The sequence below is a fragment of the Lactuca sativa genome, chromosome 5 (assembly GCF_002870075.4).
Source record: "Lactuca sativa cultivar Salinas chromosome 5, Lsat_Salinas_v11, whole genome shotgun sequence".
Classification (NCBI taxonomy): Eukaryota; Viridiplantae; Streptophyta; class Magnoliopsida; order Asterales; family Asteraceae; genus Lactuca; species Lactuca sativa.
Window position 1 is genome coordinate 246147455 of NC_056627.2, and position 72089 is coordinate 246219543.

The 72089-nt window shown below is 34.5% G+C and overlaps 3 protein-coding genes across 4 annotated transcripts; 1 reads left to right on the plus strand and 2 right to left on the minus strand.

The window, feature by feature from the left end:
* The first annotated feature begins 18975 nt into the window (after window positions 1-18975).
* Window positions 18976-22786, plus strand: LOC111908731 (DEAD-box ATP-dependent RNA helicase 3, chloroplastic). 2 transcript variants are annotated; one of them, XM_023904538.3, is made up of 10 exons: window positions 18976-19542; window positions 19722-19858; window positions 19954-20368; window positions 20465-20563; window positions 20647-20871; window positions 20968-21345; window positions 21447-21590; window positions 21757-21852; window positions 21934-22268; window positions 22418-22786. In XM_023904538.3, the coding sequence occupies exons 1-10, from the start codon at window positions 19090-19092 to the stop codon at window positions 22497-22499; spliced, it is 2364 nt and encodes a 787-aa protein (XP_023760306.1). In that variant the 5' UTR covers window positions 18976-19089; the 3' UTR covers window positions 22500-22786. The 2 variants fall into 2 exon arrangements, with proteins under 2 accessions (XP_023760306.1, XP_023760307.1); XM_023904539.3 differs by having other exon boundaries at window positions 22421-22786.
* On the minus strand, window positions 22689-25603 carry LOC111908732 (endoglucanase 25). Its single transcript, XM_023904540.3, has 6 exons — window positions 25031-25603; window positions 24388-24701; window positions 23859-24320; window positions 23645-23780; window positions 23343-23515; window positions 22689-23254 (listed from the first exon to the last, which is right to left on the minus strand). The coding sequence occupies exons 1-6, from the start codon at window positions 25401-25403 to the stop codon at window positions 22853-22855; spliced, it is 1860 nt and encodes a 619-aa protein (XP_023760308.1). The 5' UTR covers window positions 25404-25603; the 3' UTR covers window positions 22689-22852.
* Window positions 25604-56378: 30775 nt separating this feature from the next.
* LOC111908684 (uncharacterized) lies at window positions 56379-57446 on the minus strand. Its single transcript, XM_042902087.2, has 4 exons — window positions 57296-57446; window positions 57150-57203; window positions 56932-57063; window positions 56379-56838 (listed from the first exon to the last, which is right to left on the minus strand). The coding sequence occupies exons 1-4, from the start codon at window positions 57347-57349 to the stop codon at window positions 56455-56457; spliced, it is 624 nt and encodes a 207-aa protein (XP_042758021.2). The 5' UTR covers window positions 57350-57446; the 3' UTR covers window positions 56379-56454.
* Window positions 57447-72089: the final 14643 nt, after the last annotated feature.

Consider the following 72089-nt stretch of genomic DNA (forward strand, 5'->3'; position numbering starts at 1 on the left):
GAGAGGACTGAAGGGGTAGGTCGGGTACCCAGATATGCCTGGCAGTATGTATGTCATGTGTTTGTATGGTATGTGGTATGATGGGGGAACTCACTAAGCTTCGTGCTTACAGTTTTCAGTTTTGTTTCAGGTACCTCTTCAGCGAAGGGGAAGGAGCCGGCACGGTAGCTGCACATCACATTCACACAGGATTCCGCATTTTGAGATCTATGGGATTGTACTATGATTTTATTACTATTTTTATGATATGATCTTGAGACATGAGATGATTGTTTTATGAAAAGAAACAACTCGGTTATGTTTTCTTATAAATGCTTCCTGAATTATTATATCAAAAATGAAATTTTTGGTCTTGAAAATTGGGACGTTACAAAGAACTCATAAGCCAAGGGGACAATGGGAGGCAAATCGATATTGAAGAACTTCAAGAGTTGAGCAATGAAGGAACCTCTGATGCTAGCGCTCAACCCGAGGAAGAAACTCCGGTTGAACCGATTGACGAATCCTTACCTCTTAGACGTTCCAGTAGAGTTAGTTTTCCACCTGTGTTTTATGGTTTTCATATAACAAGTGAAGGTGATACATTTATTAGTGAAAACACACTAATAAATTTGGATGATCCTAATAGCTACAAGGAAGCCATGGCAGGCCCAAAGTCTGCGAAATGGAAAGAGGCTATGGACAACGAGATTCAGTCCATGTATGACAACCAAGGTTGGACTTTGGTTGACAATGTGCCAGGTCGTAAGACGGTCGGGTGCAAGTGGATTTTCAAGAAGAAGACTGTAACACTGTAAAAATTAAAACAATTTTTCACATTTTCAAACACATTTTTCATTCACAATTATTAATAAAATCTCATTGTATCATATCTCTGTTCCACAAAACATTTCCCAAGATCAAAATACATAAAACTCCATGTGTGTGTACGAATCATGTCGGCGCCTTCCCGCGCTCCTCACTAGTACCTGAGACACATAACACAAAACACTGTAAGCATGAAGCTTAGTGAGTTCCCCAAAATACCACTCTAACACATATTAGCCACTCAAGGCTATAACTCTGCTGACCCTCGGGTCAGTGTGTCTCAGTGAGACCCTCCAGTCCCAACTCTCTATGGGCCCTCTAGCCCTAACTTTATGGACCCACTGGTCCTATCTCTGGAAACTCTGAATCATGCATATCACATATCACAATGACACATAAATAACATACAAATACACTGGCACATAACTCAACAGTACACTAGCACATAACTCTGTTACCACTCTAGGTAAAGTATAGTGAGAAGACTCACCTCAGATGTCTCGGTAAATCTTTGAATCGGTAGAAATATGGTCTAGCCTCCGCCTAGTCACATAAAGTAAGTACTCTCATAAATATAACTCTCGAGACTAGACTCAACCCTCTCTTGGCACCCTCAGAAGGGTAAAAGACCATTTTACCTCTCTCTTAACACAAAGACCCCATTGTTGACCAAACCCTCAAAATCAACGGTCAAACTTTGACCCGAATCGCCGAGTACACTTGGGCGACTCGATGAGTCTACGCGTGTTCACTATCCCTCTAGTCTCGCATGACACGTCGAGTCTTTCCCCTGCTCAACGGGTTACACCTGACATGAATCGTGGGGCCACCCTGACTCAACTCGCCGAGTCCCATTATGAACTCGGCGAGTTCCACCTTGAACTCCAATCCTCTATTTCCCTCTGACTCACCGAGTCATTCCTCCAACTCGGCAAGTTACTCACTGAGTGAACTATGGGAAAACCCTAGCCCCACTCGTCGAGTCTGTTCTTGGGACTCGGCGAGTTCATGCCATGCTCAAGCTCAAATGACCTCCTGAGGTTAGATCCGTTCCCCTAACTCATAGATCTGGCCTCCTTAAGCAATATAAACACGTAAAGTCTGGATCTTGATGCTCATGCAAAGACCCAATGGCTCTATTTGAAGAAATGGCCTCAATATGTCACCCTAAGCTCATATTACCCAATGTCACCCCATAAAGATCAAGGAGTTAAGGTCTCTGGACCTCTTTGGATCCAGATCCGAAGCCTCAACACAAGAAGAGACCAATCGCACCATCATTCACAGTCTAAATGGGCTAGAAACCCTAACTCTTAAGGATTAACACCCAAAACTGAAGAAGGATCGAATATATACCTCAATATGAAGTCCTTAGGCTCTGAAATCCACATAATAGCACCCTCTTCAGTTCCCTCTTGCCTTGGTCACCTTCTTCTTGCAAAAACACCCACACAAGGATCAAAAATGGCCTCTTCTTCCTCACAAACGCTCTAGATTGCTTAGGGCTTCACTCAGGGGTCTGGTAGCCACAATTGGTGGCTATAAGCCCTTTTAAATAGGTCATAATCCCCGAGAATTAGGGCTTCATTAAACAGCACGGACTCGCCGAGTCCGGTCATTAACCCGGGTGGAATTCGCGACTCTACTCGGCGAGTCTAAGCATCAACTCGTCGAGTCCCTCCAAAATCTTCAAAATAAAGAATAAATAATGTACCTGGGAATCCGAATGTTACAAAGACCGACATGGATGGTAAGGTACACACCTATAAGGCGCGATTGGTTGCGAAGGGCTTTACTCAAACTCCCGGAGTTGACTTTGATGAGACCTTCTCACCAATTACGAAGATAAAATCTATTAAGGTGATGCTAGTTGATACGACCTGGTTCCGAACCACCGTGACTGCTAAGAGATGGTTGCCAGAATTGAACCTGAAAGGCCACAAAGAAAGAAAAGACGTCAGCCGCTCTCCGGGAGGAGGTCCCGGAAAGACGCTCTGACGGTCAAGTTAGTCAGGTAAATGTATGAGTATGGAGGTGTATGATCGGGGTTGAATCGCTTACCTCCCAAGGCAAAGTGACTGTCCTTTTATACTGAGGATCTTCCTCGGTCCGTACGAGGGACAAGGACTGCGGTTCCGACAGGATCCACCATTCTTATTGGAGGGCCATGCTCCACGTTTGTGTCCGGCCCAACGATTGGTCCAGGCGATAATGCTCTGACCTCACTCTTTGTCTCCTAGAGTCGTTATCCTTGGACTGTAGCTAAAGGACGATATTTAGCAAGGGCGGACTTCCTACGCGGTCGCCTCGCGGGAGTCCTGGACTGCTGAGGCGGCCGAGTCGCTAGGCCGGCTTCTCGCTGCTAGCGTCTCGTTGGGGATTCGCTTGCTTCTGGCCCGCTCTGAGAGGCGTGTCATCAAGTCCCCCAATCCAGTAGTCATAGCGTATGCTAGCTAGTTATCATGTTCTGGACTAAACTGCTGGTGCACGTGTCATGCTTTTACTCAGTTGACGCTTCATTCCAGTGATGTGACGTTACAACATGCGCGCGACGGTTACGTCAGTCGTGTCAGGGATTTTCGTAAATCCTGCTTTTTCCTTTTATTGCTCCCAAGCTGTTTTCTCTTCTCGTTCTTATCCTTCCTCTTCATTCCTTTCTCTCCTCCCTCATTCTGTTCTTTGTCATGGCTTCCGCTCAGAGCTTGATACTTAGTTCTTTCGAGTTCGACACCCTTCAAGAGGCTTACGGCCTCACTCTAGCTGATGGAGTGGAGTTTCCGGTCTTTGGTTCTTTGATTACTCGACCTCCTCCCAGGAAAGTAGGTGTTTACCTGAAGACCTTCGACGCCGGTGTTCATATTCCGTTGACTGAATTTCAAGAAGAAATACTCCGGCGTAACGGGTGTAGTGTTCAGATGCTAAGTCCCGGTGCTGTTCATAAGATGGTGGCCTTCGAGATGATATGTCGGGCCAATGGCATCGTTCCCGACTACTTCATTTTCAAGTACTTCTTCTGGTTTGTTGGTACCAATGACAAGTACACCTTTTCTGCCCGCCGGGCGGGGGGGGGGGGGGCATGATCTCGTCCTTGACAACAAACCTCCCAAGAACTGGCAGGACAAGTGGTTGTGGGTCAACCAAGAGTTGCTTGGCCATGAGCACCCCCGGGAGACCACGCTATCCGACGCCATCCCTAAACTGTTCCCCTACAATCAGGCGACTTCAGATCTCTTGCGCACTCTCCAAGTGGACATTGATGTGATGTCAGAGGTTATACTTGCCGGTGTCGGGATGAGCCCCAGTTGGCGCTCCCGGGGGGAGATGTCTGTGTTCTACACTGCTTCTAATGGTGAGTTGTTCTTACCTTTCTCTTTGCTCCCCTTCTTCTCCCCCCTTTTTTTAGGAAGGGTTCTTGTTTGCTTCTGCCTTTTCATGGTTGCCTCTTCCGTTTGTTCGACAGGTGTTGAATGTTCCGTCTCTGTGGACTCTGTACTGCGGGGTCGTTACCAGGGGAAGACTTTTCCTCCCCATGTCGCCTGACTGCTGCTGCTCCGGTGCCCCACAACCTGTGGGGTGTTCTACTGCGTCGGGAAGCCAGTCGGGCTCCTATACTGTCGTGACCCCCACAATTAGAGCTCGCATTCCTACTGGGTCGGCGGCTGATAATGTAGTGGACAACAAGGTTGGGGCTATGGCCGGCGTTCGTCGGGAGAGAAAAGGAAAGTTGTGTAGGAGATGAGTGGTCCAGTGCCATAGGGTAGCTCGGGACCCATCGGGCAGCACGTGGTGCATTGTCGTGGTCGTATGCGTCTGTTGTCATCTATGCCGTCCAATCCAGGGAATGTGTTAGTGATACCCGATGATGACGTTCGACGGTCTGAGGGTATCGAAAGGGCGTCTTATCAGCTCATTGTCCCAATCTCTTCAGGTGCTGGTGTTACGCCTCAATCTTCGAGAGGTAGTCCTGAGTGGCTATTTTATGAACCCGTTATTGTGGAGGTGTTGCGCAGAACACCTGTATTTGTTTCGGGATGGAGCTTATAATCTGACTCTCGTTTATCTATGCGTTCAGTTGCTTTGGATTTTACCCGTCATGCTCTTCCTCCTGCCACCGTGGATGATATGGATTCAATGAGCAATGTTGTCTTGGCTCATAACCTTGCCTATGTCGTTGCACAAGCCATGACATATCTGGCTGCTGTGTCCTGCAGTGTGCAACGATTTGAGGAATTGGAGCATGTGCATTCTTCCCTTGTTAAGAGTGAGGCTGGTTTGAGGAGTAAAGTGGCGGACCTGAGCGCCACCGTTGGTCGGTTGGAAAATAAGAACAAGTCTTTGGTGTCAGGGAAGTTGGCGTTAGAGGATGTGCGTAGTGTTTTGGAGGGTCAACTGGAATCTTTGACCCAAGCGAACAAAGGTTTGATGATCCATAATGAAAGCCTGGAGCGAGACCTTGTTGATCGTGAGCGTGAGTTGTAGGTGTTAAGAGCAGATCGCAGTTGGCTCCTTCAGGTTGGATTTGTGCGTGTGATGGACAACTTCTCGAGCATCCCGAGTTCACAGGTGGTATTAGCCGTATCCGTCATGCTGCCTTTGTTGCTGGCGAGGAGTCAGGTTGGGCGAACTTAAAAGCTTAGGTTGACGCTGGGACTTACGACCCTTCGGCTAGTGAATCGCGGTCTAGTCACTCTTCAGCCTTGGATGACACTTTGTTAGCTTTTACGACTATGGACTTTGTTGGTTTGCTTGGGTTGGGTCGCCTGGATGTGGATGGGGTGAGAGAATTATGTGCATCTGATGAGGGTAAGGAGGATGTGGATGTACTGGGTGTAGGGTTAGGTGGTGAGGCAGGTGGGGCTGGTGGTGGTGATGCCGGTGGCGACAATGCTAGTGGTAGTGATGTCGGTGGCGGCGGTGCTAGTGGTGGTGTATGAAGTTATTCAGAGCTTCCCTTATAGGGTGTGAAAAAATTTTGTTGAAGCTTTTGTTTTATTGTGTTGCGTCTTAATCGTTTTATGGCCTATGAGTCCTTTATTTTGTTGATGTTTTTAGTTTATGGCCCCTAAGGCCTTTGTGTGTAAATGGACGATGGTATGACTTTGTTTGCTGAACTGCCTTGATTGTCATGCTTTCTTTTAATCGTTTCAAACCTTCTGTGTAGGTTGATTTTCTGTTAGACTCTCTTTCTTTTTTTATATTATGTTATATTTCCATCCTCATGTGTATTGCATCTTGGATTCACTGAGTATCCTTTATGCTGTGTTTGCTATAATGTTAGGCGTGCTCATTTCATTACGTACTAAAGACAATGCATGTTCTTTTATTTATGTAATTCTGATACATAACTGTTTTGTACTATAATTCCCTATTGGACTACCGTGAGTGTCCATTTGTTGGTCCGAGTGATCAATCCGGCCATGTGATGTTTTCCTCGTTCTCCCTACTGCCTGGGGGTTTACACCTGTTGCTTGAAGGTTGTACGCCTTCATCTTCCCTTCTGCATAGGGTCTTGCCACTACTCAGACATGGAACTTCCTCAAGTTCCTCGCATTCCATGTCCTGGGTATCTGCCTCCCCTCCGGAGTCTCGAGGGAGTACGATACGTTGCGATGTGTCTCGACTACTTTGTATGGTCCCTCCCACGTCTGGCTTAGTTTCCCCTTTGTTTGTGCATGGTTGACTTCATTTTTTTGCAGGACGAAGTCCCATACCCAGAACGCTTTGTCCTTGACACGCTGATTGTAGTATCTTTCTACCATCTTTTTGTAGGCAGATTGACACATGCTTGAGCGCTTGCGTCGTTCTTCCAGGAGGTCCAAGTTTTCTCTTAGGTTTTCACTGTTTTCTTGTTCCTGGAAGTACTCCGTTCGTATCGATCCTATCACCATTTATGTCGGTAGCATTGCTTCGGCTCCGTAGGCTAAACATAATGGCATCTCTTTTGTGCTGGTCTGTGGTGTAGTTCGATATGACCATAGGACTTCTGGTAGTTCGTCTACCTAGTTGCCTTTTGATTTGCCTAGTCGTTTCTTGATCCCTTGCACCAATGTTCTGTTAGACACCTCCATTTGTCCATTGGCTTGGGGATGAGCCACGGATGTGAATCTCTGTTCTATTCCTTTTTCTCTACACCGGTCCTTGAAGGGGTTCTCCGCGAACTGTAAACCATTGTCACTGACCAGGATCTTGGGCATTCCGAATCTTTTTATGATGTTTTTCCAGACGAAATTGATTATCTGTCTCCCGGTGATGCATGCCAACGATTCTGCTTCTATCCATTTTGTAAAGTAGTTGACCGCCACTACTATAAATTTTACCTTCCCTGCCGCCTCTGGGAAGGGGTCGACAATGTCAATTCCCCATTGATAGAAGTGTTGGATTAGTGTCTAAGTCCATAACTATTTTGGTATGTACTTGACCCGATGGTGCATGGTCCTTTTGGGTTGCCTTCACCAAAGCAACTTGATTGGAGAAATATATATAGAGAGAGAGGATAATATGATTTATTAATATGTTATAAGAATAATATATTAAAGGAGAAATCATATTTGTTTAATTAATATTGGTCGATAATTAATTAAGAATTAGTTTAGTGATCAAATGTAATTAATTAAACTTGAGGGGCTGAATTGTAATTATGTGATAGTTACAAAATAAGGTAAGAATTATCTTATAAGTATGGTGAACGAATTTAAGGTTGGAAAGCCTTAGAATTCGAGTATGATAAGGATTCAAGGATTATCTTATTGGTTGCTTAATGGATAATCAACTAGATAAGGATAATGACTGAAACCCTATCTCTACACCTATATAAACACCCCTAGGGTTATGAATTCGGGTATCCCTTCCAAAGAAGTCCCAAACACGAATTCTAACCTCCCTCCTCTCTCCATATACCTTCTCCACTTGCTTATGGTGTTTGTAAGCCATTAGAGGAGTGACACTTGTGACTCTCTGCTTTCCAAGGTCAATTCAAGGAGGAATTGGATTGTTATTGCTACATAACAATCAAGGTATGTTATTAAACCTATTTACATGTGAATTCTGATTTCCATATGTTAGAATTAGGGTTCAAAGTCTTGGATTCAAAGTATGTACAATAGAGAAACCTAGATCCAAGCATTAGGGTTTGTATGAGCACATAGGATGTCTTATGACCAAAACCCATCAGTGGTATCAGAGCCATGATTGGTTTCTATTGTATTGATGCTTGATGTAACTGAAAATCGTGTTTTGGCCTCACTGTTCGACCTGACTCGGCGAGTCACTCTTGGACTCGGCGAGTCAGCCTTACTCGGCGAGTTCCAGAGGGTGACTCGGCGAGTCGGTGCGTCAGATAGTGCTTATCTCGGGATTTCTTGCTGTTTTTGCATTGGGATAATTACCTTATCATGTTAGATTAATATTAATCCGATTATATAATATATTTGACTATATTTTTAATCTAATTGAAGATATTTATCAATTAATAAGATAATTGTTTCCTTATAAGATAATTGATTAATTATTTTAAGTAAATTGATAAATTATTTTGCAAGAAATCATCAAATATGGATAATTATGTGATTAAATGTTAATTTGAATTATTTGTTATTTGATCCTTGTTGTTGTGAAAAGTTTCATATTTGGCCCTTTAGGTTTTATAGTTTAAATTTGAACCCCAAAAGTTTTGTTGTTTTGAAATTTAAATAGTTGAAACCCTAATGTTTTGAAAAAGGTTTCAAAACTTGCCCTCAAGTTTTGGAATTTAAATTTTGATTAAATAGTATAATTTTGATGCATATTTAAATTCTAAACCCTTTGGTTTGAAATGTTTCAAAACTTGCCCTCAAGTTTTGGAATTTAAAGGTTGATTAAAAGTTTAATTAGAAATGTTAAATTCTAAAACCCTAGCATAGTTTTGAAAAAGTTCAAATCACACCCTTATGGTTTTATTAATTAATTAAGGTGTATAATTAAAAGAGGTTTAATAAATCCATAAAAGTTTAGGTTAACCATTTAATAGAATTAAAAGTGTAATTGTTAAAGTTAACCACATAGTATTTTAAAAGTTATAAAATACACCCTATACTATATACAACATTAAAAGTCTAACATTATACATATGTATAACTAAAAGTCAGTCTTACCGTTAGTAGGCCTCATTCACGAAGCTAGTCTATAAGGGATGTTTAAGGAAATTGCCTATAAAATGGCGATTGAATGGGTATCCACTCTTACCCACCGCACTCTTGACTAGTGGAGGGTCGTTAGCCGAACGGGTAGGATAGGACGAAACCTTCCATTATAAGTATAATAAATTACTAAAGTAACTAAATGTTTTCACAAAATTCCCAATCTTAGTTACTTAGGCAAAAGTGAATTGATGCAATTCCATGAAATTACACTTTGTGCCCTTGCGAAGACGTTAGTGGAGCGTGTGTGGTTAACCGGCACACTAAATGGGTCTAAGCAAAGGTAGCAAAGGGTGACTCAATGTTTGTCATAGTTCGGTGGAGCGTGTGTGGTTTACCGGCACATCGAATAGGTGACTGTAACATGTGAGGGCACCATGTAAGTTTGTATGGTTATTCACACCCGCTTTGTGATCCTCGGCATCCCAGTCACAAACAAGAGGGGCATATCGAGATTTAAACATGCCATTGAAAGTTCAATGTATCTCAAAGGATCTAGGAGTTTTCATAGATTTAAAACTTAAATTTTTTTCGTTTTTCCTGGTGGAAATTAGTGAATCGTCATTCACTTACCTTCAAATATTCTGCAATTAGGGTTACGGCATCCCTCTCCCGAGTTGTAGAATATTGTGTTGGGTCCTAGCCTTAGTATCTCATTTGGGTGATTTACTAATGACTCCATCAATCAACTAACTTGAATTTGTTTTTCTCCCGTTTTGTAGATGTCAAAGTTCGACAACTATGGTCTTCCCAAATCCCGTGGAACAAGCATTCCACGTGAAGATGATATTCCACGATTTAATCGAGGAACGAGAAATCATGCTTCACTTCCTCCTCCTCCTCCTATTGTTCTCCCCAACCCACAAGATCGAAGAATTGAAAGGTTCAATATCACTAAAGCCCTATTGGAAATGAAACATGAAGATGGTAAACCCGTGTGTGCCCATGTTCTAGGAATGAAATCACACATTGATAGGTTGAAAATGTTGGGTGTGTCATTCCCAGATCAGTTGGCTGTAAATTGGGTTTTGCAGTCACTTCCTGAATCATATAATGAGTTCAAAAGGAAATATTATATGATGGATCATGACGACAACCTCATTGACCTAACTTACATGCTCATTGCTGCTGAATCAGAAATGATTTGGCGAAGCAATGGAGCGTATTTGTTGGAAAAGTCAACCAACCATGCTTCCGAGGACGTTCTAGGAGAACCGACCTGCGTTTGCTGCCAAAAGAGAGGGCGTTGGATACAAGTCTGCCCAAAGAGCTTGAAGAGTCCAGAAGCTGGGAGAGTCAAAGAGTATGGCCGCGCTTCAGGTAAAATCCACTATCTAACTCCATTGAGTTCCTATTCATTGATTCTTAATACATGATGTAATAAGATTGCATTTGAATGTTTTGTAGGGTCGGTGAAAAGAAAGGAAGCTTGATAAGAGAAAGCAAGATGAATCTAATCACAAGAGATGGATCTCGATCGCATGGACTTGAAGATTAGATTTTAGGCTTAGAAAGTTATGATAGGGTTGTTAGAATTTTTCTTCTGTACATAGTTTTCAATGGATTTTGCATTGTAAGGACAAATTTTTTCCGCTGCTTTTGTAAATAAAATAAATTTTTGTTTGACTTATTTATTTCCTTACAATGAAATCATTATGAGAATCGATGTTTGAATATTTCTACAACGAATGGATATGATTCTTGTTTATGTTATTTATGGAAATGTCAAGAATTTACCAAATAGGGAGAGTTTCTCATCGCCCAAAGTTTCAATCGGACAGAAATTTGGAATCATGCAACTTGGTTGCATGATGAATGAGAAATTCATATAGACCAATTCGTTGACAAAGTGTCAAGTGAAGGACTAGGAGATCAAGTACACAAAGTAGCGTGTTGATCAAGTTCACCATAAGAATAACAAAGATATTCGTCATGACTTACTAAAGGCTTAGTAAATATGATTATACTTACAAGATTAAGTGTAATTCTAAATTGATTAAAGGGTTTAGATCAATAGTAGAACGAATAAGAAGAATCAAGTAGGCAGAAAGATAAAAGTTTTTCCATTCTAAGAAGAAGGGAGAGTACCTTTTATGCTTTATGATAGGTCTTAATGATTAAGAACCATATCTCAGTTGATCCTCTGAGTAAGTCTTAGTACAATTGTATGTCTAAGAAGAGGAATCAAGAATTGAAGAAATGGTTAAATCAATAAGTCAATCATACTTCGTTCCAATAACAAGTCTTAAAGTTAAGATTGTGACAATGAGTGAAAAGTATTAAAGGTTTATAACATTCATCAAATGTAGGAAGTTGTGATGTCTTGAATAAGACAAAGACCAACTTGGACCAATTTATGAAGTGTTTTAATAAAAACTACACTAACTCTTGAATATTTGTTCGTCAAGAAATGTTTCGACAAGAGAATCTTATATGTCAAGGAGTCAGTGGGAGTCTTAATGGTCTTGAAAGGTTTCAAGAACAAATCAAATAAACCTTATCAATCGTCACTAGCACACGAGTTGAGGTTTACAACCTATCGTGTTGACATTATTTTGATTCTGTGACAATCCAATCGAGTTAATTATGCATGTGAGTTCTATGAGTACTCATTTTGAACGCATAAAAGGCAAAGCACCTTAATCAATGAAAGGTACATTGATAGGAAAGGGTGAGCTGCTTAACTACTTGGAAGACATGGTGGGCAGCTGTGCTACCATAAGGCAAGAAATCGAGATCAAGAAAGTTCGATCCATAAGAGTTTGAATTTGTCGTAAACTTTAGTTTTAACAAATTCACATGGATAAGAACACATACACCGCTAAAATCTAAGTGTCATAAGATTTCCTCCTTCATGAAAATGATTGTGAGGAAATGCTTTCACTAAGAAAGATTTTAAGAAGATAGTGAAATTGCATTCTCGAATTCAATTATGGTTACGGCATCCCTTTCCATAATTTGAATTGTGAGGTTTGGCAATTAGTCTTAATTGTTTAGACACACATATGAACTATCGAAGGCAAAGGTGTATAAGTTCAAGAAGCATTGATAAAGGATTATCAAAGCACTAAGTATTAGAAACATGAACTTAAGAAATTCAATAAGTATTGTTTTCTGAAAGTTAAGATGTTTATGAATACATGTCGAAGCTAGTGGGAGCATAAGTGTTATGTTTTATAATAATCATCAAGATAGTGGGAGCATAAAAGTTATGATTGTATGATTATTAAGGAAAGTATTGCAAGGTTAGCAATATTAATTATAGAAAACATGAGTCATAATTTGCAAAGTCGCAATAGTTGAAAAGTTGTTTTGCTATAATTAAGGGAGAGAATATTATGCTTCATTTCAAATCTAAAGGTTTAGGTTGAGAAATGTTAATAAAATTAGTCAAAGGTACAAAGTGTGTTCTTAAAATTTCGATTATGATTACGGCATCCCTCTTCACAATTCGAATTTTGAGAACATAGCAAATAAAACATTATGCGTCGTGTCCCATACGCTTCGGGTATAGGATCGATTGCAAATGCTTTAATGTTTGACCATTCTAAAATTTTCCAAATGACGAGCGCATTTAGAGGGAAAAGGGACTAGAATTGGTTTTGACTAAAATAATTAAACAACTATCAAAGGACAATCCAAGTTCGACGAAGATTGGTCGCTTGTGAGTAGTTGGAAGTATAGTATTGGAAAATATGGAAATGTTTCCATATTGGATGGACCGTATCGACATCATTACGAATAGATAAGATTCTATTAAGAATGAGTTGTCATATGGAACGTATGGAATTGTGTCCATATTGGGAATTGAATATTGAGAAATCTATGACTAGATTAGAAACATCTATGCAAAAGGATGTTCAAAGAAAGTACTTTGAGTGAGAGACATCACATCTATGGAATTGTCTTGTAACAATCTCCGATAGAAGACTTTGTAATATCATTGGCAAAAGTCTTTGTGACTTTGGTGCAGTGACATTACAAAAGAGATCATTGCATAAAATGTTAGAATCTAGCATATTATATAAGTAGCAAGAATTTGATATTCTTTCACTTATGAAAAGGATTTGGAGTTGTGAAATGAGAATGCTTGGAAATGTGTTCAATGTGATCTATTTCACAAAGTAAGAACCATAGGTAAACATTGTGTGCATGCTAGGAGCATGGGACAAGTGTTGTAATTCAAGTAAGAAGTTGATTACCCGAAACGACAAATAATGAGTAATCGATATGGTGATAAATAAAAGGAGTTTTATTTATACTCAAAGGTTTGAGGCCATATGGGATTAGTATTATTCTTGTGTTTCACATTTGCATGTTTTGACTTCCAGAATAATTGAGTTTATTAAGAATAATCGAATTATTCAAACGGGCCACAGTCGTTCATATGTTGGAAGTAGATATGAATAAAGACTGTTGTGAATTGGTGTGTGGATTGTCTAAAAGAGTATTAGACATAAGCAAATGTTTGCTGCAACGTTCATGAGTGCTTATGAATGTGATTTGAGCATTGGATTAGACCCACGCTCACTTGGATCACTCCATGGATTGTATCATGAGTGATTGGTGAGACGATAACATCTTATATTCTTGAAACCGAGATGTGTGAGTTGTATCTTGCGAATCGGTTGCACATTGATAATACGTAAACGCACCAGTAACTTGGTATTATAAAACATATTGTTGTGTGTGATTCGGTGCGTGAGTACAAGCAAGCATTGTATCAAAGTTTATCCGTTCCTTTTATCCAAAGTAGGATAAAAGCGATATCTTTGGGCCCCTCGATGGTTTAGTGATGACAAACGTAAATGCTCGGCCGGGCTAGGGCTAATTTGATTTGTTCAATTAGTCTGTCGTCATAAATCAGAAATCGAGAAGTAGTACAAAGAGAATGATTAGAAATCATATCTCATATGATATCTAGAATGGAGGAATATATGATCCCTTATCTAAGGACACGCGTATCTGATATGATCAGAGTTGACAGCGGCTTTGGAAAGCTACGATTGCAGATCGGGATCTGAAGTCATACGCATAATAGTTATTAGACTTATCCAAGTGGGAGACTGTTGGATTAGTGTCTAAGTCCATAACTATTTTGGTATGTACTTGACCCGATGGTGCATGGTCCTTTTGGGTTGCCTTCACCAAAGCAACTTGATTGGAGAAATATATATAGAGAGAGAGGATAATATGATTTATTAATATGTTATAAGAATAATATATTAAAGGAGAAATCATATTTGTTTAATTAATATTGGTCGATAATTAATTAAGAATTAGTTTAGTGATCAAATGTAATTAATTAAACTTGAGGGGCTGAATTGTAATTATGTGATAGTTACAAAATAAGGTAAGAATTATCTTATAAGTATGGTGAACGAATTTAAGGTTGGAAAGCCTTAGAATTCGAGTATGATAAGGATTCAAGGATTATCTTATTGGTTGCTTAATGGATAATCAACTAGATAAGGATAATGACTGAAACCCTATCTCTACACCTATATAAACACCCCTAGGGTTATGAATTCGGGTATCCCTTCCAAAGAAGTCCCAAACACGAATTCTAACCTCCCTCCTCTCTCCATATACCTTCTCCACTTGCTTATGGTGTTTGTAAGCCATTAGAGGAGTGACACTTGTGACTCTCTGCTTTCCAAGGTCAATTCAAGGAGGAATTGGATTGTTATTGCTACATAACAATCAAGGTATGTTCTTAAACCTATTTACATGTGAATTCTGATTTCCATATGTTAGAATTAGGGTTCAAAGTCTTGGATTCAAAGTATGTACAATAGAGAAACCTAGATCCAAGCATTAGGGTTTGTATGAGCACATAGGATGTCTTATGACCAAAACCCATCAAGAAGGGCCAGGGGCTAACTATGCTTGTTAACCTGGATTGTGGTACTCCTTGCACTGGTGAGAAAGTTTGGCATTCCACACAAATCCGTGTTAGCTCGACCGTATCTTGATGTATTTCTGGCCAGTAAAGGACCATGCACAACACTTTGCCTGTGAGCGCTTGTGCTCCTTCGTGGGCTCTGGCTGACCATGCGTGCGCTTCCTTTAGAGCCAGCTTCACTGCCGTGCTATCTATGCATTTGAGCCACGGGGCTGTATGGCCTTTCCTATACAATGCTCCCTTTAGGACTGCATATTGGGGGGGGGGGGGGGGGGGCTCGTACCCTTGTTTTCCGAGCTTCTCCATGATCTTCGGGGAGTATACCGTGCTGGAGATAGTCCATGATGGGCGTCATCCAGTTGGGTTGTGCTATTGATAGAGAATCAACATGTCGTTCGTCAATGCTTTTTTGTTTTGGTATTTCCACCAGCACCTCCTTCAAGAGATGCCCGAAATATTTTGACACCAACTTGCTGAGGGCGTCTGCTCGCCTGTTGTTTCCCCTCGAGATCTGTTTTATCGTGAAACTTTTTAGAGAATTCATGATTCATTGTACTACTTTGACATACTTTTTCATTCGTCTGTCTTTCACTTCGAATTCCCCTGATACTTGGTTGGCTTCTAAACACGAATCAGTCAAAGCCGTGACTCTTTCCACTCCCATTTTTACTGCCAATCTGAGGCCGGCTAGCAAGTCTTCGTACTTTGCTTCGTTGTTGGAAGTATGGAAGTCGAAACGTAGGGGGTATGTGACTTCCTCTCCCGTGGGGTTGCATTTCATGACTATGAGATATGGCAGATGGATGTCAAAACCGCTTTCCTTAACGGAAAGTTGGCTGAGGATGTTTAAGTACATGAGTCAGCCGGAGGGTTTTGTTGATGCGAAGCATCCTAATAGAGTGTGTAAGCTTGAGAAATATATTTTATGGATTGAATCAAGTGTCTCGCAGATGGGATCTTTGTTTTGATGAGAAAGTCAAAGAGTTTGGTTTTCTGCGAAGCGAGGATGAATCATGTGTATATGTCAAAGTCAGTGGGAGTATAGTTAGCTTCCTCGTATTGTATGTCGATGACATACTACTCATAGGAAACGACATCCCGACGCTACAAGAAGTCAAGTCCTGGCTTGGGAAGTGTTTCACTATAAAGGACCTCGGAGAGGCTGCCTATATTTTAGGAATACGGATAGTGAGAAACAGGAGTAAAAGGCTAATAAGACTTAGTCAGAATACTTACTTGGACAAGGTACTAAAACGTTTTAGTATGGAGAATTCCAAGAAATGGGAGTTACCAATCCAAAGTAATGCCAAGTTGAGTAAGACTCAAAGCCCGAGTACCGAAGTCGAGATAGTAGAGATGAGCCGAGTACCATACGCTTCCGCATTTGGCTCGATGATTTATGATATGACTTGTACTCGCCCTGATGTGGCCTTTGCTTTGAGCATGGTCAAAAAATTATCAAGGGAACCCTGGTAAAGCACATTGGACTGCAGTCAAGAATATTCTTAAGTACCTTCGGAGGACCAAGGAATGGTTTCTAGTCCTCAGTGGGAGTGATGACTTAAGGGTGTGAGGGTATAATGACGCCAGTTTTCAGATCGACGGGGACAATTATCGTTTGCATTCGGGCTGAGTCTTTACCCTAAATGGAGGAGTAGTGACTTGGAAGAGTTCCAAGCAGGAGACCGTAGCTGATTCAACGTGAGAATCAGAGTACATAGCAGCGAGCGAAGCGTCAAAGGAGGCGATATGGTTGAAGAACTTCATTGGAGACCTTGGAGTTGTGTCAGCCATAAAGGAGCCCATTGAAATTGTCTGTGATAAGGAAGGAGCGGTTGCCTTGACAAAGGAACCGAGGGATCATGGCAGATCTCGACATATCAACAGGAAATATCATTTTATTTGACATCAGGTGGAAGAGGGACTCCTCGTAGTGAAGAGGGTATCGTTGGAGGATAACCCAACAGATCCTCTTACGAAGGGACTGAGTAGGGTTAAGCATTTGCAGCATGCTAGGAGCATCAAGCCGAAGGACGATATTAGTTTAGATTAGATAGCTTCGAAACATGTAATAGATAAATGTAATTGACATTTAATGATTAAATAAATGAGTATTATTTATAAGTAAAGTTGCTATCTTGTGTTGATTGTTTACCTATTGTTTCACTTTGCATGTTTTGACTTCCTGAATAATAAGATTATTCGAACGTTCCACAGTCGCTCATACTTTGGGAGTAGGTATGAAAGAAGATTGTCATGAATTGGTTTGTAAATTGTCTAAAGTGTATTAGACATAACAAAGGTTTCTTGCAACGTTCATGAGTGCTTATGAATATGATTTAAGCATTGGATTAAACCCGCTCTTGCTGGTATCACTTCATGGAATTTATCACTAGTGATCGCAAGACGATAATATCATATGGTCTTAAAACCTAGATATATGGTTTATTATTTGCGAGTTGGTTGTGCAATGATAATGTGTAAACGCATCAGTAACTTGATGTTATAAAACACATTGATGTGCATGATTTGATGAGTGAATGGTAAATGCATATAATTCGAAGTTTATCTGTTCCTTTTATCTTAAGAGGGTAAAAGCGATATCTGGGGATGATTTGTTTTGACTTATATGTCGGGCCCGGTCAGGACTGAATTGATGTGTTCAATTAAGTTCTATGTCAGACGAATCAGAGATCGAGAAACAAACTGATGGACAATAAGTATGACTATGTTCCATGTAATTGTCCGCGCGATATTTAGAATGAAGGACTATATGAGCCCTTATCTAAAGGGCAGGTTACTGATAAGATCAGAGTTCGACAGCGTCTTTGAGAGCTACGATTGCTAACCGGATAGTATTTGCATTTATAGTTACTAGACTTATCCAAGTGGGAGACTGTTGGATTAGTGTCTAAGCCCGTAACTATATTTGGTATGTACTTGACCCGATTGTGCATGGTCCTTTTGGGATGCCTTCACTTAAGCAACTTGACATAATGATTTATGGAGAGAGAGAAGTTATTATGGTTTATTAATATATTATATGAATAATATATTAAAGGAGAAATCATATAGTTTAATTAATATTAGTAAATAATTAATTAAGAATTAATTTTGTAGCTAAAAGAGATTAATTAAATAAAGGGGACTCAAACTGTCAACTGTGTGATAGTTTGTTTTGGGCTGTGGATCTTCCTGGATATATGGTGGACGAAATTAAGAGTGGAAGCCCACTCTAATTTCGGCCAATGAGGCCTTATTCCAGTAGATTCCCAAGCTGCTTGGGGTCTAAGTCATCCAATTAGGGTCTAAGCCCACTCTAAGGACCCCTAGGGCTAGCAAAACCGGACACTTGATCCCTTGGAAGCGTGGAGCCGATTTCTAGCCTTTCACTCTCTCTCCTAAACATCATCCTCTTGCTTGTGGTGTTTGTGAGCCATTAGAGGTGTTATGTTTGTGACACTAAGCTTCTTGAAGATCAAAGGATTCTTGCAACCATTGAAAGATATCATCTAAACTAGTTTATGATAGATTTCGATTTCAATTTCAATGTATGCTAGATTAGGGTTTTCAAGCCTTGGATGAATTGCATGTACTAATCTCTAATTAAAAGACCAATTTTTTTCCACTTCACATTCATTCCAAACATTGTCAAGAAAAATTCATACTATCATTAATCTTTTCTTGAAAATAATTAGTTGGGGGAATGAATATAAACCCCAAAGAATCGATTTGAAAAAAAAAACTGAAGATCCATTCCTCGGAGCTACCTTCGCGGAGCTCCGGGGAATCCACTTAGCTCCGCGGAATGAATCTTGAGTTTTTTTTAATACACTAATTTATTTACGATTTTACTATTTTGCGGAGCTACAGTAGATTCCACGGATCTCCGCGAAATGCATGTCTATATCCGAAAATGTCTATTTTCATGTCTAAATTTTGAAAATACCCCTTATTTTTACTATTGTTGGTATTTTCCTTTCTCTTATCGTTTAACCCTTTACTAAACCTTGTGAAATTTTATCAAGGAAAATATCGGGGAGAAATAAAGAAACAAAAATTTGAAGGTATAAAAGGAGTTGAGGTTTTAGTTATAGCCAACAAGGTGGTCTCTAGGACCATTCATCTCCATAAACCTCTCACCTTATCCCCCCATCTTCTTCCCCTTCCTCCTCACTCGGTTCCGTCACTACCATCAAACTCATGGCGTGTTCTTCTTCCATCATAGGCGTATCCGTATACCACAAAAATCCATCACTAGAACAACTCTCTAGAAAAATCGCCGCCCCTGCCGCTCCCGTGCACCTTCCTCGTTCTGCCGATAAAACCCACTTCACTTCCTTGAAAGTTACCTCTAGACTCAAACCTAACAGCGCAGGTGTCGGTGGTGGTTCTGCTTTTGTTACGTCGGCGACTGCCGCCCCCAATTCTGTTTTGAGCGAGAACGCGTTTAAGGGTTTTGGTGTGTTCGATGAAGATAGCTCTTTGGACGATAGCGACAGAGAGTATAGTGATGAGTCTGAAAGTGAAGCATCAATAGTTGATGCTGGAAATGTTGCTGATGATGATGAACTTTCAATTACCAAATTGGGTTTGCCCCAAAGGCTGGTTCAGTCTCTTGAAAAACGAGAAATTACTAGGCTGTTCCCTATCCAAGTACGTTATCCATTTCTCCACTTCTAAACATGTTTATCCAAAAGTTACATCCATCTCACTCTATCTCTACTGCTTATCTCTATATGTTTCAGTGTAATTTCTCTTTGGTGCTTGTGCTTGGTTTCATATGACTTTTTCTTTAAGCAAGTTTGTAACTTGTATTTGTTTGAATTATGTAGAGAGCTGTATTGGTCCCTGCACTAGAAGGTAGAGATATCATTGCTCGTGCCAAAACTGGAACTGGGAAGACATTAGCGTTTGGAATTCCAATAATCAAAAGACTTACAGAAGACGATGAAGAAAGGATTTCTCCTAGGTACCCATGAAAACTCTTGATTATATAACATTTTGTACTTGGTAATTCAAATAATATGTTGTATCTAACTGGTTTCTTATATCTTTTATGTAAAGGCGTGGTCAACGTCTTCCCAGAGTCTTGGTCCTTGCACCTACCAGGGAATTGGCAAGGCAAGTAGAATCAGAGATCAAAGAGTCTGCTCCATATCTTAGCACTGTTTGTGTCTATGGTGGTGTCTCATATAACTCACAGCAAAATGCATTGTCTCGTGGAGTTGATGTGGTGGTTGGAACACCAGGAAGACTTATTGATCTTATCGACAGTAACACCCTAAAATTGGGGGAGGTTCAGTTTTTGGTTCTTGATGAAGCTGATCAAATGCTTGCTGTTGGTTTTGAGGAAGATGTAGAACATATCTTGGAAAAACTTCCATCACAGAGGCAAAGCATGCTTTTTTCAGCAACTATGCCTGGTTGGGTCAAGAAACTCTCAAGGAAATATCTCAACAATCCCATGACAATTGATTTGGTTAGTTTCTTGTCCTTGTGGTATATAACTAACTAAATATATTATAGCTTATTGGCTAGTCTTGTAATGTGTCATGTTTCTCATTGATCCTAAAAGGTTGGTGATCAAGATGAAAAGCTAGCAGAGGGAATCAAGCTATATGCTATTCCAACAACATCAACTTCAAAGCGGACAATACTTGGTGATCTTGTAACGGTATGAGACTTATTTGATCTTGTTTAGATCAAAGATTGAATTGCTTAGTGAACTGAACTCTTACTATGTTGTGATGATGTTAGGTATATGCAAAGGGTGGGAAGACCATTGTCTTTACTCAGACAAAAAGGGATGCAGATGAGGTCTCATTGGCATTAACCAATAGTATAACTTCAGAGGCATTACATGGTGACATATCTCAACATCAAAGAGAAAGAACACTTAATAATTTCAGACAGGGAAAGTTTACTGTGCTTGTTGCTACTGATGTTGCTTCTCGTGGGCTTGATATTCCCAATGTTGATTTAGTAAGTTCCAACTATTGGATTGGGCTTTCTACTAATGTTTCTTTAAGCCCCATTTGTTACATAGTACATGACATTACTGATATTTTTGTTTTTTAGGTTATTCACTATGAACTACCAAATGATCCAGAGACATTTGTGCATCGTTCTGGTAGAACAGGGCGTGCAGGGAAGGTAGGAAATGCCATTTTGATGTTCACAAATAGTCAGAGGAGAACAGTTAAGTCTCTTGAGCGTGATGTGGGATGCCATTTTGAGTTTGTAAGTCCGCCAGCTGTCGAAGATGTATTGGAGTCTTCTGCTCAGCAAGTTGTTGCCACCCTGGCTGGTGTTCATCGGGAGTCTATAGAGTTTTTCACTCCAACTGCTGAAAAGCTAATTGAGGAGCAGGGTGCAAGTGCTCTTGCTGCTGCCCTTGCACAGCTGAGTGGCTTTTCAAAGCCTCCATCATCCCGTTCTCTTATCACACATGAACAGGTGAATTATATTAACATTTCTAAATTCTTTATTATGAGGGTATCTGTATCTATATCTATATCTGTATTTGTATTTGTATCCTCATTTTGATTGTATTGCAGGGCTGGACTACATTGCAACTGACACGCGATCCTACTTTATCAAGAGGGTTTATGTCAGCTAGAACAGTTACTGGATTCTTGGCCGATGTTTATTCAACTGCTGCTGATGAACTGGGAAAAATCCATATAATTGCAGATGAAAGGGTGAGTATCCAAGTTAGCTAATGTTATACTGCATTACTGATGTCAATAGGACAAAAATTGCAACTTTTTGTTTTGATCTCTTGTCTGTGCAAACGACATAAATGCCCTCATCGGTAATAGCTCTAGAAAGCTAACCTTATTTTGTAACATCTATTTGTGTTATCAGGTTCAGGGTGCAGTTTTTGATCTCCCGGAAGAGATTGCTAAAGAGCTACTAACTAAGGACGTGCCACCTGGCAATACGATTACAAAAATTACAAAGGTGAAGTCAAGTTTGGTTTTGTAGATATAGAATTCTAGAGTTTTATCGCGTTACTGAATAGTATCTGTGTACTTGTTGCAGTTGCCTGTGTTACAAGATGATGGTCCAGCGGGTGACTTTTATGGTAGATTTTCTAACAGAGAGAGAAGCTCACGAGGAGGAGGGTCACGAAGGGGAGGTGCTGGTGGTTCTCGTGGTGGTTGGGGTGGTAGCAGTCGATACTCATCAGATGGCGAAGGGGATAGCTACAGACGAGGCGGCAGGAGTGGCGGCGGCAGTAGTTGGTCTAGAGGCGGAGGCGGAGGCGGATCAAGAACTGGTGGAGGTGGTGGTGGAAGTGACTGGCTAATTGGTGAAAGACGATCCTCAAGCCCTTCATCTTTTGGGGCAAGAAGTGGTTCTCGGACTAGGGACAGGTACTAAAAGTGCATTTTGATATAAATGGGTAGCTTTGTATGTTATTCAAATTGGATTTTTAGAAGCATATAACAGTAAAAGCATCTGTACGTACTTCCTGAAATACTAATAATAACAATATATATAAATATTTTTTTGTTTGAAATAGTAGGAACTTTGATGGAGCATGTTTCAGCTGTGGACAGTCTGGGCATAGGGCATCAGAATGTCCCAAGAAGAGAGACTACTAGTCATCCTATTTAGAGTCTACACGTTCATAGGTTTGTTTTAGAGGCTGCCACCTGCCAGGCTTCTTCAGACAAATAGTTGAATAGAAATGAAATGAAAAAAAAAAGAATGTAAGGTCTTTAGATAGCTTTAGTAGGTAGCAGAAGTTTTAGCTGCATTTTTGATATCATGATTTGTTCGACTTAAAAGTATATCATGTAATATGGATTGTTATTTCTTCTTGTAATTTGGCATGAAACTGTATGCTATATATTCCTATATATCGATTAACAAATGAATTTCCATCTCATATCACCATGACTCCTTTATAACTGTTAACTAATAATTGTTGATGTATGATATCATTCGCAAAATCTCAAGGGTTCCAGGGAGCTGGTGGCGGTGGTGGAGTCGGAAACATAGGCGGCACCGCCGAAAAAATGGTGTTTTTATCAATCTTAGTTGTTCTTTCACCGGAAAGGGCCACAAGAGCTGCCACTAAACCAGCATTTCCAGCAATAGTCGGCTCTGTGAAATTATAGTTTGTACGCACGTCATGGAAACCATCATATTTATCTGGCCCTGCAACCATCGCCCCTATGATTGTATGGGGATTCGGTTTTTTAGAGTCCCTCCATTTATACCCTCCTTTACAGTTATACTTCACCTTATTCTTCGGGATCGATGCACCTCTGTGGTGCACGTGCTTCGGGTAGTGATTGCCAAACCCCACAACATAACTCATCTTTCTTGGATTCTTCCCAAGTATATAATCAATCTACAAGATAAAAATTAGAACACGTTATAAAATTTACAAAAATGCCATCCATAGTTTGCATGAAGAAGAGAGGAGAGCTGGATTCTACCTGAGTTTGTGCAAATTTACGTAAGTCGTTGGTTGAGTAGAAATTGGGCCCACAATACCACCCGGGAGTATCGGCTGCATCAAGATAATCGCTATAAAGTGTAGCTAAAAAAGCTGCATTCACAACATACTGAAGAGGCTGCGGTCTCCCATGGTTTAATTGGATCAACCCTCCTGCAATTGAAGACGGAGTCCGTATTATTTCTCCAAAAAAATTATTCTTTTATAGCCATTAGGTGGCTAGCCCAATCAGTTATAATAAATACGCATTCGCCCCAAAAAGGGAAGGGGATTTTTTTTTACCTCTTGTTCTGTTAAAACTATTGAAGTATGGAAGGTATGAACACATGATTATGCTTGTTTGGTTGTGAAACGTCTTCAATGTTTCTTCATAGGGATAACCAGGGCTCAGAAACAGTCTCAATCTAGTCAGTAACACCTAGTACAAAAGAATAAAATTATTATTATCATAATATGGTTATAACAAAATAAATAGAGAGTTAGTTGATTAACTTACTTGAGCTCCAGTAAGTTTATTATCCCAGCTAAGAACACCATAATCGGGACCACCCCAGAAAGCACCAGCATGCTTAGCGAGTGTAGGGTGAGTAGAAAGGTAAAGATAAGACTGATTACCCGTTGCATAATACATCCACGCCCCTCCCCAAACAAACTCATCCCAATACATACTCGAATTATAAAAGTTTGCAGCATCTGCACCACCACCACTGTACATACCCCTCTGATCCCTAGCAAACTTCCAAAGAGTCGCAGCCCCATGCACCAGTTTCTTTGAATACACCTTATTGTCCTTGAAAACAATGGAAGCTGAAGCTAAAGCAGCAGCCATTTCAGCAGCAAGATCAGAGCAACTAGAGCATTCGGTCACCGGGCGAGGGTAATCAATGTCCTCGGGTCGCATCCAACAAGTATGATCATTCGGATCATTTGTCCCACCCGACGTATCACCCGTCCCCACCTGTTTCTTTTTGACTTAATACAGAAAGAACGACTTAATACAGAAGGTCGGGGAAATGAGTAATTACCTGAGATACGAGTTGGTTTATGGTATCGGCTGTAGAATTGAAGGTTTTGAGAAAGTAATCAGTGCCCCATTTGATGATCTCTTTAACATGGTTGAGCTCTCCTGCAGCTTCGTATTTAGCACTGTATTCGATCACACTCCAACTCAACATGGTCATGGCAAAAGCTTGAGGGAAATGGAACTTTATAGCATCTCCAGCATCATAATATCCACCCACTAGGTCTTTTAGCACTGCCCCTGATTTGTCTGATTTTCCATCATTTAGACAGGAGTTACCCCTCCATGACACGTTATTATGCTTCGGGAGTCTTCCAGCTGCGTGAATATCATTTTGTAAGTAGATTAGTTGCAAAAATCAGCAACATACTTTCATTGATTTGCTTGTTATAATAGAAAGAAATGAAAGTAGGATCCTTTTTGCAGATTTCCACAACAGAGATGATTTGTTTGCATTGAAAAATGCTAATCATTCTATAAACATTTATGCAATTATAGGATTGAGTGAATGACACCGAATCCATAGTCATATGAATATTGATACAGAGTACAGACAAACGCATAAGAAGTTAAAAAATGATCAAACAAAATAAGAAAAGAGAAAACGGGAAATCAATAGATCCGATTAAATTAGAAAGTGGACTAACATTTTTGGGCATTGAAGAACATGAGAGCTTTTTGAAGCGCAACAGTGTAATTATCTGCAGGTGGGGGGTGTTTGTGATGCCTAGGAACAGTTTTAACGATCAATACAATAAACCCAGCAATGAAACCAGCTGCGAATATCAATCCAACCGTCCAAACGAAGATCTTACGGCTGACACTGATGCAACCAAGATCAACGTACTTCTTTTTCTTCTCTTCTCCGGGACCTAACAGCCAGCTCTGTTGCGTCTCATCCAACGGCCGCGATAACGCCGCCCTGTCGAAGTCGTTCAAGTTCCTGCTGCCATCATCGTCCGTCGCTGAGTCGGTGGTGTTTATTTCTAATGGTCCACCCCATGGATCCCTCCCGTACATTCTCGCGATTCTAAGTTTCTAATCTGTATTCAGTTTTGATTTTTGGTTTGGATCGTGGGTTGAGTACCAATATCCGAAAATGAAGAAGGCGAAATGCAAATCTACTTGTTGTGATCTCAATTCACAGAGAGGGTGTGGAAGTGAGAGAAGACAGTGGGGTTCTTGGACTGGAAAGTGAAACAGTGGCAATTATGCCCTGCCGTCGATGGATTTGCTGTTTTATTCGGTTATGACCTCTATTTTTTTAATAATATTTCTATTTTTAATTTTATATAATTTTTCAAAGATGGGACAAATGTTTTATTCATTCAACCAGGTTGCATAATTTTCTCTATCTATACAATAAAATAATTATTTAGATAGAATATATGATATTATCTAATAAAAATATTGAAATAGAGAATAATGGCATACAACATCTGTTTTATTTATGGTTTTAAAAAGTGGCGTGCCTCAAAGAATGTCATGACGCGAGATTTGGTGTAGCCATTATAAAAATATAAATATAGATTTGTTAAGCGTAACGCTCAAATAATATGTCAATGTGTGCTTTATCGCGTTATAACGTGATTTTTTTTTCAAGGCGTGAGTCTTTTTTGTTTTTTCTAATCGGACCTTAAATAATTAAGTTTTTGTTATCTTTTATTATATTAAATATTAATATAACATTTGTAAAAACTTGATATATTTGATAAAATTAAATAATTATATGATCTTTTTAATGTGTATAAAATAGTTAACGCCTTAAAAAACCTCATGACTTATCATGACTTATCATGACTTAACTTTGACCTTGCTGTCAAGCTTAAGCGTCATGTTATTTAGAACCTTGATTTTATTCAATAATATTTTATATTTTTAATATATACAAAAATAATATATTTTGATATTAGTTTGTATAATAGATTGTATTTATATATATCATTCACATAAATTTATACAATCGTATTGAAATTTGTTACACATGTGCATAAGACCGTCTAAACCGACTTGAGGTCCGGAGCAATAGCAAATATAAGGCCCTTAAAATTATAATCAAATAATTAAAGTTAAGTATTATAAGGTTTAGATTTTGTACAGTTGAAGCGTAACCCATAAGATCCCATTCTATTTTTCCAAACATTTCTTTAATGTTTATACTTTACTTCTTTCCAAGAATATCTCTCATGGCATTAGATTTTTTTTAAACATTAAATATACTAATCTACTTCTAAATTATTTCACATATGTCCACAGCGAGACTTAAACTCTCGACCTTAAGGAGGGAAGACAGCACCAGATACCGTTGGACTAGATTTTGATCACACAAACTTACTATCTTTTATACCCATACGGTTGAGGAAATCGTCACAATTGATGCGCCAGTTTTTTTTATGCTTCAATAATTTTATGAAGCTGATGAATTCCTGTAAATGGTCGACATTAATTTGGGACCCCAAACCCGTTCGGCCATGGACGGTTTCCGAGGTTTGCCTCATTGTGGACCGACTGTGCATGTACATGTAAAATGTTACATATTTTACTCTTAAAGATGAAATAGGATTGTTGGATTCGTTTAAATACCAATTTATCAAATAAATTATAAACAATTTAAATCATTTGTTGCATAAACGATCAATGGTTATATATATTCAAAATACTTTTCTAAAGTGTATTGTAACGTCCTGGTAAGTTACAAATAATATTATAAAAGAACTAAAGTGTCTCAATAGCCTAAAAAAAATTAATATATAGAAAACATTTAAAAACATATGTAGAGAAAATATAAAACTACGAATCATAAAGAAAAAAACAGGCGTGACGTGGGTAAGTAACTTTTGCTTAAAGTGTATCTATCCCTTGCCCACATTATGCACCAAACCAACATGCTTTGCTTTGTAATCCCTCAATGGAGATGCTTACCTTTCTAATTTAATTCTATTATGATAATAAAATAATTTGTCTATAAAATTTTAAAAAGCTATTTAAATCTACCAATTATTTTATTCCAATATATAAATGCTCAACGATTTATTTTGGTATATGGGTCACATTCTTCTCTCTTGAGATTTTCTTGGTCCAATAATGCGAAATGGTTACAAAAATTACAATGTAGTTACAAAAACTACAATGTAGATGAATCCTCTCCACTTGTAATTACAAAAACTACAATGCAGATGAATTTTGGTCATTTGGTTTTTCTCTTTCTTATGTTGTTTTGTTATTCGATTTTACACTCAAGATTTATAAACAAATTGTCTTCTTTAATTTATCATGTTTTGTTGTGCTAAAATTGTTTGTGGAATAAAAAATGCACTAGAAAGAGAATCAACGATGACCAAAATTTAAATCTTATTGTTCCATGATTCTCCTTGGTATGTGAATAAATAAGGATGAGAGAGTAGTATCATGGCTAAGGAAAATATAGGATTAAAATTCAATTACACACTAGTATTAGATAATAACGACTTGTATTTGTATTTATCATTCTCTTCTGTTATAGGTGTATTTGTTGTATCGATATTATTATAACAGCTATACACAATACACGTCATATGCGTGTTGTTGTTAATCTTATAACTCTTATATGGTATCAGAAAGTGATGATGCATAGTGAAGCATAGACATATTGTGGATCAATGTATTTGTATTTCTACTTTTAAATGAGTTTGTTTGTAGCCAAGCTGACACTTCTTTGTTTATTTTTGCCCATGATTCGACCATTCTTTACTTGCTCGTTTATGTGGGTGACTTGATTCTCACAGACAACAATGAATCAATCATCTCTTCTTTCATTGCTCGTCTTAATCGGGAGTTTGTTATTAAAGATTTGGGCGATCTCAATTTTTTTCTTGGCTTAGAAGTTGGATATACTGATGATGGGCTCTTTCTTAGTCAGACTAAATATGCCAAAGACATTCTCACCCGAGCCAATTTACTTGACTTGAAACCAGTCTCCACCCCATTGCCAACTCATGGGCCGTTTACATGTAATGATGTTCTTTTCTCTGATCGGACACTTTATCGATCCTTAGTGGGTGCACTTTAATACTTGACTATCACAAGACCTGATCTTTCCTATGCAGTTAACCAGGCAAGTCAATATCTTCATGCTCCAACTAATGATCAATGTTAATTAGTCAAGTATATCTTACGTTATCTCAAGGCACAATCTATTGTGGGCTCACTTTTATGCGTCCCCACTCCAACATCATCTTGGGATACTCTAATGTTGATTGAGCCCCATGCATAGAAACACACCGATCAACCTATAGTTATTTTATTTTTCTTTGCGACAACTTGATTTCTTGGAGTGCCAAGAAACAAACCACTGTCTCAAGATCTAATTGCGAGTTTGACTATAGGGCCATTACCATCACCATTGTAGAAATAGTTAGGATCACTCATTTGCTACGTGAACTTCATGCAATACCTCTAGGCATACCTACTTTAATGTGTGACAATAAAAGTGCCCTCTTTATGACTCAAAATCATGTTTCTCATAAACATGCAAAACATATTGATCTCAATTACCACTTCATTATAGAACTTGTTGCTTTTGGTAAACTCCACACCATGTATGTCTCCACCAAGCTCCATGTAACAGAAATATTCACTAAGAGTCCTCCGTATCCTCTATTTGAGAAATTCGAGCTATTCTATGTCTTGTTCCACAACCTATTCGTTGGTGGGAGGGATTAGATAATAACGACTTGTTTAGATCAATGTATTTGTATTTATCCTACTCCTCTATTATAGGAGTATTTGTTTTATCGATATTATTATAAAAGCTATACACAACACCCGTCATAAGTGTGTGGTTAATCTTATAACTCGTATAGCTAGGACAAACAGAAAAAGTAATTGGCTACTTTTTGTCTTTTCCTTTATTTTAGATTCTTTGCCTAGACTATGGTATGTATCTCATTACAAATTCACAAATTTCTACCTTAATAAATATACTATGGTCAAACATATTTTCAATACAAGAAATGCATCCAAAATTAAAGTGCAAACCTTCTTACCGAGCTTGAAATTGAAGTATTGGTAACCAACTCATATCCATTGCCTTTCAGGTTGATCTTTTAACTCTTAAGCCTTCACACCAAAACAAACACCTAGAAAATTTCCATTTCTCATGATCTCTACCATATTTTCACCGAATCTAACACACCCACAAGACTTCGTACAAAACATTTGTAACTATTCTTTGTAGGATTTATAGGCATAAAGCAAGATCAATTTCACATTTACTTGATAAACATTGAGCCAAACATGAATTAACTTACTTGGTGTTGGTAAGTTTGATAAAGAAGATGCCATGTTGATCCTTTTTACTTCCCATAAAGATGCTATATTGAGTTATTTATGGATAGATTGGTTACAAATAATCATCATAGTGTTTTATAAGCGAGATGTTGCAAATATGAAAATGTAAGAGATCGTTCCATATTTCCCAATAAGCTCCTCCAATTTATTTATGTGTTTAATTCTCATTATTCCACATAATCTGTAAGTTGTAGAACCACTAAAGATCAATACATTTACATTAATTTATAGACATGTGTCATATTTATTATACTACACAATTTAAAGCCTAGGGACCTGTTATGTCATCATGACAAATGTTACGATACATAATATAATTGAACCCAACTCATAAAAACATTACAAAATAGTCGGATGGCCACATTAATGAATTATTTTTCAATATTCTCCCACTTGATCGAATGAATATTTGTATGTGTGTGTTTATTATTTATTTGGCCAAGTTAAGTTCATCTTTCATATTAACACTAAAACAGAAAAGTACAACCTAACATGTCACACCCCCGGCCGAGCGGCATAACGTCATGCGACGTTTCCTTTTCGCAAAAGATTATATGAAATAGGTGTCTCGATTTTGTTAAATGTTATCTATATCTATATCTATATATCTATCTATATCTATATCATCATATCATCATATTATATTATATCATATCATATCATACTATATTATAAAGGAAACATTTTTTCCTTTCACCACGTTCATTTGAAACCCTCATTCATTTTTTTCTTTCACAATATTCATTTGAAACTCCCATGACTTTTCAATTTCTTTCTAATAATAATAATTATAAGTTGGTTAATAAGGTTAAATAAATATCAAAACAAAAGTCTAATCATATATAAACTAAATTTCAATATTAAAATAATATCGTTACTTCTACTTATAAATTGATGTTTTTTTTAACTTTTCACATATTATACTTAATCTATTAGTTTTAATATATTGTTGGATGTAAACTATTATCATTTTAAAGATATAAATTTGAAACATTTTGTGTAAAATATTTAAATTATTAATTTAAATATAACATTACATGGTCAACTTTGATATATATATTTTAGTTTAATTTAAACAACCTAAAAAATATTATGTAAATAGTTAAAGGTGATAAATTGTAGTGTCTTTCTAATAATGATTATAAGTTGGTTAATAAGGTTAAATAAATATCAAACCTAACGTGTAATCATAAATAAACTAAATTTCAATTTTAAAATAATATATTACTTCTATTTATAAAGTTATGTCTTTAACTTTTAACATATTATACTTAATTTATTAGATTTAAAATGTTGTTGTATGTAAACCATTATCAGTTTAAAGCTATAATTTTTGAACAATTTAGAAAAAATACTTAAACTGTTAATTTAAATATAACATTACAATGAAATTTAAATATAAATTTCAGTTCCACTTAAAAAACCAAAGAATATTTTGTAAATAGTTAAAAGTGATAAATTGTAGTGATAAATGCAAAAACTAAATTGTAATCTCAATTTAACTAAAATATTTCCTAAAGATATTTTTATAATCGTTAAAAGTTTTCAAATAAGTAGTTTAAAATAACTTACAATAACAATAGTTAAAAACAACTCTATATAAATGATTATGTTGTTACATTTAAAATCTAAAAACAATGTTTAATGTTTTAAATAATTATAATGATAGAAATTAAAACATTAAGCAAATAAATTTTAAAAAATTAATTAACAATAACAACAACTATAAATAACATTAAACCATATATATTATATTTAAATTTATTCATGTGTAACTCGTGAGTAGAAGTCGTTCAAACGATTGAAATTATGCAGTTATAATAAATGTATATATTATCATATAATTCAAAATAATCAATATATTATATTGTGACAACCCGAAATTTTCACTGTATAATTTCCACAATTAAACACTTCAAATAATATTCAAAAGCATTCCAATACATTTTTGGCCGGATTTAAACCCGTTTGGTGTTTTATTTTATTTTTCGTCAAATGATTTAAATAAAAGGAAGTGACGTAAACACCCAAAACCGTAAATAAGGAGTTTGGGCCGTAAACATCCTTCTCCCTAAGAACTCATGCATATAGCATGAGTTTATACCTTTTTCCTCATTTTCCTACTTCCCACTCAAGAACACTAGCTTTTTCTCTCAAGTATCATCACCTTCTTCTTCCAAATCCGCCAAAAATGTAAGTTTTTCTTCCTAGATTCTTTCCTACAACACTTAATCTAGTGTTTATACTTCTTTTCATCCATGGATTTCCGATTTTTACATAGATCTTCAAAGGATCTTCAAATCACCAAGAACACCAAGAACACATTTGTGTTTTTGGGTCCTAAAACACCTCTACAAGCTTCCTATAAATTAGTAAACTCTCGCTAACTAGTTATTTACTTGGTGTGCTTGTTAAATCCATGGAATGAACCTCAAAAACCCCAAGAACATGTGTTTACGGTTTAGGGATCTCCCAAAACCGTAAACACCCAAAACCGTAAACACCCCAAAGGGTGTTTTGGTGCCCCTAACTCCTTCCCTAGCATGTTTAATGGACTAGAAACTTGTAGGAATGAGCTTAGAACAACAAAACACGAAAGGAATGATGTGGCCAAGGGTTTACGGCCGTAAACTCTAGGGTTTACGATCGTAAACTCCCAAGGAGTGGTCCAAGGACCGTAAACTCCAAGGGAGTACCCTTTTGAACCCTAATCACTTCTTAAGCCCTTAATTTGATCTTAGAACCCTTCCTTGTGATGCATGAGACCTTTAAACACCCAAACGCACCATTCCCATGAGTTTACGACTGTAAACTCATGGGGGAAATGGTCTCTCAACCGTAAACACACCAAAGGGTGACCATTTGAAGGGTAAACTCCATAGTGAGGCCATGCACTCCTTAGATGCGACCCTTAACACTCCTTGCACTTGAAGCAAAGTGTTTTCATGCATTAGAGGGTCTTTACTTACTTAATTAGTGATTAAATAACTAATTAGATACCATTATGTGCCACTACATGTTACATAGGATCCATGGGTGTGTTCAAGTCCTCACTTGACACCTAGCATCCTACCCGACATTCCATCCACTCCACTCAGTGCAGGTGAGTTCATACCCCTTAATTAACCTTTCAAATGTTTTTAAATGCTTTTAGGGGGTGGGGGGAGGGGAATACAAGTTGAATCCAACAAATTATAGTATCAATCACATGTGATTTGTAACTTGCAATCAAAAAGGATTTCCATACTTTTAACCGCTTTGCCATCGAAACTGCTTTAAATGTTTATTAAACTCATTTTTCGTGTTAAATTGTTATAAAAACTATTTCCAAACTCTTTTTAAACTTCTTATGTTCCCAAATTATATCTACACCAATATATATATATATATATATATATATATATATATATATATATATATATATATATATAAGTAAGACTTGAAGGACTTAGGACTGATAGCTAGCCTTATTTCCTGTTCTTGTTTGATTGTGGTCTTAGGGTATATTGTTATCTGTCCGACTGTCATTGAATTCTTAGTTATATATTGTATATATTTGTGTTGGATATGAATGTCTTCACTCAGATCAATACCTTTGTGTATCAAAGGCATGCAACCAACATTCTATTTAACTATAATAGGTATAGTTAAGGTTACTGCTCATTACCACTATCACTATGACGCTCACTATAATTACTACTGTTATGACTTAATACATGTTAAATACTATGCAAAGAGAATACTATATACTATACAAGAGAACACTCAATACACTATACCAAAAAGTACATTATACTATAATACAAGAGAATACACTAAAATAGAATGTGACACACTATTCCTCTACTCGACACTCTACTGTACCTTTACCGTGTAACCAGAGTCTCTTGGAGGGAGAGCGGGCATTATGTGTATAGATCTATACGGGACAAACACTCCCACATCCTGATTGCTAGCTACAGTCCGAGCTGACTAGGCCCAGGGATGACAAAATGTCACCACACTACGTGTGACCTGGAGGGTCATCAGCCACTCGATCGTGTATCAGCATGGTTACATACGAATTCACATTCGGACCTCTAATTAATAAACTAAGAATATAAGGTAAAACAGACCCCCCGAGGTGTATTGTACACTTATCACTACTTGGAGTCTGCATTTCTATTTTATGCAGCCGACAGTAAAACTGCTGGGATAAAACATTATTTTTCCCATTTACTTTACAAAAACGAAATCTAAAACTATATTTTTATAATTGATAGTCTCATTGGGAAAACATTTACACACTCAAAGGATCAAACTTATAAATATTCAAGTCTGGAAAATATAGGATTTTCTAGGGATTCATGCTACTTTCAAAACTTTGATGATAACTTTTATATTACATGATTGTAAACACTTTTATACAAGCAATGACACTAAATACTTATGAACTCACCAACTTTATGCTGATACTCGTTTTCAAAATAACTTGTATTCTCAGGTCATTAGTAGACAGGTACAGATGCAACTTTTGAGAAGATGGAGCTTATACAAGACTCATCTTTTATTTTGATTATACTTTTTGGTGTCTAACAAACTGTACAGAACACGCTTGTATTACAATTACTATATTAATGCAATGGATGTTGTTGCTTGTTTTTACTATTATGCATTGTTATGATACTGTACATGACGTCCTCCACCCCAGAACGTATTCCACCGTTCTCGGTTTTGGGGTGTGACAAATTGGTATCAGAGCATTGTTTATAGTGAATCAAGTATATCAACCCATTAAAAATATACGAACTATAAACACATCGGGATTAAAACACTCTGACCAAGAATATATACTTTTAAATAATAAAATATTTAACTAAGTATATATACACATCCATTAATACAAAGGATCAGTATCATACTAGAACAGAACAAAAATATTAAGATTGTTGAACAGCACAATTAGGCTTAGAGACATATAGTCAAGTCTGGGTGAATGTAGCCTGATCAACTACATTTTCCTAGGAGTGACTAGCATGTGCCTAAGAATGGTTGTGGTGTTGCAACAAGTCTAAAAACTTACCCACACTACCACAAGAATGTTAGAACGAGAATACTATAAGAGTATTCTGTAATTCTGTGATTTACATATGTGAGAACTAAAAGGGTCGTTGCGTGTAGGACAATAGTTGCTAAGTGGATACCCTACAGTTACATGTGATTAAGACGCTGTAGAATTAGAATCTGTGATCTTTGCTTTATTTCCTATTCCTTGTTTGGTTGTGGATTTAGAGTTAGGATCACTTATTCGAAGGCCTAGCCTGTCTCGGTTACATGTAATTGGTATGCATTATGCAAGTATTGGGTTGACTAACAACGATCATCTTATAAGTATCCTAGATTAGTACGTCTATTAACCTTTCTTTCCCCATTTTCGCGTAGATAGGATAGCTGGCTTCCACCATCCCGGCGATCCGTACTATCCAAACCAAGGCATTGGAGGATGGCTCGAGGAAGAGTTAGAAGACGATCACCCGATCCCTTTGGATGATCACCGTGTAGAAGGCTTTTCGGATAGCTCCAGCTCCGAACCAGAAGTCAACAACCTACCCCCTGTAGCTCCGAACCCCAACCCCCGTCCAGCATTCCAAGGTCCCACTCCCATGTGGGCAACAACCTTGGATCGATGGAGTGATGAACAGGGTCAGCCCTTACCTTTCAACGGAGACCGAAGCTTTTACAACATAAGCGAGGGTGGCTCGGCTGATCGAGCCCTACCCGTCATGGTCCAGAGGATTGCTAGGAACGTCGAGCAAGGTCATGCAGCTATCAGCAGAGTTGTGGAAATTGATGCCAACTCTAACCTTAACACTGTCCATATCCGCCAGCTGGAAGAAGCCATGGATAGGACTAGGAGGATCAATGAGGCTCTGTAGCAACAACTAGCTGCATCTCGAGCCGAAGTCAGGGAACTCCGAGCGTGTCAGAGAGCACAAAAACGACATCTTCAAGAAGTTGTACGCCAACTGGCTGATCATAGGGTTCGCCCAAGGGTTACCCGTCGCTAGTAGAAGATGTCAACTTATCTCCCTCTTTTGTTTAAGGATTAGCCTTTTCTTTTTTATGCTCGGTAGAGCACTTGTCTGTAAACATTTCTAACTATGAAAGTACCTTGCCTAGGCTCCTAGACTGCCAACATTTTCCCTTATGGATTGATGTAAGAACTACTGTTAGGTCACTTTTCCCGAACTCATATTACATCATTAATACCAGTAATATTGGCAATTACCTACTCCATGGAAAAGTTTATGCTTTCGTGTTTTCCCTACTCTGTTGCTATGACTCTATCTGATAGTTGGACTATCTCGATTTAGTCCATGAAACGCTCTCATCATGTTTACAGTTGATTCTTACTGTTGTCATCATCTCTAAAAACTTTCAGTAAAAAATGCCTCCCCGCAAGCGCCCGAGCCGAGGCAGAACTGCGACTCAAACTCCACCTCCTCCTCTGTAGTCCGATCTGGTGATGTTTCAGACAACTGTAACCGCAGCTGTGACTACAACTATAGCCCAAATGAATTCTGGCGATGCAAGTGGAGCCGGAATGGGCACCAACTCTAGACATGGTGAATTCCACACACGTACGCAGGGGTGCACATATAAGGATTTCATGAGCTGCAAACCAGCATTCTTCAATGGAACCGGAGGGATCAATGCACTGTCCCAATGGATAGAAAGAACTGAAGCCGTCTTCGAGATGTGCTCGTGCTTCGAGGAAAGCAAGATAAAGTTCGCTGCCTGCACCTTCACCGAAAGGGCCTTGACATGGTGGAATGGCCATGTCAAATCACTCTCCTTGGTAACAGCCAATGCCATGGGCTGGGACACACTGAAGGACCTGTTGATGAGAGAGTACTGCCCTAGGGGCGAAGTCTAGAAACTCGAGGAGGAACTCTGGAACCTCAAAATAAAGGGGACCGACATAGTAGCTTATACGGCCAGGTTCTGCGACCTGGTAACTATGTGCCCTAACATGATCCCCACTGAGGGCAAAAAGATTGAACGATACATCTAGGGTTTAGTGCCCTCGTATCGAGGGAACGTTTTAGCCTCGCACCCTACGACCTTTGATAGCGCCAAGGAATTGGCCCAAAGGTTGATGGATCATGAAACTCCCTCCACTCCATCAACAACCACGACGATTGCCACTGCACCGCCCAAAGCAACCGACAACAAGAGGAAGCGTTGGGATCGAAAGAAGGGCAATTCAACTCAATCCTCTTCCAAAACCAACAGATCGTGGCTGTCCATGCTGCCACTACTCCTGCTGCCCCTGCACCAGCCAAAACATACGCAGGGAACCTACCCAAGTGCACCAAGTGCCCTTTCCATCATAACGGTCCCTGCCGTGAATTGCACTGCACTAACTGTGACCGGAAGGGCCATACCGCCCGGTTTTACAGATCTCAACCCAAACCCATCTCTCAGGTCCTCGGCTCGGGAGTAAGCCACGCCTGTTATGGCTGTGGCGAGGTAGGGCATTATAAGAAAAACTATCCGAAAGCTGGGAATGCGGGAGGAACAGGGAGACTACTTGCTATTGGCCACAATGAAGCTGTAGCAGACCCCACAGTAGTCACGGGTACGTTCCTTCTCGATAACTCTTATGCTTGTATCCTATTCGATAGTGGGGCAGAAAGAAGCTTCGTAAACCAAAACTTTAAACACTTACTTAAACAATCCCCACAACCATTAGAAGAAACCTTCATCGTAGAAATGGCTAACGGGAAGACAGAGAATTCTAATGAAATTTACATTGGTTGTACCCTCACGACAGATAATCATTCGTTCCCAATCGACCTTATACCAGTATCGATCAAGAGTTTCGATGTCATCGTGGGCATGGACTGGTTGAGTCTCCATCATGCCGATATTCGGTGTTTCGACAAAGTAATCCGTCTAAATCTACCGAATAACGAAACCTTATTAATCTACGGAGACAAACCCAGTACGAGTCTTCGTATCATCTCGAGTATGCAAGCCCAGAAGTACTTGCGTAAGGAATATCGTGCATTCCTTGCACACATCGTCGATACAAGCCAGAAAACAAAAGACCTAAAAGACTTCCCCGTAGTATGTGACTTCCCCGACGTCTTTCCAGAAGAGCTACCAGGTTTACCTCCCCAACGTTAGGTCGATTTCAGGATCGACTTAATTCCAGGAGCTACCCCCGTAGCTAAATCGCCCTATCGTCTAGCGCCTGTTGAGATGCAAGAACTGTCCGGTCAATTTAACGAGCTGCTCAGCAAGGGCTTCATATGACCAAGTTTCTCACCCTACGGAGCATCGGTCTTGTTCGTAAAGAAGAAGGACGGATCGTTCCGTATGTGCATCGATTACAGAGAACTCAACAAGCTGACGGTCAAAAATCGCTACCCCCTTCCTCGTATAGACGACCTATTCGACCAACTGCAAGGGTCGAGTTACTTTTCCAAGATTGATCTTAGGTCCGGGTATCACCAGTTACGAGTGGTTAAGGAGGATGTCTCGAAAACAGCCTTCCGAACTCGTTACGGACACTACGAGTTCGTAGTGATGCCGTTCGGACTGACCAACGCGCCCGCGGTATTCATGGACTTAATGAATAGGGTGTGTCGTCCTTACTTGGATAAATTTGTCATCATCTTCATTAATGACATACTCATCTACTCTCAAAGTAAGGAGGAGCATAGTGATCACCTACGACAAGTCCTGGAAACCCTAAGATCGGAGAAGCTACATGCAAAGTTCTCGAAGTGCGAATTCTGGATCCAAAGAGTCGAATTCTTAGGACACGTGGTTAGCGAAGAAGGAATCCATGTGGACCCATCCAAGATTAAAGCTATTGAGAACTGGTCAGCACCGAAGACGCCTACAGAAATTCGTAAATTTCTAGGCCTCGCTGGCTACTACCGCAGATTCATTCAGAACTTCTCTCGGATCGCGAAACCCCTTACCACATTGACCCATAAAGGCGTGACTTTTGACTGGGGAGAGAAACAAGAGAAGACATTTCAAACCCTGAAACGAGGCTTATGCACCGCACCGATACTATCCCTGCCCGAAGGGATAGAATATTTTGTGGTATACTGCGATTTGTCCAATCAGGGGCTCGATTGTGTCCTGATGCAACGAGGTAAGGTCATCGCCTATGCCTCGAGACAGCTGAAGACACATGAAGTTAACTACACCACACACGACCTCGACTTAGGAGCGGTTGTGTTTGCACTAAAGATCTGGAGACACTACCTGTATGGTATGAAGAGCACGATATACACTGACCACAAAATCCTCCAACACATACTCAACCAGAAGGAGCTCAATATGAGACAACGATGGTGGGTCGAGCTACTCAATGATTACGACTGCGAGATTCGTTATCACCCGGGAAAAGCCAATGTATTAGCAGACGCCCTAAGTCGGAAGGAATATTCGGGTCGTAGAGTCAAGTCATTAACAATGACTATCTATTCGCATCTATCTGCATAGATTAAGGAGGCTCAGCTCGAAGCCTTGAAACCTGAAAATGTAGCGGGAGAATCCCTGCGAGGAATGGATAAGAACCTGGAAGTTAAGGGTGACGGAGCCTTATATCTCATGGACCGAATCCGGACACCGCGACATGGTGGTTTCAGAGACTTGGTCATGAAGGAAGCCCACAACACTCGATATTCCGTTCACCCAGGTTCAGATAAGATGTATCTGGATCTTAAAAAGTCATATTGGTGGCCTAACATGAACGTAGAGATTGCTACCTTCGTGAGTAAATGCCTTACTTGCGCAAAGGTCAAGGTCGAATACCAGAAGCCATCAGGTCTACTACAGCAATCGGAGATACCTGAATGGAAGTGGGAGTGGATCACTATAGATTAAAATAACTTACAATATCAACCGAAGATACCGCAAAGATCAAGGTCGAATTTAAATAAGTAGGTTAAAATAACTTACAATAACAATAGTTAAAAATAACTCTATATAAATGATTATATTGTTACTTTTAGACTCAAAAAACAATGTTTGATGTTTTAAATAATTATAATAACATAAATTAAAACATTAAGCAAATAAATTTTAAAAAATTAATTAAAAATAACAACTATAAATAACATTAAACCATATATCATATTTAATTTTATTCATGTGTAACTCGCGGATAGAAGTCATTCAAACGATTGAGATTATGCAGTTATAATATATATATATATATATATATATATATATATATATATATATATATATATATATATAATCATATAATTCAAAATAATCAATATATTATATCAATTTAGTATACTAATTATTATATCAAATTTAACAACAACGTTCTTATTGTATTAAAAAACAAATATTTGTAAAGACTTCAACTATATAGGTGTTCCTGTGCAATGCGCGAGTATTCATCTAGTATCTTATAATAGAGACATTTTTCTAAGCACTAGATTGATGTGAAACTTATGTCTTTTCATATTTCTTTGTAATAATGATTTTTAATTACCATTTAAGAGTTTTATACTTAATGGTACTTATGTCACTAATTGATTAATCTTGATATATATATATATATATATATATATATATATATATATATATATATATATATATATATATATATATATATATATATATATATATATATACACACGGCGAATGCCCACGCGTTGCGCAGTGGGATAATTATGTAGTTTAATATGGTTATATATGGTTTAATGTATTGTGAATAAGCCACACATAAAACTTGTATGCGATTAAATAGCATTTATATTTTTTGATTTACAGATTTGTTATCATAATAAATAATGAAAATTTTTTACTATTAGTTTAAAATTTTAAATATAATTTTTATGTATACACTAGTATCTAATGTAATTAGTTGATGATTGATTAGATATGGATTCTTATTTGTGGTCGTCTATTTATGTTGAACATCATAAAAATACATATTTAACGACTTTTGTTAGTTTTAGTATTGAATAGAAAATGGTGTCGTATTTTAAGTAATATAAAAAATCTCATTCTCAATCTATTTTAAGATAGTGACATATTTTAAGTTAGTATAAAAAATCATATTCTAGAACTAATGAAAAGAAAAAACGGAGCCAAAATTTTTAACTATAATAAAGTTGATTCCAATTAAAAATTGTTCAATCGAAGATAATATCATTCAATAAACATCATAAGATATTACGTTATATTTAAATTACATACATCATTTTTGTAAGAGTCATTCAAAATATATGAGACTATAGTGCCTAATACAACAATGTAATAACCAAATGACCCTAACATATTTTAAATGAAATATAATTATAATATATTATCTATGCAACTAAATTTCTGCACAACATGTGGGATTTGTCTACTATATGGTATTCTTCTAATATATTATATTATAGTATAAACATTATATTTGAAAAACCACTTTGGGTTATATTGTAGTTTATAACATTAAATTTGTGATGAGCTGTATTTGACACACATTTGTGTATTTATATCTATATTATATATTTAAAACAAATCTTATAAAAACATCCGACCTAAATATTCATCTTCAAGTTTTCTTTCTTCGCCACATAAACAAACTTTTGTTATAAAACCAAAAATGAAATAAAAAAAACTTAATTGTATGATCATGATATATTATATTTTGATTGGGGCTTGTACAAAACATGCATGAGCATATATTATTAATTTATCTATTGTTTTGGGTAATTCGAATAAGATAGCTTCAAATCCAACGTATCAAACGGATTACCCATTTAATAAAGTCTAAAACCCAAAAACTCAAACATGTTCTAATACCATACAAATGCATGAGGCTTTACAAAATTATTATCTCATATGAATTACCATTGATTATGTGTGATTAATTATTAAGAATGTGAAAAGGTTTGGGGGTTTCAAATGCATGAGGTTTTAGCAAATTATTGTGGGGGGTTTCAAATGCATGATAATCAAGGGAAAATGCAAGCTTTATAAGTATATAAGATATAAGATATATATATATATATATATATATATATATATATATATATATATATATATATATAGTTCACATTGGTAGATTATTTTGGTAGGATTTATAATTTTTTGGGTGATTGTATGGTAGGTTGGAAGCTTCAGACAAAATGATTTATGTGAAGAAAACAATTTTTTTTCAAGGTCTATTTTTATATTATGCATGTTCGTCTTTCAAACAAAAACATTGATTTGTTTTATTTAACGTTTTAACATGATTTTTCTTTTACATGTAATATTCTCTTATATATGAAAAAAGTAAGCAAAAGATGATTTTCTTCATTGTATGAAAACTAACCGATGATGAACAAATCCGACCACAATAACTGAAGACTATTTCATTATGTTTGGAAAATAATTTAAGATGAATTTCTTTCTCTTTTCCAAAAAGATCAACGCAAGAAGCAAAATAGGTAAGGAAGACTTTGTGAAGATGGGTTATCTAAGTTATTGGTGACTAAAATGTTTGTGTGTGTGTGTGTATATATATATATATATATATATATATATATATATATATATATATATATATATATATATCAAGGTTGTAAAAATCGCTTGACGGTAGCTAGTCGGTGGACTGGGGTTAAGGGATTAATCGGCTAAGCGGAGATTAATCGGGAGAATAATTGGAGACCATTAAATGCTACTTTGTTGAATTTTTAAAAATTAAATATGACTAATATCATATAAAAGTTCATATATACCACTAATATCATAACAAAATAGCTTAACATGATTAATAAAAGACTAATCATACCTTAAATAATCATTATTGAGATATAACTTCTTCAAAGTATTAAAATTTCATCGGGTTCTAATGCTTCATTCATTGTGTATGTAGGGATTAATCTCTAGGCGTCCTCTAATGTCACACCCCAAAACCACGAACGGCGGAAACGTTCAGGGGTGTAGGACGTCATGTACAGTATCACAACAGTGTAATATAATAAACAAGCAACAACATCATCCATTGCATTATAAGTAAATTTTTTATACATGTGTGTTCTTTCATTGTGGTAAGACACCAAAAATATACAATCAAAATAAAAGACGAGACTTGTCTGCAGCGTCTTCTCAAAACTTGTCCTCCGTACCTGTCTACTGGCGACCTGAGAATACAAGTTATTTTGAAAGAGAGTATCAGCTTTAAAGCTGGTGAGTTCATAAGTATATAAGTGTCATTGCTTTGTTTGTGAAAACCTGCTATGAATGCCATGAAACCTTTAAGTGAAAATGTTGAGGTAAGTATGAAATCCCTAGAAAAACCCTTATTTTCTATAAGTATGAAGTGTAGTCTTCTACCAAGACCCAATGTTTTGTATGTATGAAATGTAGTCTTCTACCAAGACCCGAATGTTTTGTATAAATGAAGTGTAGTCTTCTACCAAGACTCGAATGTTTTGTATGTATGAAGTGCAGTCTTCTACCAAGACCCGAATGTTTTGTATGGATGAAGTGTAGTCTTCTACCAAGACTCGAATGTTTTGTATGTATGAAGTGCAATCTTCTACCAAGACCCGAATGTTTTGTATGAATGAAGTATTTTTCCTTTGTGTAGACTAGTACTAAAAGTGCTTAGTCTAACTCATCGTTTATGTGAAAGATATCACAAAATAAAGTAAACAGGAAAAATATAATCAGGTAAGTGTTAGCCGGAGGTACTGGTGCTAACAAAACGAATGTAAATGTTGACCCGAGGTACTGGGGCTAACATGTTACATATAACCTAATGGACATCCGAAGATTTGTCCAATTCTTCCTCTGTAGCAGCAGCAGGTGGAAGGAATGGTTAGTCCCTTTAAAGGTACTCCTAGTATAAGTATTAACCGTAGGCATCCGTAGATGTTCATTACCCACTGTTGCTAACAAATGGGTTCCGGAATGGTTAGTCCCGTACATATATCCCGAGGTACTGTGGGATAGAGGCCCATCTAGGTATCCCGAGGTACTATGGGATAGGGTCCTTTCTTAAATATTCCGAGGTACTGTGCAATATGTAGGAAGATTTACACAGAAGGTACTGATAAATCATCCTCGTAATGCGAGATACAAGTAATCCTGTTAATGTATACAGATAAGTGTATCTATGGAAAGGTACTCATGTAATGCGTTTATGTAATCGTGTTCATGTATCATGCAAGTATATGTAAAGGTACTCATGTATCAGGTAAACATCTATAAGTACTCATGTATCAGGCAATGTGCTAGTATAGACTCATGAATGAACTGACTCTTGTTTGATATCTTCTGACTATCCCTATGATAGCTAACTGGAAAGTATGTTGTTGTTCAAGTAGATTTATGCAAGGTATCTAGGAGCTTTGAACAATAATATAAAGTGACTTGAAGTCATTATACAATTCAAAACTAATACTTCTGTTGTCTAAGTATTTTAAGATAGAAAACCATTTCACGTGACTTCCTTTGAAATATGTGAAATCTACTGAGTGAAAACATAGTTACAAAATACATGAAACTGATTTAATAACATGTTTGTTTCTACTTGTATTCCCCCCCCCCCCATTAAAGAATTTAAAATCCTTTAAAACATTGATTTACGGGGTATGAACTCACCTGTAGTTGGTGATTGGAATGAACTGAACGGTATCGGATGGCTAGGTGTCAAGCGAGGACTTGTGCACACACTACGATCCTAATGAACATATAATCATACATATATGCACTCAATTAGACACCAAAGACTAATTGATAATGTTTAAGACATCTTAGATATAGATAACACTTTATGTAAGTGTTTTAAGCCGTAAGGACTTCATCTAAGCTATTGTGGGACAGGGTACTTGAGTTTAGGGTTTCCAAAGGACCCCATATGAGAGTTTACTCTCCATATACCATCACACATGGAGTTTACGGTTGTAAACTCTTGAGTTTACGACCGTAAACTCCCACACATGTGTGTTTGGTGTGTTTTGAAGTCCAATATGCTTTCTAGAATTATTCTAACCTAGTGGCTATGTTCTTGGAAGGGTTTAAGGCCTAGAAGTACTCCAAATAGGAGTTTACGGCCTAAAGGACATTTCCCCTTGGAGTTTACGGCCGTAAACTCCCTTGGGGTGATTCCTTGGTTGTTTTCAAGCCTCTTGTACTAGTGGGATGTGTTCTAGACTTTTAATCCTAGCATATGAAGGCATTAGGCACCACTTAGTGCCCTTTATAGGAGTTTACGGCCCAAGAACCATGTCTTGGCCGTAAACTCACTTGTTTAAGTGATTTTGGTGTGGTTTGGTCCTTCCATTTAGTGGGTACAATTTCTTGTAAAGGGCTAGGACCTTAGGTGTCATGAAAACACCCTTTGTGACCATTTACATGGAGTTTACGGCCTAGGAGAGTTCTGGGCCGTAAACTCACTTTCTTTTGTGTCATTTGAAGTGTTTAAGACCTTAAGCTACTTGGGGAATTAATCTAGGTGCAAGCCTTAAAGTCCTTTAGTCCAAAAACCACCATTTAGCCCTTTGAAATGGAGTTTACGGCCTAAGAGAGTTCTGGGCCGTAAACTCCCAATCTTGGGTGGTTTTGTGTGTGATTTCATGTCCTTACTGTGTTTACCTAATGTCCTAAGGCCTTATTCTAGCATCAATGTCGGTTTTGGCTTTGTTTCGGGAGTTTACCGCCCAAGAACACCTTGGGGAGTAAACTCCTAGATCTCATGATTTAGCCCACTAAATCATGTTATAAGCATCAAATATGTAATCTAACACTACTAGAAAGAGTTACTCACAATCTGGGATAAAAACCCGAAGATCTGTCAGAGAGAAAATGGCTTTTCTCTAGTTGGAATTGTGAATAATGAATAAAATAAATTCAGAAAACTATTTATAGTCCTGAAATATTTTGACAGAAAATATTTTTATTCTTGAACTTAGACTGTAACATTATGAAACTTGAAATGTCCAAATTTCACAAACTCAGGAGCATCCACTCTCCTAATATCTCCTAAAGTGTAAACCCTAAGGTACACTAACTTGCTCGGAAAAGTCTGAAAATCACTGAAATTGGATTGACTTCTATTGAATAGATATTGTTCGTACAAATGGAAATTTCGGGTTGTCACATCTAATCGGTTGGGTAGTGCCTAAGGATTAATCAGGACCTAGTCGGGATTTTTACAACACTGATATATATATATATATATATATATATATATATATATATATATATATATATATATATATAAACACATTTGTAACATCACATTTATAGCATATTTTTATTATTATTTTGAGCTATTATAATTGTATATAAAGATTAGACTTATGCATGTTATTATTTAAATATTTACACATTAGAGTTTTTAACATATGGTTATTAATATGTAATGTCTTTTTATTTTCCTCTTATCTATACACATTATAACTATATTAGTAGTATACAAGTAAGTTGTGATAGAAAAAATCATGTGTTTGAAGAGATTTGTGATTTTAAATATGAAGTGTCGAAAAAATGAGTTTTATCGCATCAATGGTTTTTACAACACGATTTGTTTTAGGGGATAATAATGTTTATGTATACCAAATTGTCACACCCCAAACCTGAATGACGGAAACATTCAGGGGCGGAGGACGTCATGTACAATATCAGAACCATTGTATAATAGTAATCAAAGCAACAACAACCATTGTATTCATAATATAAAATTTACATTGTGTTCAAAACATTGATTGATTTACATTAAAACTAAAGCCAAAAGATAAGATGTAATACTAATATGCGCCGTCTTCATAACGCCCGAGAGAGTACCTGCTACTAACTTTCCTGAGAATACAAGTGGTTTGAAAAGAGAGTATCAACATTTAAGTTGGTGAGTTCATAAGTGTTTTTGTTATAAAAAGTATATTCTTTGTTCCTTGGAAAAGTTCACCTGTTCCTCAAGAAAATCCTATATTTTCTTAATGAGTAAGATGACCATACCTGTTCCTTCTATGATTACTTAGTTTATACTAATTATATATAAACTAATATCGTATTTGTAAAACACTATTTTCAGTAATTAATCGTATTTGTTTTCAGGAAGTTAAATCATGAATTGTTTACCATGAATTGAACTATGAACTGAACTATGAACTGAACTGTGATCTAGTATGAACCATGACTGAAAATTACAAGTATAATTACCATACTTAGTTTAACAATACCTAGTTTTATTTAAAATTAAAACTAGCTAAAATTGTGTTTACCCTGAAAGCTCAATACGATGATACTACTCTCCTATTATTACCTAGTACATACGAGTTGTATATGACTGAGATCGAACATTAGTTGAATGGGTGAATTTGCCCTAAGCCCACAACCAAACAATGAACAAGAAATAAGGTGGAAATCACACATTCCATTGTCTATCGGACTTCAATTTTATCTAACACTATTGTATATACTGAGTAATCATATAGTTAATATCCTTTAAGATTGTTTAAGGAAAGTATATTACTACGTAAATATGTCGTTATTTTCTCCTTGTGAGCTCTTATGACCATAATAATTGATACAACGTGAATCGGACGCCAATATCGTTTATGACGTTTGTCACCCGCAAACCTGCCAGTCCAACTGTAACTAACAGTAGAGGTGAGGGATTGGCGGTCCCATATAGATCTATACACAAACTCACGCTCTTTCTCCAGGAGACTTTGGTTCATAAGGTGAAACTTCCACTGGTACTTATGGAAGTACACGAATACATGTCTCACAAACTAGATCAACGACTTTACAAGTAATAATGCAAAAACCTTTTTGTAAATAACAGGTAATTTATAAAAAGATCCATTTGTTCCATAAACTGTACCTATCGTAGTTTATAAGTTTATTTCTATGTTTTAACCTAGACTTTGTAAAATAGTTCACATGTTCCATAAACTATACCTATTATAGTTTATAAGTTTATTTCCATGTTTTTAACCAATTTCACGATTTGATACATACTAACGGTGAGAAGACATAATAAGTAAAGTATATTTTTAAACACAAGATTTCTCGTGTTTTACTTGTATCCCCCCTCCCTAAAAACATTGAAAAAGCGTGGAAAAATATGGGGGTATGAACTCACCTGATAAGTAGTGATTTGGGCAGCGTTTCGTTTCTATAAATGATCTTTCTCGAAGAAAGCGCGAGTTTTTGATGAAAAACCGGGCTCTATGCGGGCAGAGTTTCGACAGGAAAAGATTATTTTCTCGAGGACTTTGGGGCTCCGGGCTTTCTTCGGGTGTTAGGTGTGTTCTTGAGGCTTCGTGGCGTGGCGGTTTAGAGTGGTTAGAGAGGGGTTTTAGGGTGAAAGAATAAGAAAATTTGTAACATAAATCCGGAGACGTCGCATTCATTTTATAGTTGGATGAAACCTCGAAGTACGTTGGGCGTAACTTCAGTACGCTGGGCGTACAAACTACGTGGCGCGTGTTCGATATCTAAGCTTCGGACATGGCTGATATGTGTAAATATGCGAAGGAATGGCGACATGGTTGACTTCGGATCTTGTTTCCGAGTACGCTGGGCGTACGACTTCGGTCCGACCTCGTATTTTGTGCCCAGAACTTCAAAAATTAATATCTTTTGCATACGAGATCTGTTTTTGACGTTCTTTATATCCATGACTATACTCTACAGCTTTCGTTTAGAATCCGTCGGCTAATTTTGACTTTATTTTTTTAATGTTATATTTTTAACAGCCCGGGACAGGAAAAGTCCGTTAAAAATTCATAACTTCTTCATTCGACTTCCGTTTTCGTCTCTCTTTTTACCGTTGCACTACTATTGACGAGATCTTCAATTCTCGTTTAGATTGTGTCGCCTAAAAATAGCTCGATCTTTAATTCAATTTTGGGTTGTACACTGCTGTGTCGAATCTTAGAAAAATCATAACTTCCTCATACGAAGTCAAATTTAGACGTTCTTTTTATGTAAACTTTCGGTTTAACGTATTCTACGACTTTTATTTAGATTTCTAAGGCTAAAAAGTATTTTATTGAAAACTCACTTTTTACGCTACACAGTGTTTTGCCGATTTTGTCGCGGATATTCGATAGGTCATAACTTCTTCGTTATAGCTCAGATTTGGATGTTCTTTATATTTTCGGAAGCCTTGTTACGATCTCTACCACTTTATTCATTCAAATCAAGTTTATTTAACATTTTATTTTTAAGGTTTATTTTCTTTATTACTTTAAAACGAGGACCTAAACTATTATATTGACTTAAAATATCGGGTTGTTACACAAATGTATGTTGATTTCTATATATTTTTGTATGATATATAAGGGTTAAATAAGTTTTGTTGATATAAATGTTATAGTAGATGTTGTAGAGGTTTTATATAATTAAAAGTTGTAGTTTTTTTTCCATACTATTTGTTATTCGTTATATTAGATATTAGCATGCATTTTTATAAAAGCTACACAACTTAACACATTTGATATAAAATTTACAGAACTTAAAACGGTTTATAAAATTATCAATTTATAGTAGAAATAATCAATGACATAAAACCATGGTTGTTCATAAAAAGAACATGGTAACTATATGTTTTGTTTTTCTACTAACATTGGTTTTTCATATATAAATAATGAATTAAAGATGTTAAAAGTTATTATTTTAAATAAATAATTAAATGCTCGCGCAACGCGCGAAGATTCGCCTAGTCATACATACTTATAAAACTAGCATTTTTCCTTGAACATCATACATTTGAAACCCCCATAAAAGTTTGCAAACACCTCATGCATTTGAAACATCCTATTTTAATGAATACCACTCAAAAGACTCTTAATAATGATTAACAATTCAAAGGTTTTATAACATATATAATATATTTAATAAAAAATTAATGGATACTCTACTATAAAAAGTTCAATCTTTTTGAGTAGACACACAAATACAAATCACATACAAATTTCACAAAGAAAACAAGTTTAAAGTTTTTTGTGTTGGTTTGAGGGCTTTGAACAATTTTTCGAGCCATGTTATTATGTTGAAGTTTTTAATTTGTAAGTTTGTTATATACTAATTTTTTTTTGTATTTTCTTGATTTAAGTATTCTTGTAAGAATATCATTTTATGTTGTGGCTGAAATTTTAATGTAAATTAGATTGGATTCATGTTATCGACCATATATTATGGAAGGTGATATATATATATATATATATATATATATATATATATATATATAATATTGAATTAACTACTGTATACATGTTTGTATGTTCATGTTGCTTCAAAACAATAATTAATTAAAAATCATGGATATGTCATATTATCCATATTATCCAGGGAAGTTTTTTTTTAAAATGCAAATTGTCTATCTTATCACTTTATATTTTAGTATATGTGTAACATTTTAATTATAATAATAAGTGGTTTTAAAAAGTTTCTTTCACTTATTAATAATAAAAAGTGGTTTTAAAATTAATAAGTAATAATTATAAATAATAAAATCAAATTACATAGATATATCATATTATCCATGCAAGTCTCTTTTGAAATGCAAATCGTCAATCTTATCATTTTATTATTTAGTGTATGTTTCACATTTTAATAATAATATTAATTATTTCTTAAAATTCTTCTTTAACTTATTATTAATAATAAGTGGTTTAAGGTTAATGAATAACAATTTTAAATGATAATAACATCAAATGATAAATTACATTTAGCTATAAATAAATTGTATCTTAAATGAACATCATTATTGAAATTAGAAAATAATCGCATAAGTAAAAATATAATTAATCAATAACAATAATTGATAAAAATAATACTAAATAGATAATTATATTTAATTCTATTAATGAGCAATGTGAGTTGATGTCAATGAATATTATTGTTCAAAATAATTGAGATTATATATATATATATATATATATATATATATATATATATATATATATATATATATATATATATATATATTAGTGTAAAAATATTATCTCAAAGTTAATGTGAATAATATTACCATTTTAAACATATATTTTTCAATATTTTAACAATATATTTTTAATCTTCGCTGCGCAACACGTGGGAATTCGTCTATTATACTTATAAAGGAAGCATTTTTCCTTTCACCACATTCATTTGAAACTCACATGAGACATTTTTACTTAAATCATAATCATTTAAAACCTCATATTTGAATGAATACCACTCAAAAGTCTCTTAATAATAATTAACCATTCAAAGGTTTATTAACTTATATAATATGTTTAATAAACAATTAATGAATAGTTTACTATAAAACTCCAATCTTTTTGAGTAGACATACAAATGCCAATCACATACAAAATTCACAAAGAAAACAAGTTTAAAGATTTTTGTGTTAGTTTGAGGGCTGTGGCCCATTTTTCGAGCTATGTTATTATGTTAAAGTTTTTAATTTGTAAGTTTGTTATATACAAATTCTTTATTTTTATTTTATTTTTCTTGGGTTAAGTATTCTTTTAAGACAATCATTGTATGTTGTGGTTGAAATTTTAATGTAAATTAGATTAGATTCATGTTATCGATCATATGTTATGGAATGTGATATAGATAATATTTAATTAAATATTGTATATATGTTTGTATGTTTGTGTTGCTTCAAAGAAATAAATAATTAAAAATCATAGATATGTCATATTATCCATATTATCCATATAAGTCTCTTTTAAAATGCAAATTACTTTATATTTTAGTATATGTTTAACATTTTAAGTATAATAATAAGCGCTTTTTAAAAGTTTTCTTTTGCTTAATAATAATAATGATAAGTGGTTTTAAAATTAACGAACAATAGTTATAAATAACAAAATCAAATTATAAAAATCATGGATATATCATATTATCCATGCAAGTCTCTTTTGAAATGCAAATTGTCAATCTCATCACTTTATTATTTAGTATATGTTTCATATTTGAATAATAATATTAAGTGTTTCTTAAAAGTCTTCTTTAACTTTTAATAATAGTGAGTGGTTTTAAATTAATGAACAATAATTTTAAATGATAATAACATCAAATTATAAATTGCATAACTTTAGCTACAAATAAGTTGTATTTGAAATGAACATTAGTAATGAAATTTAAAAATAATTTCATAAGTAAAAATTTAAATTAATCAATCATAAAAATTGTTAAAAATAATAATAAATAGATAATTATATTTAATTATATTAATGAGGAATGTGGTTGATGTCAATGAATATTATTAATTATTGTTCAAAATAGTTGATATATATATATATATATATATATATATATATATATATATATATATATATATATATATATATATATATTAGTGTAAAAATATTATGTCAAAGTTAATGTCAATAACATAACGATTATAAACATATATTTTTTAGTATTCTAACAATATACTTTTAACCTGCGTCGCACAATGCGCGAAAAATTCGTCTAGTCTATATATACTTATAAATGAAATATTTTTTTCTTTCACCACGTTCATTTGAAACATCCATGCATTTTTTCTTTCACCACATTCATTTGAAACTCCCATGACTTTTCAATTTCTTTCTAATAATGATTATATGTTGGTTAATATGGTCAAATAAATATCAAACCTAAAGCTATGTTTTTTTAACTTTTAACATATTATACTTAATTTATTAGTTTAATATATTGTTTGATGTAAACCATTATCATTTTAATGCTACAACTTTTGAACAATTTGTATAAAATACTTAAATTATTAATTTAAATATAACATTACTGGGTCAACTTAAATATAAATTTTAGAGTAAATTACTGAAATCGTCCCTATGGTTTGTTCAAAATTGCACGTTTGGTCCCTAACTTTTATTTTGCACTCAGATCGTCACTGTGGTTTGATTTTGTTACGTTTTTCGTCCCTATGAATTGGTTTAAATTGCACGTTTGGTCCTTAAGTTTATGTATATAAGGGACGAAAAACGCAACAAAATCAAACCATAGGGACGATCCGAGTGCAAAAGAAAAGTTAGGGACCAAACGTGCAATTTTGACCAAACCATAAGGACGATCTCAATAATTTACTCTAAGATTTAGAACAACTTAAACAAACCAAAGAATATTTTTTAAATAGTTAAAAGTGATAAATTATAGTGTCGTTCTAATAATGATTATAAGTTGGTTAATAAGTTTAACTAAATATCAAACTTAAAGTGTGATCATAAATAAATTAAATTTCAATATTAAAATAATCTTTTTACTTTTGCTTATAAAGTTATGTCTTTTAACTTTTAACATATTATACTGAATTTATTAGATTTAATATGTTGTTGTATGTAAACCATTATGAGTTTAAAGCTACAACATTTGAACAGTTTGAACAAAATACTTAAAATTTTAATTTAAATATAACATTACAATGTCAACTTAAATATAAATTTCAGTTCCACTTAAAAAACCCACAGAATATTTTGTGAATAGTTAAAAGTGATAAATTTGTAGTACTAAATGCACAAACTAAATTGTAATCTGAAATTAACTAAAATATTTCCTAAATATATTTTTATAATAGATAAAAGTTTTTAAATAAGTAGCTTAAAATAACTTACAATAACAATAGTTTAAAATAACTCTATATAAATGAATATATTGTTACCTTTAAAATAAAAAAAACAATGTTTGATGTTTTAAATAATTACAATGATAGAAATTAAAACGTCAAGCTAATAAATCTTAAAAGGTAATTAACAATAACAACAACTATAAATAACATTAGACCATATATTATATTTAATTTTATTCATGAGTAACTCGCGGGTAGAGGTTATTCAAACGATTGAGATTCTGAAGTTTTAATAGATGTATATATTATCATATAATTCATAATAATCAATATATTATATGAACTTAGTTTACAAATTATTATATCAAATTAACAACAATGTTATTGTTATATTTAAAAATATATATATTTGTAAAGATTTGAACTATATAGGTGTTTCTGCACACGCACGTGCATTCGCCTGATAACTCTTATAAAAGGGGCCATCTAAAACATAATGATTCAAGATAATTCATCATTATTTCACCATATTAATTTGAAACCTCCGCAACCCTTCAAATTTCAATCAATTAATAACAACCACTTAAATTTTTTTAACTTAACTTTTTATAATTATTATGTTAATGACATTTAATAACAACTTTTTATTTTCCTCTTATTTATACATGTTATTTACATATCAGTAGTATATAAGTAAGATTTTGGTACAAAACATCAATTTGTTGGAAGAACTTAGTGATTCAAATATAAAGACTTGATTAAATAAGTTTTTTCAATATCCATGGTTACTTCAACACAATTTTCATGGTATAAATAATATTTGAGATGAAAGGTATATTGAAGATCAACAACTTTCTTTGTTATGAAAAAATATATATGTTTTTAGAATTTGATGATTTATTTTTGTAGACTTTATAAATGTTTAATATGTTTTGAGTACAAATATTATAACAAATGTTTTAGTAACAAATATGAAGACATGAAGAACTGAGTTTTTTTCGCATCTATGGTTATTTCAACACTAAAATTTCTTGGTATAATGATGTTTGAGATGAATGTACAGTGAAGATCAACAACCTTCTTTGTTATGGAAAAGTATTTTTTTTTTAGAATTTGATGATTTCCTTTTGCAAACTTTATAGTTGTTTAATTTGTTTTTGAATACAAATATTATAAAAGATGTTTCAGTGCTTCTATGTTATTAAAAGTTATATTATGTTTATTTGTTTATGTTATTTGTTATTCATTATATATAGACATTAACATATATTTTAGATATTTGTACGAAGACTTGAAGAAATGAGTTTTTTAACATCCATGCTTTGTTGCAACACAAAATATTTTTTGATATAATAATGTTTGAGATTGAAGGTAAAGTAAGGACCAATAACCTTCTTTATTATGATTTTTTAAGAATTTGATGATTTGTTATATGCTTTATAAGTGTTTAGTATTTTTTTTTTGCATACAAATATTATAATAGATGTTTTAGTGTTTTTTTTATGCTATGAAAAGTTATAATATTTATTTTTACTATTTGTTATTCATAACATATAAAAATTAACATATGTTAATGAGTATACAACTTAACACATATTATAATGTTTTATAAAATCATCATTTAAATGAGATATATGAACTTGCATACTTAATGTTGATGTATATTCTTTCATAATCATTCTCAATAATTTACATATTAAATTATCCTTTTTGTCAATTATTAATACATAATGTTTATGTTAATAGATATTATTAACAATAGTCATTCAATGTTATACCTTATCAAATTTTTTTAGAATTATAATAATTTAATGCTAAATATTTTAGTTTGAATATGAGGAGGTTCAATATTAAAATAAGTTTTTAATACATTTAAGTGACTTAGTTAATTGTTTAATGATCACTAGGTGTAACACTCATGTATTCTATGAGTTCATTTAAAAAAATTGTATATAAAATTCTAAACATTTGAGAAGTTTGAATTTATAAAAAATAGAAAAATATTGAATTATTAAAATTAAAGTGTTTTTTCTTTTTTAAATTTAAAGAAATAATTTAAATAAACAAACAAAGAAAACAAATGGACTTTAATTTAAAGTTTTTGAAATTAGAAGGATAATCAATTAATGAAATTGAAATGCTTTTATTATTATATTTATTGCAATTAATACATTTAATCAAAATGAAACAACCATAAAATGCCATATGGAAAAAAATTAATTAAAAATAACTACAAAATAACATATGACCATATCAATGAGAATGTGACATGCGTCAAAATTTTTTTCATTTATTAGAGTAAAAATTATTAGAACATTTAATAGTTATAATTATATAAACATGTCGTTCAAAAAAATAATTATATAAACATACATCAATAAAAATAGGCAAATGTTCTTGTAACACAGGTTATACAAATAAATGTGTTCAGTAATCTAATTTTTTTATAACATGCTTTTTTTTATTTTATTTTTAATGATACTGACGAAATTCTATAACTGTTGATTCATTATTATATAAAACTAACAAAACTTTTAATTTTTTTTAAACGGATGTCACGATTTAAGATTATCATACATAATAATTCTAAAAAAATATTTTCACCACTAACCTCATATCTTTATATTATTTAAAAAATTAAATTAATCACTATAAAGATCATTCACATTACTTTATATTACTTTATGTATATATAATTATTAGTTATATATTATTAATCATTATATATTTTTTGCAATACTAATTAAAATCTATTATTCATTGACTCTCAATAATTAATATAATTTTTTTTAACAACGTTGATATTATTTTTCTTATTTAATTTTACTATAAGAATACAATTATATTATAAGATAAAAACATACATAGATTTTATTATGCATCATCGTCTTCAACTAATAATTACTATAATGTTTAAACATTAACTTTAATAGTTGTCTATGTTATTAAATTATTCCAGATAATGATAATGTTTTACATCAAGTATTAATTACTATAATGTTTAAACATTAACTTTAATAGTTGTCTATGTTTTACATCAATATCTTTTTAACAAAATATATTTAATGTAATTTTGACTATTTAACTATATTCATGGGCAACGTGTCGATATTCATGTATATATGACCCACACCAATCTTTTGTAAAAGCCAGAATCTTAGTATTATAAATAACAACATACTCATAACATGTATTCTACAACTGACAACTGCCATTAATTTACGGGCACCTAGGATTGTTACGACTACCTGGACCCCCATAAAAGAACGATGGTTCCTTGACATATTCTTTCAAGAGGTATGCATCATAGCAATCCCACTCATCGGAGCTAGGGTAAAGATTTTCTGGTGGCTTTAGAGGATTCGAATTTTCTTCGACCAACATCCCTTTTATCGTTCCTGAACTCCCAAATATGAAATCAGCAAACTTTCCACTGCCCATGGCTGTTGCTGTATGTGGGTGGGTTCCAACATTCGGGCTGGAGACTTCACCTCCCCATTGGACCAAGTTTGCTTGATGTCTCAGTATCGGAAAGATTTCCCCTGGCCAATACCCAACTTCGTTGTCGTTGTATCTTAAAAACCAGTTCGATGTGTATGGATCCTACATGCATGTAAGAACTAAGATATTAGGATAAGATAAAACAAAACAAATTAAATCAGCTGACTATAGATAAAAGAGATGATTTTTACTAACCTTGGATATTTGAATAGTGATATCAGATCCATATAAGTCACTAATATCCCCTCCAAGAACGACCTCACTTGATGTCTGAACGAATCCAGGACAAGTGAGATCAAAGCACCCTGTATTTTTCATACCATCGACCTGTATATATAACATGTGCTAATTAATTAAAAACATGGTAGCTTAGCAAGATACAAATTGCTTATGATTAGTGTTTTGGAACTTACTGTCCAATATGCAAATAAGTGGGTGTTGTTGTCATTGTATACTTTTGGGTTTACCTGAAATTATTCATAAACACCACTTATTATAAACTCTATGGAATAAAGTATTGAAAGATAGCCTTTGTATATGTAGTTAATATAATATTAACTGCCCATCCAGCTTCTGCTGTATCGAAGGTTTGTAAAGGGCCATTCCTTAGCATAACTTTAGAGCTACTATAGTCATTGCCAGACTCGACATATGGTTTCCATACTCTGATGTTTGCTTTAGCTCCTGAGTAACTGAATCCTTCGGTTAACACCACTGAAAACTATAGAATATAGCTACAGGTTAGAATATATATATATATATATATATATATATATATATATATATATATATATATATATATATATATATATATATATATATATATATATATATATATATATAATATAGAACCATAGGTTCTTCAAGAACCAAATCTTTTTTTTTTCAATTTCTAGAGCTTATTTTTTATCGAAAAAAAAATCTAAAAATATCTAAATTCATATATTAACATTGTGAATGTGAAAAATATTTTTCAGATTCACCGTGTGAATCCGGATTCACGTTGTGAATTTTCGAAGATTCACATTGTGAATTTGACGTAAAAAAAATTTGAATTTTATATCATTGGAAAAAGGATAAAAGGTTATGAATTTCTGTATTTTTAGTTTTTTATTTTTTGATAAAAATAAGTTCTAAAAGTTGAAAAAAAGATTAATTCCTTGATTCCTTAGTTAATTATGGTTCTCTATTGAACCTCACCATATATATATATATATATATATATATATATATATATATATATATATATATATATATATATATATATATATATATATATATATATATATATATATATATATATATATATTGTTAATCAAAAGAAGATGGGGACTGTGGGTTATTTACCGAGTGATGTGGGGTTACGATAACCTTGCTGGGATGAATGTTAGTTGGATGGTTAATTGTTGTTCTCCGAATTGGGATTGTTCCGTTTGGGCAACTTCCATATTGCTGCCATATTTGTGATGGTGCCTTGGGAGATGTCCTCGTTTGATCTGTTGTTGGATGAAGATGATTCGACTTCATCTGATAGGCATATGCATATATTTATTAATTAAAGATTACCATATGCATGCCTAGTTAATTATTGATATAGTTGATAATCTTTGAATAGAGAAATTTTATATATTAATCTTATTTAATTATTATTTAAAATTATAAACAATTGAAATAAAAATTAAAAACAATTTTTTTGTTTGTCTAGACCGCACAAGTGTTTGTTAATAAGTTTATGTTAAGTGTAATTCCTACCTATAATATATTCAACATTTAAAAATTTAGTAGATTTCAACATTTAGTAGATTTGAAATGAGAATAGTATTTTAACAATTTAATTAAAAATGAGAATCATACTTTTTCCATTTAACCATTGAATACGAATTGAAATCTTTATTGATTTCAACATCCACATCGTTAACTTATAATGCACTCAACTCTCATTTAATATGGCATCATCTCTTATCTCCTCAATTCCATTTAACCTTTATTATATTTGCATTGTGGACTTTTTTTAAAAAAAAAATTGTTTAATTTTACAAGTACATTGGATTTTTAGAGGGAAGTGTCAAAAAAATGATAGAAAATAATAACTCAACTATTTAAAAGATGCAAAGAAAAAAAAAACAATACCTGAATGATATGATTCTTCAGAGCTGGATGCTCAAATGCCGGTTGCTTGTAAATATCAACACAATCAATAATGTCCCCGTTTTTAACCTATACAAATAATTTTAATCAGTTTCCAAAAGAAAGCAGTATTCCAAAGGGCGTTTATCTATGACAAAAAAGGTGTTGTATAAGCATATTTTATGGAGTAATATATACCAATAATATAGCATCGTAACTCAGCATATACTTACAAATAAAAAAACACAGATAGATATTAAACAATTTTTTTTATTATTATTATGCTATAGAGATTAAAAAAACATGAAGCTCGAACCCGAATAGTTTTTATCGGACGACTTTTAGGAATCCTTGTTTTTTGTGATGTGACTATGGGTGTTACGAGCAATAGAGAAACTATTATCAACTTGAAGGCCATGGTACAAATGTAAATCAATGAACATGAAATGGTATATATATATATATATATATATATATATATATATATATATATATATATATATATATATATATATATATATATATATATATATATATATATATATATATATATATATATATATATATATATATATATATATATAAAAGCATCTTTAATGTATTTTTTTTTACAAAAATAGTAACCTTTTTCAACCAACTTATTAATTGCATCTATTTATAAAGGAAGTTGTCTCGTACATAACAATTTTTTCCAATACACAACAAATTGTGTTTTAAAATGTTGTATTGTACAACTCTATAAATAACAAATTGTTGTGTACAAATCACTTTTCACAAACTCTATAGCTTTTTACAACTGTAAACATATATAATAATCACCAAAAGAATTAAGTTTGTAGATATATTCTTGTTTTGGATTGTTGTGTTATGCATTTAATGCATACATAAATATATACATAGATATATAACACACACACACACACACACACACATATATATATATATATATATATATATATATATATATATATATATATATATATATATATATATATATATATATATATATATATATATATAGGTAGATTCAAATGTTTTTTACATCTATTGTGTGCTAGAATGCACCAATAGAAATTTAGTATTAATTATATGTATATTAAATGCTATCCATACTTATAACTCATTTTTATGGAAACTAATTAAATTCGTATTAATGTCAACAATAATATTCTTTTAGAATGAATTCATATTTATAAGAATGAGAGTGTATTCCAACAGAATGAGAGTGTATTCTAGTAGAATACACTCTCGTTTTCATATTTCATGCAACTTTATTGTATTTTAAGCGAGTGAGTCCTAAAACAAAATACGAACTCATATATAAACACCTAGATGCGAATTCATTCTGAAAGAATGTTATTGCTGAGATTAATGACGGATTTAATTAGTTTCCATAAAAAGAAAATTATAATTGTGAATATCATTTAATATACATATAATTATGGAAATCATTTAATATCTATATTTATTTAATTAAATAATTATTTAATTTTACTAAATTCCTATTGGTGCATTCTAACATACAATAAATATAAGAAACAAAATAACCTAGCCCTATATATATATATATATATATATATATATATATATATATATATATATACTTATAAAACTAATATTTTTTCTTGAATCTCATGTATTTAAAACCTTATTGTTTAACTTCCTCAAACCACATTCATTTGAAACCCCATTGTTTAACTAATGTAACTCAAAAGTTTTCTTAATTATGATTTAACACTAAAGATTTTTATAACTTATATTATGTTTAATTAACATTTAATGAAAAGTTTACTATAAAAAGGTCAATCTTTTGGGAAACACATGCATACAAATCATATATAAATTTCAGAAAGAAAACAAACTTAAATGTTTTTGTGTTAGGTTGAGGTCTTATGACCACTTTTGGAGATATCCTATTACATTAGAGCTTTTAATTTGTAAGTTTGTTATACTAATTCGTTTTTATATTTTCTTCGTTATTGGATTATTGTAATACGGTCTTTTTATATTATGGTTTAATTGTTAATATATTGATCATATGTTATATAGGGTGACGTCGAAAATATTTAATTAAATATTTTAAATATGTTTTCTTTTTGTTTTGTAATTGTACTGTTTTAAAAAGACAATTAATTGAAACTCATACATATGTTATATTTTCCATCTCTCTCTCTCTCTCTGTGTGTGTGTGTGTGTGTGTATATATATATATATATATATATATATATATATATATATATATATATATATATATATATTATAATAGAGGTCAAAACACTTCAACCAAAATTCATTTAAAATCTAATATTTCAAATGCTTTTTAATAATGATTGTAAAAATTTCAACATGTGTTACTTAAATGATTGATTAATAAAAATATTAATGTTTTGAAACTCCTAACTCTTAAGCTTATATTATTTAATTTGTTAGTTAACTAAAATATTTTTCCTACATAAAGATAACATTTTTATGTTTGGTTACTCATATTTGTTTATGTAATTAGAAAACAAGGTTTACATTGAATGACTACTTCAATTTCACATAGGAATCGATAAAACTAGAGAGGTACGTTGTCTTTAACCGGTAGTAGGAGATCCACATACCCTTTTTAATTATTTATATTAATGCTTAGAAATATCTATTTTATATTCCTATTCACCTTAATTTTTTAGTTACAAATTAAGGAAGATGATTCTTGGCGCACCAACATAAAGTCAAACGTATGCCTTGCAAAATATGTAATTAAAATTAAATATCATATTTACTAATCGACTTATTTTAAAACTCTTGATGACATTTATGTATAATGATATATTTTGTATGACTTCATTCTTAATTTCAATGTTTAATATTTGAAAGTTCATATATGAAACCTTGGATGTTTTGGTGTAATATAAATAGTGTAATACAAAGTTTATTAGTTCAATATTGTTTATTAATAGCTCATTCAAAACAACTTATTTCTTATTTTATCTGAAAAATATTATCAGACATAAGAAAAGTAGATTATATTAATGTTATATAAAAACTTATAATATATATTGAATATTATAAAAGTAAAAGTAAAGTTTATAAGGTATTGACTATATTAGATAGTATCAAAATATAAATTGATGGATTTTTATGTTATTTGATAATTCGGTTAATGCCCAAAACATGACTAAAAATGCAAATTTCAACATATTTCTATTATTTCCCATAATTATTTTAACCGCTTAAATGCATTCTTGTGCAACGCGTGGGGTTACGCCTAATATATATTGTAAAGGAGGTTATCCAAATCTTTGTAATCCAAGATAGACCAATATCTTAAACAATATTCATTTGAAACTTACAAGACCTTTCAACTTATCATACTTAATTGTTTATATATATATATATATATATATATATATATATATATATATATATATATATATATATATATATATATATATATATAAATCCAAAATATGAATAGGCTTCTTTAATGTATTTTTACAAAAATAGTCAACCTTTTTCCAACCACCTTATTGATTGCATCTATTTATAGAGGAAGCTATCTCATACACGATAATTTTTCTCTGTACAAAAATAGTCAACCTTTTTCCAACCACCTTAATGATTGCATCTTTTTCCAACCACCTTATTGATTGCATCTTTTTCCAACCACTGTCCAGAAAGCAGAAAATCGATTTTTGAAGCAGTTGAAAGCATGTAGCATCAAGTATAATAGAAAACAAGCCTAGACTCTGATACCACTGAAGGGTTTTGAGCATTCTAACACTCCTAAGGTGTGCATGCAACCCTAGAAACCTTGGATCTATGTTTTCTCTATTATACATGCAAACTTTCATTTTTCCAAGGTTTCATCATAAATAGCATACTATGAAGTATATCTAACACAAAATCTAGTAGAATGACATAGATTTTCTTGTAGCTTGATTCCTTAAGCCTTTAAGAGCCTAGCACCCCAAGTGTGATGCCTCAAATGCTTCACACAACACCACCAACAATTGGAAGAACTTGAGAGAAGTTTACTTGCACTCAAAATCGACTAGCCCTCTTTCCTTTCACTTAAGTGCCGATTTTGGTAGTTATGGGGTCCTTTATATAGTGTGACACAACTAGGGTTACACCATGCAAACCCTAATGTACATGACTTTCCACATTCTTCATGCTCCATGGGTTTTAACCTCCATGGAGTATCCATGGGTCACCACATGGGTTTAGCCCAACATAAAGGATTATGGATCACAAGCCCACTTTATAAGAATGAATGATTTACACAATCAATCCACATTTATTTAATTAGTCTTTTTTGGTCACAAAATTAATTCCAAATTAATTCTTGATAAATACTAATTAAATAATATGATTTCATATTAATATATTAAAACTTATAATATATTAATAAATCATAAATATCCTCTTCTCAAAAGTCCATCCTTCAGATTGTTCTGGTGCCATGCAACCCAAATTGACCATGCTACTCTCGGGTCAAGTATATACCAATTATAGTTATGGGCTTAGACACTAAATCCAACAATAACACCTGTCACTAATCTCATCCTAGGATCTCCCTAGGGCACTCTCCAACCTATAAAGCTATCATCAGACATTCAGTCCACGTACCACAACCCATGCTCTCACGTCCACTCTCACTGTTGGCTGCATTATGCATGCAAATTGTACACAGAACAGGAAACGAGCCAAACCAATTATTATGATGGTATAAGATACTAATCATATACAATTTTTAAAACACACACTTAGCAGTTATCAATACCAAGAATCATTCTCATTCTAGCATGGCATCCAGTATTCCAAGGCTACAAGCATCACATATCAGGCCAATCTATTGCTGAATACTCAACACTAGCATGCAAGTCTACCAACTCATACAACATATAAAGGCATATCTCCTAGCCCTAACTAGCATGGGATACACAGATTCATAATTAAATCATAACAGATAACAAGTGTGGGCATTCTGGGGAAATTACTTGAGCTCGGCTGATTGCATGCACCACACCCTTTCTTATCTTAGAAAACTTTCTCCTTGAAAGCATTTTTTTCCTTTTTGAAAACTTTACAGATCCTCAGTTTGAGTTCAGACACACCCGAAACTATGTCCAAATCACGCGCCCGAAACTATGTCCAAATCCCTCAAACCAAGGCTCTGATACCAACTTGAACGACCCAAAAATCAAGGGTAAAAATTTCATTTTTAATATAGCTAAAACATTGATACCATTTATTTTAAACATTTCATATCATCCTTAAGTAAATCATTTATCATAGTTCATTGTTAAGTAAATCATTTATCAAAGTTCATCCCAAAATCATTCACTGCGGAAATCATAGGTGTGTGCACTACGATCAATCCGAGCTCTTCTTTTTCCAAATCGATGATACCTAAAACCAAAATTGTAAATCGTAAGCACAAAGCTTAATGAGTCCTCCTGAGCATACCCCACACACAATCCACATAACACATGTTATATTAGCTGTAAAAGCTATCTCTACCACATAAGCCCTGCATATAATTATATAAGGAAGCCATGGAAATCCTCCAGGGTCTTACACTTAGTGCCAAGGGAACCCCTACGTGGTCTTATTTGCCATGGGAACCCCCACATGGTCTTCCTGCCAAACAAGACATAATGCAAACTATACATACAAACATATGAGCTAAACATACAAACATCTAAGGATGCCCTAGAAACCCTCCAGGGTCTTACACCGGGTGCCATGGGATCCCCCACATGGTCTTAGCCCAATGCTATGGGAACCCCCACATGGTCTTAACTAAGGATGCCATAGACACCCTCCATGGTCTTAAACCTTAGTGCCTCGGGAACCCCCCGAGGTCTTTACCTAGGATGTCGTGGAAACCTCCAAGGTATTATACCTAGATGCCCCAGGAACCCACCGAGGTCTTCCATGGAAGTATCACAAAGACAACTAGCATACCAAATATTACACAATTAACTAGCATACAACATATAACTAATTACCATGGGAACCCCCACATGGTCTTAGTCTACTGCCTCGGGAACCCCCCGAGGTCTGCCATACAAAGATCATACTAGCATAACACATAATCAACTAGCATATCACATATCATAAAATGGGACGGCCTTGGTTCCTTAGACCCATTGGTATGGTGAGGAGACTCACCTCGCACTGTAGAAGCTTCCCGTATGAATTGCTTAGCTGCTGCCCCGCCGGCTTCCCGAGCTGTCACTACCAATCAATATACCCAATTAGCAATTGGGTCCCATACCATAATCCTTAATACATGCATGTGGTAAAATGACCATTTTACCACTGGCCCAATATGATCCAAAACTAAGGCCCAAACCCAAAACAAAAGCCCAACACTATAATGTCCATAAAACCATCAATGGCCAATTTTCCAAATTGGGCCCAGACCTTACTAATGGACCTTATACTAAAGCCTAATATTCTCATTAGTCAATAATCCTGACCCTAATTGGCCTACAAGGCCCACAACAACCTATCCAAGAATTGGCCCAAACCGAGGCCCATAAATGTAAATGTGAAATCCATTTCTATATTGGGCCACAAGGCCTAATAGGCCCAACTAGTCCAATATTGGCCCAAGATACATTCAGACCCAACAAGACGCAAATCCAGGCCCAAAACCATTAGTGTCACATCTAGTATTTTTTACTAGGAAATTCTATCTATGTATTATCAACTCTTGATGTTGTTGGATTAGTGTCTAAGTCCATAACTATTTTGGTATGTACTTGACCCGATGGTGCATGGTCCTTTTGGGTTGCCTTCACCAAAGCAACTTGATTGGAGAAATGAATAAAGAGAGAGAGGATAATATGATTTATTAATATGTTATAAGAATAATATATTAAAGGAGAAATCATATTTGTTTAATTAATATTGGTCAATAATTAATTAAGAATTAATTTTGTGATCAAGTGTAATTAATTAAACTAGAGGGGCTGAATTGTAATTATGTGATAGTTACAAAATAAGGTAAGAGTTATCTTATTATTAGGTTGGACGAATTTAAGGATATAGAGCCTTAGAATTCAAGTATGATAAGGATTCAAGGATTATCTTATTGGTTGCTTGGTGGATAAACAACTAGATAAGGATAATGACTGAAACCCTATTCCTACACCTATATAAACACCCCTAGGGTTATGAATTCGTGGATTTCCTTCCCAAGAAGTCCTAGATACGAATTCTAACCTCTCTCCTCTCTCTTTATACCTTCTCCACTTGCTTATGGTGTTTGTAAGCCATTAGAGGAGTGACACTTGTGACTCTCTGCTTTCCAAGGTCAATTCAAGGAGGAATTAGATTGTTATTGCTATATAACAATCAAGGTATGTTCTTAAACCTATTTACATGTGAATTCTGATTTCCATATGCTAGAATTAGGGTTTATAGTCTTGGATTCAAAGCATGTACAATAGAGAAACCTAGATCCAAGCATTAGGGTTTGTATGAGCACATAGGATGTCTTATGACCAAAACCCATCAGTGGTATCAGAGCCTTGATTGGTTTCTATTGTATTGATGCATATTTGATCGAAATAAGCACTGAAAATCGATTTTTTTGAGTTTTGAAGGTATGACTCGCCGAGTCACTTGGTGAACTCGCCGAGTCAGCTGGACTCGACGAGTCCAAGCCCAGACTCGACGAGTCAAAGTGTCTGACAGCTCGTTTTCGCGATTTTATTCCTGTTTTGGTTTTGGATAATTACCATAAACTCGTTTTTGTGATAAAATCCGTTTTTTCATTATTATGTGATTATCCTTACCTAAATAGAAGATAATTGTCAAAATTTAGATAATCACTTGTTTTATTAGATAAAGTTTGATTATTTGTAATTTAGATTTGAATTATCTCGTGAAATAGTTTCAATTTATCCCTTTAGGTTTTATAGTTTAAATTTGAACCCAAAAGTTTTGTAGTTTTGAAATTTAAATGGTTGAAACCCTAATGTTTTGAAAAAGGTTTCAAAAACTTGCCCTCAAGTTTTGAAATTTAAATTTTGATTAAATAGTTTAATTTTGATGCATATTTAAATTCTAAACACTAATATTTGAAATGTTTCAAAATTTGCCCTCAAGTTTTGGAATTTAAAAGTTGATTAAAAGTTTAATTAGGAATGTTAAATTCTAAAACTCTAGTATAGTTTTGAAAAAGTTCAAATCACACCCTTATGGTTTATTAATTAATTAAGGTGTATAATTAAAAGAGATTTAATAAATCCATAAAAAGTTTAGGTTAACCATTTAATTAAAAGTATAATTGTTATAGTTAACCACATAGTATTTTAAAAAGTTATAAAATACACCCTATACTATATATAACATTAAAAGTCTAACATTATATATATGTATAACTAAAAGTCAGTCTTACCGTTAGTAGACCTCATTCACGAAGCTAGTCTATAAGGGATGTTTAAGGAAATTGCCTATAAAATGGCGATTGAATGGGTATCCACTCTTACCCACCGCACTCTTGACTAGTGGAGGGTCGTTAGCCGAACGGGTAGGATAGGACGAAACCTTCCATTATAAGTATAATGAATTACTAAAGTAACTAAATGTTTTCATAAAATTCCCAATCTTAGCTACTTAGGCAAAAGTGAATTGATGCAATTCCATGAAATTACACTTTGTGCCCTTGCGAAGACGTTAGTGGAGCGTGTGTGGTTAACCGGCACACTAAATGGTTCTAAGCAAAGGTAGCAAAGGGTGACTCAATGTTTGTCATAGTTCGGTGGAGCGTGTGTGGATTACCGGCACATCGAATAGGTGACTGTAACATGTGAGGGCACCATGTAGTTTGCATGGTTATTCACACCCGCTTTGTGATCCTCGGCATCCCAGTCACAAACAAGAGGGGCATATCGAGATATAAACATGCCATTGAAAGTTCAATGTATCTCAAAGGATCTAGGAGTTTTCATAGTTTTAGAACTTAAATTTAATTTTCGTTTTTCATGGTGGAAATTAGTGAATCGTCATTCACTTACCTTCAAATGTTCTGCAATTTGGGTTACGGCATCCCTCTCCCGAGTTGTAGAATATTGTGTTGGGTCCTAGCCTTGGAATTTCATTTGGGTGATCTACCAAGGATTCAATCTATCAACTAACTTGAATTCATTTTTCTCCCGTTTTGTAGATGTCAAAGTTCGACAACTATGGTCTTCTCAAATCCCGTGGAACAAGCATTCCACATGAAGATGATATTCCACGATTCGATCGAGGAACAAGAGATCATGCTTCACTTCCTCCTCCTCCTCCAATTATTCTCCCTAACCCACAAGATTGTAAAATTAAAAGGTTCAATATCACTCAAGCCCGTTTGACAAGTAAACATAAAGAAGGAAAGTCGTTGTCTGTGAGGAAATGGCTGTTGATTGGGTTCTTCAGTCACTTCCTAACTCGTATAGTTAGTTCGTAAGAGAGTACTATATAATGAACCATGACGTGACCCTTATAGATCTCACCTCTATGCTTATTGCTGCCGAATCAGCAATGGTTTGGCGCAATAGAAAAGCAAAGTTAATTGGTGAATCTGCCTTCAAGACCTCTATGGATATAGACAATGGCAATGAAAGACATGCAATGATCGAAAAGGTTGATCATAAGAGAAAGGCGATGTCTAAAGTAGTTCCATGTGTTGTTCCGAAAGAGTCAATTTGCTTTTATTGCCAAGAGAAGGGGCATTGGAAATAAAGTTGCCCTAATTACCTAAGAGATCTAAGAGATGGGAGAGTCAAAAGTATGACTGCGCTTTAGGTAAATATCCACTATCTAACTCAATTAAGTTCCTATTCATTGATTCTTAATACATGATGTAATAAGATTGCATTTGAATGTTTTGTAGGGTCGGTGAAAAGAAAGGAAGCTTGATAAGAGAAAGCAAGATGAATCTAATCACAAGAGATGGATCTCGATCGCATGGACTTGAAGATTAGATTTTGAGCTTAGAAAGTTATGATAGAGTTGTTAGAAATTTTCTTTTGTACATAGTTTTCAATGGATTTTGCATTGTAAGGACAAATTTTTTCCGCTGCTTTTATAAATAAAATAAATTTTGTTTGACTTATTTATTTATTTGTTTATTTCCTTGCAATGAAATCGTTATGAAAATTGATGTTTGAATATTTCTACAACGAATGGATATGATTCTTGTTTATGTTATTTATGGAAATGTCAAGAATTTACCAAATAGGGCGAGTTTCTCATCGCCCAAAGTTTCAATCGGACAGAAATTTGGAATCATGCAACTTGGTTGCATGATGAATGAGAAATTCATATTTGGAAAATAGACCAATTCGTTGACAAAGTGTCAAGTGAAGGACTAGGAGATCAAGTACACAAAGTAGTGTGTTGATCAAGTTCACCATAAGAATAACAAAGATATTCGTCATGATTTACTAAAGGCTTAGTAAATATGATTATACTTACAAGATTAAGTGTAATTCTAAATTGATTAAAGGGTTTAGATCAATAGTAGAACGAATAAGAAGAATCAAGTAGGCAGAAAGATAAAAGTTTTTCCATTCTAAGAAGAAGGGAGAGTACCTTTTATGCTTTATGATAGGTCTTAATGATTAAGAACAATATCTCAATTGATCCTCTAAGTGAGTCTTAGTACAATTGTATGTCAAAGAAGAGGAATCAAGAATTGAAGAAATGGTTAAATCAATAAGTCAATCATACTTTGTTCCAAAACAAGTCTTAAAGTTAAGATTGTGACAATGAGTGAAAAGTATTAAGAAGGTTTAAAACATTCATTAAATGTGGTAAGTTGTGATAAGACAAAGACCAACTAGGACCAACTTATGAAGAGTTTTGATAAAAGCTACACTAACTCTTGAATATTTGTTTGTCAAGAAATGTTTTGACAAGAGAATCTTATATGTCAAGGAGTCAGTGGGAGTCTTAATGGTCTTGAAAGGTTTCAAGAACAAATCAAATAAACCTTATCGATCATCACTAGCACACGAGTTGAGGTTTACAACCTATCGTGTTGACATTATTTTGATTCTATGCCAATCCAATTGAGTTAATTATGCATAAGAGTCCTATGAGTTCTCATTTTGAACGCATAAAAGGCAAAGCACCTTAATCAATGAAAGGTACATTGATAGGAAAGGGTGAGCTGCTTAACTACTTGGAAGACATGGTGGGCAGCTGTGCTATCATAAAGGCAAGAAATCGAGATCAAGAAAGTTCGATCCATAAGAGTTTGAATTTGTCATAAACTTTGGTTTTGACACATTCACATGGATAGGAACAAATACACAGTTTAAATCTAAGTGTCATAAGATTTCCTCCTTCATGAAAATGATTGTGAGGAAATGCTTTCACTAAGAAAGATTTTAAGAAGATAGTGATTGCAAAATTGCATTCTCGAATTCAATTATGGTTACGGCATCCCTTTCCATAATTTGAATTGTGAGGTTTGGCAATTAGTCTTAATTGTTTAGACACACATATGAACTATCGAAGGCAAATGTGTATAAGTTCAAGAAGCATTGATAAAGGATTATCAAAGCACTAAGTGTTAGAAACATGAACTTAAGAAATTCAATAAGCATTGTTTTTCTGAAAGTTAAGATGTTTATGAATACATGTCGAAGCTAGTGTGAGCATAAGTGTTATGTTTTATAATAATCATCATGATAGTGGGAGCATAAATGTTATGATTGTATTGCAAGGTTAGCAATATTAATTATAGAAAAACAAGAGTCATACTTTGCAAAGTTGTAAGAGTTGAAAGGTTGTTTTGCTATAATTAAGGGAGAGAATATTATGCTTCATTTCAAATCTAAAGGTTTAGGTTGAGAAATGTTAATAAAATTTAGTCAAAGGTACAAAGTGTGTTCTTAAAATTTTGATTATGATTATGGCATCCCTTTTCACAATTCGAATTTTGAGAACATAGCAAATAAAACATTATGCGTCGTGCTTCGGGTATAGGATCGATTGCAAATGCTTAATGTTTGACCATTCTAAAATTTTCCAAATGTCTAACACATTTAGAGGGAAAATGGACAAGAATTGGTTTTGACTAAAACAATTAAACAACTATCAAAGGACAATCCAAAGTTCGACGAGGATTGGTCGCTTGTGAGTAGTTGGAAGTATTGTATTGGAAGATATGGAAATGTTCTTATATTGGATGGACCATATCGACATCATTACGAATAGATAAGATTCTATTAAAAATGAGTTGTCATATGGAACATATGGAAGTGTGTCTATATTGGAAATTGATTATTGAGAAATCTATGATTAGATTAGAAACTTCTATGCAAAAGGATGTTCAAAGAATGTACTTTGAGTGAGAGACATCACGTATATGGAATTGTCTTGTAACAATCTCCAATAGAGGACTTTGTAATATCATTGGCAATAGTCTTTGTGACTTTGGTGCAGTGACATTACGAAAGGATAAGTTGCATAGAATGCTAGAATCTAGCATATTCTATAAGTAGCAAGAATTTGATATTCTTTAACTTGTGGAAAAAGGATTTGGAGTTGAGAAATGAGAATGATTGGAAATGTGTTCAATATGATCTATTTCACAAAGTAAGAACCATAGGTAAACATTGTGTGCATGCTAGGAGCATGGGACAAGTGTTGGAATTCAAGTAAGAAGTTGATTACCCGAAACGACAAATAATGAGTAATCAATATGGTGATAAATAAAAGGCGTTTTATTTATACTCAAAGGTTTGAGGCCATATGGGATTAGTATTATTCTTGTGTTTCACATTTGCATGTTTTGACTTCCAGAATAATCGAGTTTATTAAGAATAATCGAATTATTCGAACGGGCCACAGTCATTCATATGTTGGAAGTAGATATGAATGAAGACTGTCGTGAATTGGTGTGTGGATTGTCTAAAAGAGTATTAGACATAAGCAAATGTTTGCTGCAACGTTCATGAGTGCTTACGAATATGATTTGAGCATTGGATTAAACCCACGCTCACTTGGATCACTCCATGAATTGTATCACGAGTGATTGGTGAGACGATAACATCTTATATTCTTGAAACCGAGATGTGTGAGTTGTATCTTGCGAATCGGTTGCACATTGATAATATGTAAACGCACCAGTAACTTGGTGTTATAAAACATATTGTTGTGTGTGATTCGGTGCATGAGTACAAGCGAGCATTGTATCAAAGTTTATCCATTCCTTTTATTCAAAGTAGGAT

Coding starts and splice junctions, on each gene's coding strand:
- LOC111908731 (XM_023904538.3), top strand. CDS start 19,090: ATGGCGTGTTCTTCTTCCATCATAGGCGTATCCGTATACCACAAAAAT. Junction 20,564..20,646: donor TACTTGGTGATCTTGTAACG/GTATGAGACTTA, acceptor TGATGATGTTAG/GTATATGCAAAGGGTGGGAA. Junction 20,872..20,967: donor ATATTCCCAATGTTGATTTA/GTAAGTTCCAAC, acceptor TTTGTTTTTTAG/GTTATTCACTATGAACTACC.
- LOC111908732 (XM_023904540.3), bottom strand. CDS start 25,403: ATGTACGGGAGGGATCCATGGGGTGGACCATTAGAAATAAACACCACC. Junction 24,702..25,030: donor GTTCTTCAATGCCCAAAAAT/GTTAGTCCACTT, acceptor ATATTCACGCAG/CTGGAAGACTCCCGAAGCAT. Junction 23,255..23,342: donor GTAAATTTGCACAAACTCAG/GTAGAATCCAGC, acceptor TTTATCTTGTAG/ATTGATTATATACTTGGGAA.
- LOC111908684 (XM_042902087.2), bottom strand. CDS start 57,349: ATGCTAAGGAATGGCCCTTTACAAACCTTCGATACAGCAGAAGCTGGA. Junction 57,064..57,149: donor ACTTATTTGCATATTGGACA/GTAAGTTCCAAA, acceptor TTATATATACAG/GTCGATGGTATGAAAAATAC. Junction 56,839..56,931: donor TCACTATTCAAATATCCAAG/GTTAGTAAAAAT, acceptor ACATGCATGTAG/GATCCATACACATCGAACTG.